We start from the raw sequence: 72,089 nt of genomic DNA on the forward strand, positions 1-72,089 counted from the left end.
TTTAGAATTTCAGTATATATTTTGAATTTCTGAATGTAAGCTTCAATTCCCGTCCATGGTCGTTTGTTCTTAAAGGTGAGCAAAAAAAAATTGAAGAACCAAGTTTTTTTAGGGGTCTCCTTATGTGTATAATTTGTTTGGAAAGAAGATTGGGATAAATCAATTACTGTTTTTTTTTTTTTTGGATCATTCATTCTCGCAGGTAGAAGCCACGAAACACTCTCCCCCTCCCTCTTTGATTTGGGTTTTTTTATTTTGAGAACTCATTAGGTTATTATATTACTCCTCCGATAGCAGTTGAATACGAAGAGGTGGAGCCTTGAACTTGCACCAAATTTTAAGTGAATCTAACGGAAACTATGTTTGCGAACTGATTGAAACTTCAAATTTTCGTTATAGGTTTTCAGGAAATCGAACTTGTTGTCTGTGTGTGTGTGTGTGTGAGAGAGAGAGAGAGAGAGAGAGAGAGAGAGAGAAAAAGAAGGGTGGGGGTGGGGGCAGGGTGGGAGGGGAGTGAGGGGATAATTCTTTTCTTTTCTTTTTATTTTTAAAGTAAAATAGTGTTAGAATAATTATAAAATATACAAAAAAGAAAATTAAAGGGTATAATAGTTTTTTCAAAATTTTTTAGACCAAAATCACAGGAAGTTTTTGATTTTGGACCTTACATGCATCTTGAAAACTTTTTAGATCCTATTCAAAGTTTTTCGCAAACCACAAGGACCAATTTTGTAGTTTTGTCTAATATGTTTTCATGTTTGGTTAGCTCAAAGAAATGGAGTGAATCATTCAAACATATTGTTTGTAAATTGTAATTAACAAATAGAAAACTAAATAAAATAAAATTAATAAATAAAGAAAAGAATGTTAATTAAAAAATAAAATTCTAATTAAATAAAAGATAACTCGTTAAATAAATTGCATATAAGCATACACTTCTACTCAAATAAAAATACATGGAGTTGCCACAAAAGTCTTTATTTGTGAATTTGACATCATCTATTTTGTTGAACATTCTACAATTTTCAAGGGTATTTTTGACCAAAACAAATTATTGATAGTGTGGGTTCCTTTATTCCCAAAAGATTATATCGGAAAAACACTGTTCATCGATATAAGCTCTCAGACCGAAGATTCTCAGCAATCTCTGTTTCCCATCTATCCCCATTTTCAAGCAATTTCTCCTTATCATATAGCAGCTCCTGTAATAATTAAAAAAAAGCATACAGCATTAAAAAGATATTATACAGCATCATAATTTTATTCATTTGTTTACTATAACATCCTACTTTCATTTCTACCTACTACAGCATTGCACTTTGAAAAGTCAAACCCAATTACATCAATGTCATCAAAATACAAACCAATTTTCACAGATACAATTAGGTATACTTATCACAAAGTACTTTTATCTTCAATTTTAAAAATATATATATTATTTTCGGATTAATTTACACAAACCTCATGAGTCTCAGTGGCAAACTCAAAATTGGGTCCTTCAACAATGGCATCAACAGGGCATGCTTCTTGGCAAAATCCACAGTAGATACACTTTGTCATGTCAATATCATACCTACAATATAATTCACTCAATAAGAGAGAGAGAGAGAGAGAGAGAGAGAGAGAGAGAGAGAGAGAGTGTGTGGTTTCACCTTGTTGTTCTACGGCTCCCATCTTCTCTCTCCTCAGCTTCAATAGTAATAGCTTGAGCTGGACATATCTAAAACACCAATAATTAAAACAATTAGGACAAAATTAACAATGGTGAAGTGGGGAGACATAAAGTACATTATTTGTGTCCTTTTTATGTAGAGTAGGTGGAACACTTATCACTTTAAAGAATATGATACATGAACCTTATAGAGCATATCCGATGTATGAACTTTATAATGACTTATTTTTATTGCCACGTCAGCGTTGTACTAAATTCATTTTAGCAAAATCTTATCTTTGCCAAACCTCTCGAATTCAAATTTAAAGTAAAGCTTACAGCTTCACAAAGTTTGCAGGCAATACAACGTTCTTCTCCAGTTGGATAACGTCTGAGGGCGTGTTCTCCTCGAAACCTTGGGCTCAAAGGACCCTTCTCAAATGGATAATTGATCTAAATATGAATCAGTTAAATAAACGAAATTAATTTTAATTCGCCTTTTGGAAAACAACAAATAGATGAAACTAAAGGAAATAAGGAATCAATGTCAAACACTTACAGTAACTTTTGGCTCAAAGAAGTATTTGAGTGTTAGTGACAAACCTCGAACCAGTTCAGTTAGAAATAACGTATTAATGCTCCGTTCAAAAACTGAAAATAATTCACATAAGAACCATAAGTTGAATGAAAAAATGGAAGAAAAGATAAAAGATAAAACTTTAAAGAATTGACAAAAAAAATTGTTGGGAGTACCAGAACTCCAGTCTTTTGAGATCTCCCTTGCAAGCTTCTCTCTTTCTTCATCATCTAAAAGCAATAAGAAGTAGCATGATTCCTTTTATTTTGATAAAAACAAATACATGTTTATACATATCAATATACTCGATGTAAACATGATCTTGTATGATAGAAACTTAGTCCCATATCACATACCTTTATCAGTGGAAAAGGAGTGTTTAGTTGCAAACGAGCGTGCACTGGAAACTGTCTCACTGGTGTTAGGGCCCTGTAATACTTGTCCTGCTACAGTCTGGCATAAAATCAAGATATTGAACATCATGAAACTGATCTAAAAGAATTTACTTCATGAAATAAATGAGGACATTGGTGATTGGACATAGCTTTAGAGCCAAAGTTTTCTCTATTCTTCAAGTGGTCATTCGAATTCACACCTTGTGTTGGCATGATGAATTACAAATTAACTAATGCTTCTTCCCTTTGTATAAAATGGCACATTCTTTAGGTAAATAAAGCATAGGTGCTACCTTAAACAGTAAGGACAGTAGAATTACACGCAATTCGGGGAAGAAAAAGAACAGGTATTATGCTGCAGATAGAAATGATTCAAAATGACGAACTCAATGAGACAATGTGGAACGTTTCCGAAATTTGGCGTTCTGCTTCAACTAATTTCATCTGAATCTTATAAACAATCCGACAAATCAAAACCCTAAAAAATATGAACTCACCTATACAAAACGACCACAAAATCCCAAACGAACTTCGATCGGGCATTTATAACAAATCCAAAACCCTAACAAGTAACAAATTCAATCCGCAGGATCTTAACAGAAATTTAGTGTGTGCGTGCGTGAGAGAAGAAGACGGGTCTTACGAGCTGGCGATAGCGAAAAGCAGAGATAGACTTGCGAGCTAAGATTGCGGCCATTTCTTCGAAGCTCAATTGATATGAATATTGGTGGTGCCACTGCCTCTTTGGCTCTCCCCAACGTTAATGGAGGTTCTCGCTTGAGTTCCTTATGAACCGGCGTTTTCCTTACACATGTGAGTCGGGTCGTTCTCGGCAAAGGCGGTGTGTTTAAGTAGAATTTCACTTTGCATCCTCACTATTACTAGATTTGGCAATTTTGACCCAAAATGCTATTGTACTTCAAATGAGAAATACTTGTTTGTCCTTCAAATCTCAAGATAATGTGTTTTAAATATCCAAACTCCAAAATTGGCAAATCATGTGGATTTTTAAGTTAATCAAAGTGCTCTTTATTATTTTCAATTTGGTTATTGAGCATATGAGAATTTTCGGGTTGTGTGGTTATAGGAATGACTGGCAATAGGCGAGAGAATAAGTGAATAACAATGTCTTGGTAACAGATAAAAATGATATCATTAGAGGCTTTAGATGATGTGCTAATAACATATAAAATTTCCCTACTTTTACCCATTTGCTAATATGGTTGAGAATTTATGTCCATTGCCCCACGCTCCAAGTCACCAACTGACAAGTGGGATTATTGTAAGGGAACTTCATTATTCGTTGTGTTCTGGATAAAATTAGATATTATGATTGAGGAGACCTTGGTGGCTTTTTGGATAAAGCATCCCCATATGGAAGGCCTCAAGCTCAAACATTAGGGGTTTCAATCAAAGAATGACCAAGAGTATGTTATACAATTCTAAAAGGGGGGTTGCTGATTATCATCGCCAAAGGCGAGCTCTCTCCTACCCCCCCCCCCCCCCAACCTCACAATATCGATAGTTTTAGTGAGTGGTAAATAAATTGTTTATTGTACACACCATAAATCCTAACTTGCATTATATTTGGCTTAAATCCCCTTCGATCTCATGTAAATCTTAATTACCTAAAATATGTGATAACACTAAAATCATTAATATAATCACTACAATTACATGATTCATATTATATTGGATGTCCTTGGAGAACCTCAAGGCTATGATAATCAATTTTGATGAAAATTATGGCATCATGTTCTCTAGTCTCCACCTTTTACTCATCAAAAGTAGCAACAACCATAAGCTGCTTATAATAGTTTTTCAACATAGATAGAATAAGACCGAGTTAAATATGTGGAATGAGGTAACTACATGGAGAGAATAAGAGTATATCGAATCTGTAAATTAAGTTAGATTCAAATATGTTATCTTACTACAAAAAACACTTGATCGGAGGCCCCGTACCTCTTTTGTGTAAAGAGTTAAAACATGTTACTAACAAGGATGAAATGGAAAATATAATAAAGAGTGTGAATCTTAATGGTCAATAAGTTGGATACACTTGATCGGAGGCCCCGTACCTTTATGAAATGGATAGACAAGATTATTATGCATGTGTTTGTGTGAATCTTAATGGTCAATAAGTTGGAAAGGAATTTGAAAAAATTAACCAAGGCTTTGGCTAGCAAAATTACATAATATGAAATAATGAAATGAGATGGTATTTTGTTTGAGGGTTTGTAAATGAAAACAAATTGTGAAATAGAAAGTCATTTATCTTTATATCATGTACAGGATGAGGTTGAAGAGATAATGTTTTCACCGTGGAAGGAGGTGGGTTTTATGAAAGCGTATGTAGTCTGGATGGGAGTTGTAAGGAAGTGACAATAGAATTTTTTAGATTGAGGAAAAGTTTGTCCAAAAGGAAATAAAAAGAAATTAGAAAGGATTTGGTGATAGTTAAGAATAACATGTTAATTTTTATTGTTAATACGTTGTAATACATGTCGGAAGCTGCTTAAACATGTTACTAGAAATGTAAAATGGTTGTTCCATGGGAATGAGTTTTTAACAAGTTCACTTACTAAAATTCAATAAGCATGTTGGGCTAATACAAAATATCAATTTTGTATATATTATGGTTGTATGGATATAAAAAGGAAATATTTGTCAAACATAGTGTTTATGTGTATAATCATAACAAACCGATGTTATTAACATTTGTTGCCTTGGTCCTATTAGGGTTTCACTGATAGTAAGTGTAGTGTACCGTATAATTTGAGTCGTTCGTAAAAAGATATTTGATCTAAAGCTCTATGTAATGCCCTATTCTGAATTGACTCCTAGTCTGAGGCTGTGGCCCAAAGGTTGGTCATCATAAGGATTATGGCCTTGAGAAGGTAAGATCTAGGCCTATTTAGGTGCGAGTGATGTATTAGAAGTGATATGGGTGTTCGGTTCGTGTTATAGAGCCTATGGGTATTTCGGTAAAGTGGCAGTTCGGGCTTTTGTGGAAAATGAATTTTTGTTCGAAAGGTCTTAGGAAAGGTATGAGCTAATAAAAGTGTAGGGCTTCTCGTTACCTTTTTGTTGATACAAGGATCGCTGGAATCGGGCTTAGAACGAAGAAGTTATGGCCTTTAGAAGTTTCGTGGTTTTTAGGCTTAGCCGAGTACACAAGGCGTACACAAAGAGTATGCAGGGTGTACTAGTGAAGAAGGCAGTACGCGGGGCGTACCTTGGAGTACAATGGGCATACTGACTAGGATGGTCACGAATGTTCTTCGAAGTACTTGGGCGTACACCAGTCAGATCAGAACCCTATTTTAGGGTCTTGGACCCTATTTAAGCTCATTATCTCATAACCTAACCCTAATATCTTCGGCCTCCACCCCACTAAACCCTAGAAATTGAACCTTAGCCCTCATTTAAGTGATTTTGGAGCTTGGATGGCCATTAGAGGATTATTTTGGTGCTTTTGAAGAAGGTGTTCATTCTTGAAGTCACATTGAAGAAGATAGAGCTTTTAGATCCTCAAAAGGAGGATGTAGATCACCAAGATGTTTAACAAGAGAGCCATATTATGCCCTGAGTATGCCTCTTCAGAGCAGGTTCAGATGTCATGTTACTTGAGCATGCTCAATGCAGAGATTCGTGAGTTTGTGTCAACCTAGAGGTATAGTTCCCTTTCTGAGTTATAGTCTTTTGCTAGGAGGACAAAGATTAAGATTCAGATCCATAGGGTAGAGTGGAGGTTGGATCCAAGTTAGTATCAACCGGTAGAAAAGCGGTTTAAGCCCACTGATTCACGGTCTCGAGGTCATAGGGGTCGTACTTGTGGAAGTATGGGAAGACGCATGAGGGGACTTGTCAATCAGTGACTGGGTACCACAAATGTGGCAGGGAGGGCCATATTGCTAGGGATTGTCATCATCATGCCCCATTTCCAAGCACCATGATTTGCTACCATTGTGATCAGGTTGGCCATATGAAGGCCAATTGTCATTTGCTCGTTGCAAGACCAATGCAGGCTCGAGCACCGGCTACTTTGAGGATTACAAATGGACGTCAAGGGAGAGATGATGCCCCGAAGGCCAAGGGTCACGCTTGTCATCTCATAGCAGAGGAGGCCATGGCAGCGCTTGACTTTGTTACTGGTATACATGCATTTATTTTATGTTCTGTTATTTCATGTATGCTTATGCTTGTTTCTTTGATAGGTACCTTCTTAGTAAATTATTTTCCTTCTCTTGTGCTATTTTACTCAGGTGTGAGTCGATCTTTTGTATCCCAGTCCTTCAGTAGAGCTTTTGTCATGTCTATTGGGGAGCTGGAGTGTCCGTTGTGAGTCTCCATCGCTAACGAACACGGGGTTACAACTTTGAGTGTTTTTTGGAATTATACTTTGGAGATATTCGCGGTGTCTTATCCAATTGATTTTATTTCCATACTTATGGGGGATGTGTGCGTGATTGTGGGGATGGACTGGTTGAGCAGATTTGACGTCATGATTGACTGCGAGAGAAAGTTGGTGATAGTTTGAACCCCAAGTGGGGGGAGAACTTACTATTTATGGTGAGGGTATGAGGGTTGGTTCGACATTTTGTTCCAATGTCAGGGCTCGACAGTATCTTCAGCATGTGTGTTTGAGTTATCTCGCTTATGTGGTTGATACCCAAGAGGAGGGGACAATTTTGGTTTCAGATGTGCCAGTACTCAGGGAGTTTCTAGATGTATTTCCGGAGGATTTACCCGGTGTGACTCTTATGAGGCAGGTGGAATATAGGATCGATCTAATCCCTGGTGCAACACAGATTGCCAAGGCGTCGTATTGCCTTGCACTTATAGATATACATGAGTTGTCCTCTCACCTTCATGAGCTGTTAGGCAAACGGTTTATCTGACTGAGCAATTCACCCTGGGGAGCACTATTCTTTTTTTTTGTTTAAATAAGAAGGATGGGTTGCATCGTATGTGTATAGATTATCAGGAGTTGAACAAATTAACGGTGAAGAACCATTACCCACTCCCTAGGATTGACGAACTCTTTGATCAATTACATGGTGCATCTTGGTTCTCCAAGATTGAACTGAGGTTGGGTTACCATCAGATGAGATTCCCGGAGGAGAAGTGGAGAAGACAACATTTCAAACTCGTTATGGCCATTACGAGTTTGTGGTGATGCCTTTTGGGACCATCAATGCACCTACAATATTCATGGATCTGATAAACCGGGAATGCAGGTCGATGCTCGATTGGTCAGTTATTGTTTTCATTGATGATATTTTGGTCTACTCCAAGACCAGGGAGCAGCATGAGGAGCACCTTAGAGAGATATTTAGAGTACTAAGACAGGAGAGGTTTTATGACATGTTCTCAAAGTGTGATTTCTGGTTACGAGAGGCAAGTTTCTGGGACACCTCGTCAATCAAGACAAGATTCTGGTCAATCTGGCCAAGATTGAGGCAGTGATGCAATTGGAGGTCCTGAAGTCCCCATCTGAGATTAGGAGTTTTTTGTGATTAGCTTGTTATTATTGGATTTTCATTTAGCATTTCTCCAAGAGTGTAGTTCCTTTGACCCGAAAAATAAGGGTTTGGATTTCCATTGGGGGCCTGAGCAGTAGGCTATATTTGAGACTCCGAGGAGGAAGCTCTGTGAGGCCCCAGTATTGACTCTTTCTGGGGGTGTTGATGATTTTGTGGTATTTTTTGATGCATCAATCACATGTTTAGGGGCGGTACTCATGCAACGGGGTAGAGTCATAGCCTATACGTCCAGGCAGTTGAAGCCTCATGAGGCCAGGTATCCAACGTATGCTTTGGAGTTGGGGGTTGTAGCTTTCGCCCTCAATATTTGGCAACATTATCTCTAAGGAGACCGATATACCATCTATAAAGATCACAAGATTTTAAGATATCTTGATGTTGTCAGCCGAATCTGAACATGAGGAAGTGCAGGTGGCTTGACGTGGCCAATGATTTTGATTGTGAGATTCTCTATCATCAGGGAGGCTCGAGTCGAGAGAGTCAAGAAGGTAAAATGGAAGTAGAAGAGGATATGAGTTGAAATTGACAGGTTTTGTACCGATAGTTGCGAACTTTGACCCGATGTGGTGGGTTATGGGTGTCATTTTCTAGAGGATTATGGTAGATATTTTGTAGGATGATCATAAGTCCGAGTGGAGCCACAAATATGTATCAGGACTTGAGGCTGAGTTATTGGTGACCATGCATGAAGAGGGAGATAACATGGTATGTAGAGAGATACTTGACCTATTGGATGGTCAAGGCTAAGCATCATAAGCCTCATGGAAAGCTTCGGCCACTAGAGGTGCCAAAGTGGAAACGTGTGACAACCCGAAATTTCTATCTTGTACATCCATTCAACCCAATCAAAGTCAGACTTTCATTTTCTATATTTTAGCCTTGTTAAGGGTCTGTTTGAGTGTTCTAAGCCTAGTACCTTAAAGGATAAAGTGTTAGGAAGAATCGTATAGAGTTCAATGTGCAACATACAAGTCGGAAAATCCACCATAAGGAGCTTACGGCTGTAAACACCTCCTTAAGTATGATATTCCATCTTCCTTCACCACTTTTTCCACCTCTAACTCAAGAAATCGGATTTCCTCTGAACATTCATCAAGTTTTCACCTTGATCTTCCAAAATGTAAGCAATCTTTCCAATTTATTAGTTGTTATGCTTCTTGATCTTGTATCACCTTTTGGTTTCATCCATGGAATCATTCTTTTGGTTAGATCTTCAAGCATTCAACACTTTCACCAAAAACACATACTTGTTCTTGGACCATGAACCCCTTCCAAGCTTCAAAAACATGATTACCACTTCTATCTTCTAGTTAGGCTTGCTTATTACATAAACCCTAGCCTTGAAACATCATATTATGCATGAACACCAAGAGTTTACAGCCGTAAACCATCGCATGGCTGTAAAATCTTGTGTTGGTGGATGTTTTGGCCTTTAAACTCCCTTATGTTCGACCCTAGAATCGAAAGCACTTGTTGAATGTTGGATAGGTCTATAAAATACCTCGTTTTCAAGTCATCCCATGAGTGTACGGCCATAAACTCCTTGACCGTACACTCTATGACCATATACACCAAGGGCCGTATACTCCCCTTGGCCGTATACCTCTTTGGCCGTAAACTCCTGCCCATACACACCTTAGTGTGGCCGTAAATGTAATGACCATAAAATTTGAGCCAAATTAATACATTTTAATTCATTCAGAAACCATTAAGTTCATACATTTGTTTTTAAATAGTTTAACATTAGAGTATTTCCCAGAACCATATCATAAACATGAGGAGGGGTACGATCACACCTTCGCCTTGCCACGATCTCCTGAAGTACCTGAAATAAAACACTGAACTGTAAGCCCGAAAGCTTAGTGAGTTACCCCCAAAATACCAACCATATATAACCATACTCATAGCATATCACAATACATAACAACCATGCACATCGGATCTACTGTGTGACTGGTCCGCCGCACCAGGCCTTCAGTCTACCGGGTCCACCCTCTGAGTCTAGCCATATACATCAAGTCTACAGTGTGATTGGTCCGCCCTCACCGGGCCTTCAATCCACCTGGTCCACTCTCTGAGTCTACAGTATGACTGGTACTCCCACACCGGGCCTTCAGTCGGCCTGGTCCACTCTCCAAGCCTCGGCACGTCTGGTCCGCCCTCTTGGGGCCTTTAGCCTATCCGGACCGCTCGTTGGGCCTTCGGAATATCCGATCCACCCTGGGTATGTTGGCTTACAGCACAAAGCAGGACCGCCTCAACCCAACCCCAGTCCAACAACCATATGCACATAAACATATAATCATATAGCAAATCACAATTAATCAACTGAATCTAGCAAATCACATAATATAGTATTATCCTAACCAGGATACCGACCTAACCGGTCACTAACATAGCATCATCCTATATACCAGGATACTAACCTTAACCAGGTCTCTAACTTATACCATCCTAACTACCAGGATACAGACATAGCAAAGCAACAACATAACAATCAACTACCCGGATTCCCATCCGATAAAGGGCCGGCCTTGGTGCCTTAGACCCTGTCAATATAGTGAGGATAACTCACATGCAACTGCCGACTTAAAGAAAAAAGACCACGCTGCTCCGACCACCAGCACGAACTCCACCACTGATCATTACCAAATAACCAAACCAATAAACACCAATAATTACCAAAATACCCTCAGAAGTCAAACTGGTCAACCATTGGTCCAAGTCAAAGTCAACCTTCCTGGTTGACCCTACTCGCCGAGTCAACCCGTTGACTCATCGAGTTCCTATGCTCAGAAACTCCCATCCCTTGACTCACCGATTCACAGCTCAACCAGAAAAGGTTAGGACTTCACGACCAGGCTCGCCGAGTCCAAGGCAATCTTCAACAGACTCGTCGAGTTGTTCTTCCAACTCTTCCAGTTCCTGCCCATCATCAAACAACTCATAGAGCCCACCCATGTGACTCGCCGAGTCACTTCAGTTCTTAATCCATACGGTGGCTTTCTAAGCCATGCAACAGCTCCATATTATAGATCCAAGCTTCTAGGGCATGATTATCACGTAAAGTTGCAAACTTTACATACATGCAAGGCTCTAGGGGATCTAAATGACCAAACTAAGCTTCCAATGGAGCTTTACACCTTAGTAGAGTATCATCCTTGCAAGAATTGGAAACTTTATGGGCTTAGGACTCAAAAGAGGTTTAGATCTGAAGTTTCAGCTTCAGATCTAGCTTCCATAATAAAATTCCTTAACCAAGGAAAGCCCTAGCCTCCACATATGAATGATTCTAGAAGAAAAGGTTAAGATAACAGCTTATTAACTCCCAAAACGTGCCCAAGCTAGAGTGGATTCTCGATTCATACGAAATCCTTGGTGCTAGCCTCTTGATCTACAAGTCTCCTTCACAAAGTTCACTCCTCAAAGCTCCAAACACTTCTCCAATCTCCCACTCACGGATATTAGGGCTCCTGGGACTCTCTCGGGGATTAAGGGTCTGGGTGAAGGACATAAAGTCCTTTAAATAGGGGACAACCCTGAAGAGTAGGGTTTTTCCCATTCCACCACCAACTCGTCGAGTCCAGCTTCCGACTCGGCGAGTTGGTCACTAAATCCGCGATCCAAATCTGCTCCGACTCAGCGAGTAAGAGTACCTACTCGTCGAGTCCTTTCTTGGAAATTACACTTTAACCCTTTAAATCCTACTTATGAAACTCGGGATGTTACAATTCTCCCCCATTTAAATTAGGCTTCGTCCTCGAAGCTTGCTGTAGCACACAATTCCAGATAATACTCCCACAATGCACCTCTTGGTATCAATCGACCCAGGTTCCTCCGAACACTGCTATCAAACCTCTAATGAGTCCAACTCTTCCCTCACAGAGTTACGACAACTGATTCAACACGGCCACCGGCTTATTTCTCTGATAACCACCCTTATTAACCAATGATCACCCGATGATACTTCCATCACTCTAAATCACAACAATCACTTGACTCTTACAAAGCTAGATATCACCCTAAACCACCGGGTCCTATCCCGATACCAAGCTGCTACCCGTTTCCTCGACTGGCATAACCTTTATCGAATTCACTTCCAGGACTTATCCCACTTCCTTTCCGAATCCAACTCGTTTCTTTCCGAGCTGACAGGGTGGTACATCCTTCAGCTCTTGAGCAACTCCTATGAGCTCTCCCCTGCAATCACGTACACATGTTGGACCTGCTCTAACATCCTCGGGCTGGAAAACCCGACACACTGACGATACCTCCGGACATCACCAGGATGGATTACCACTACATACATAAACTCCTGATCACAACCATACCGAAAATCCAAGGCTCCATCCTTGCATCCCTTCCAAACTTCTCTGGTTCTACACCACCGGAAATTCTTCCGCAACCTCAACAGACACCTAATTCGGATGTGCTTCCATACCACTGGCACAATCATAGTGCTCGACAACCATAATTGAAATACTCTCAATCGTCCATTCTCACTTCTGCTTTCACTTCCGTCAACCAACACTCCTTCCCGGACTTACATACCTTTCCCTCTCCTTATCCAAGGATGTCTACTTGAACATCTCGTTACTTCAACAAGTGTCACGGTGCTCACACCCCACTCTACACTATTCCCTCGTAGAGAACCTGCTATTCCATGCATCACGCACACTCTGAATCTGCTCGCAAGGACTCTTGGGTCCATGCACTGCCTTCCACTAACACGGTCAATATTCGGGGCCATACCTACTGTTTTCTATTGCATCGCAACGTACTCAATCCATCTCCTCATATAGATTTATCAACAAATGCAAAGTCTTCAGCATGACTGGACCGCCTTACCAGGCCTTCAGCCAATCTGGACCACTCTCAGAACCTTCAGCATGTCTGGACCGCCCTCCAGGGCCTTCAGCCTATCTAAACCGTTCTCCTAGCCTTCGTCCTGACTGGTACGCCCTCCGGCCTTCAGTCTCCCCGGACCGCTCAGACTATCATACATCATCCCGAACTATCCTTCCTGGGAATCTCTCCCGTACATATTGTTCTATCCCTTTAGGGGTTCCGAACTCTAACTCCATTCCATCTACTCAGATCCCAGCCTAATCCTAGGCCTCAAAACAACCAATCACCTTTTCCGAAAACCTTGGTCTGTACCCCGCCCCATTTGCCTATCACTTACTCATATCAGCCCACACTTGTGGCTGAATGAAACACTGTTGAATCTCAAACAGCTAATCAACCTCTAATGCTTGTCAATCCTCCTGAGAATTTTCTAATTCTCCCCACTTAGAGCACTGACTACCAACCACAGGTGACTCAACTGGCATAAATCAATCATCCTTACTCAACATACTCCTCTTATCCATGAGCTGGTTTCCTCTAAAATAAGCAACCTTCACCAAAATCACTTCCCGGCATCGCACAACACGAACTCTAAGGGAGTTCGACTTTCTGCTGAACACTTCTCAAATCAACATTTCTATGCCTGACCACAAGACCATATAACCAAATTCTGACCATCAATCCCTTGGATGCTAACCGCTTACAACTCCTATTTACTAACACTCCCAACCAAACCATGAAACACGCAGAACGGTGAATAAAATACAACACTACATAATAACCAGATAACCAGACAACAAAGAAACGAAAACATACCCGCAACCGCATTCGGCTCTGCCCTAACCTCCTCTGCTGTGAGCTGAAAAGCGCGCCCATGAGCCCTCGGAGGCTCCGCTCCACCCATAATCCTCAAAGTGGCTGGTGTTGGAGCCTGCACCGGTCTTGTAACAAGTTGTTGACAGTTGACCCCCAACTGTCCAATCTGATGACAGTGATAACAGATCCTCAAATCCTTAACCGAGGATGGCTGACGACAATCCCTGGCATAATGCCCATCTTTCCTACACTTGCGGCACGCACCACCGGACCTACAAACTCCGGTATAACACTTACCACTATTCTCACAAGTGTGGCTACCCTGACCTCCCAACCTGGAATCGACGGTCTTGGACCGTTTCGGCGCCGGCTGTGACTGCACCGGGGCCTTCCTCTGCTCTCGCAACTGTAACTCAATCTCTAACTCACGCCGCCGAGCGGCCTCCTGCAACTCCAGCAAGGTCTCGCATGTAACGCCCGTAGATTCGGGCTAGTCAAATTATAGATGATAAGCATCAAAAATGACTTTTTGATGGAAGTTATTTAAAAGGATTAATCTTAACCAAGTTGTATTATATGTCACAAGGTTTTCGTGCATATAAAGAACGCCAAAATCCGAGTTATAACGAAGAAGTTATGACCTATCGAAGTTTCGCGACAGAACCGGCACGACCCAGCGCGACGTAAATAGTGAACTTAATTTAGATAGATATCTATCCTTAGTGATCTAAAAAAGAGTTAAAGATTTATTCAATAGTAGTCCAACGATAAAAAGACAGACGAAAACGGAGTTCAGATGAAGGAGTTATGAATTTCGAACGGAGTTTTCCTGTCCCGGCCTACTATAGATAATATATAAGTAATATACTTATAATATATTAAAAATAAAGTCAAAATTAGCCAATGGAGTCTAAACAAGAGTTGTAGAGCATAATCTCACCTTCGTGTCGATATAAAGAACATCGAAAACGGAGTTCGTATGCGAAAGTTATGAATTTCTGAAGTCCGGGGCGCGAAACCCCAAAACTGTCAGAGACCACGACGTGGCAAGCAGTGCCACGAGGTGGCAAATCTCCTAACAGCTCCGGGAGTCCCCTAGATGCAACTTGGGATGATGCATGCAGTGACGATCAAGCCCACGACGTGGCAAAAGGATCCCACGACGTGGCAAGGGCCAAATTTCCCCTATAAATAGATTTGAAGGGCCAGCCGACTATGGTTGCTCCATCCCTTCTCTCCCACCCCCGATACACCCTCTAAGCCCTATTTTAACCCCCCCCCCCCCCGAAGCCCCGGTATCAACCCCGAGACCCAAACCAAGTCCCGAAACCCGAAGATCCCGAGAAGAAAAGAGTTTTCGAGCCGAAGCTCTGCCCGCGAGAAACCCGGTGTATGAAGTGATCCCGGTTTCACCGAAGAAGATCTACTTGAAGAGCCGTAGTGTTGTCCGATTATCTTCTGATCAAGTGAGTGTATAGTCCCTTTCATAAACACGATTATAATACAAGTATTGTTTGAATGTATTAAGTATATGTTTTGGGTGAGTGTGTGGTCACTTTCTTCTAACACATAAATATTAAGTATTTGTTATGAAATACGTGTTATGTGTTTATATATTGTTTGTTTATTTGAGATTGAGTACGGAATGGATGAACTATATAGGTTTTAATGAGTTAAACTATATATATATATATTGTATCTACGAATATGTTGGGTAGGACATGCGTAGATGAGATCCGTGAGTATGGATCAGATCAAGAGGTTAGTTTTAGATCCGTGAGTATGGATTAGATCAAGAGATCGGATTTAGATCTGAGAATATGGAATAGTAAAAGAGATAAACTTGTTATTAATCTGGGAGTATGGATTAAGACATGGTAAATTATCCCTAGTCCGGGAGTATGGATTGGGCACAGTTTAGATCCGGGAGTATGGATCAGAATAGGATTTAGGTATAGTAAATTGTCCCTAGTCCGGGAGTATGGATTGGGCACAGTTTTAGATCCGGGAGTATAGATCAGACCAATAGGTAAACTTGTCATAAATCTGGGAGTATGGATTAAGAGATAGTAAATTGTCCCTAGTCCGGGAGTATGGATTGGGCACAGTTTTAGATCCAGGAGTATGGATCAAACCAAGAGATTAGTTTAGATCCGGGAGTATGGATTAGACCAAGAGGTTAGTTTTAGGTCCGAGAGTATGGATCAGGTGGACAGATTAGTTTAGATCCGTGAGTAGGGATCAGATAAAGAGGAAAAATTTAGATACGAGAGTTTAGATCGTGGCATTGTGAGGATCGATGGGGTGGGATAAGAGTTGCTTTTTATATGGTGAAATTATATAATTTTGGATGTTCTATATATATTTATATGATATAACATTTTGGGATGAAAACCCTATATGCTCACCAGGCTCCCAAGCCTGACCCACTCAGTTTTCTTTTTATCACAGGTATCGATACGAAGATATATTTCACAGAGAGATTTAAAGGAGATATAAATCATTAGTGTAAATAATATGTAAGTTCTGTTTATGCTTATATGTCTGTATCGGAACATGACATCCCGAGGTTTTATTATTAAATGAAAATACTTTCTTTTTGAGAAATGTTTTGATAAGTTTTTATCATATCTTGTTTTGGGAACAAATTCCGCAAACGTTTTCTTTAAACCATTACTCTGATTTTAAAATAAAGCATAAACAAATCGGTCTTTTTTGGCTGTGAAATTGGGGATGTCACAGTTGGTATCAGAGCATTAGTTTAAGCGAACTAGGAATTTGTAGGAAATTTCTAGACTTAAACTTAGAAAGCTAAGGAATGATTGTGAGGAGTGTGTCTAAAATATGTTAGGTAGTACACCTAAATTGACATAAGCACTAGTTTATTTTAGGAATGATTCCTAAAATGCTTTTATGTGCTAATTGTTTTGTGTGATTGCTAAATTGATGTTATTATTTGTTCGAATCTATGGTCTGTTGCCGACCGGATCTGACTTCCTTGATACGCGTATAGGTCCTGTGCTTTCAGTAGTACGGGCCCATACCTCCTTCCACACCTACCCATATTTGTATCAAGTATCCCACAACACCCTATCAACAGCATATAATGAACACTTGATTCCCACTCCTAAAGGAGTACCACTAACTCATAACCGACCTACTGGTCCCACACAACCCTTCCATCCACGAAACTTCCACCAACTCTGCAGCACTAGTGTATGCTAGCCATACATAACGCTGGACCCCATAGACTTTCGAATATCTAATCCTACCCTAAGCTCCCAATCAAACAAGAACAAAACATAAGGCCAAATCAAACATTCTCAGGCTATAAGATCTTAATTATATATGGTCGTGATGCATACACTAAATAACTACAGTAATGATGTCAATTTCATACAAAGGAAACCCTAGGCTAGCAGGAATCATATAATCAGGCAATTCTATCATGCAATCCCTGAAGATCCCTAGCCTAGTACTAGGATGTTGTTCTAACATATCACATAATCAAATAACTTGTATGGTATTTTGGGGTCCATTTACTGGCTTTGGCTGATCGTACCCTCTACGTCCTCCTTTACTTATTTTGAAAACCCTTTTGAAAACTATTTTCGAAAATCTCTCCTTGATTTGAGACTGGATTCACACGAATGTTCCTCCAATTCACTCAAACCAAGGCTTTGATACCAACTTGTAATTGCCATAAAATTTGAGCCAAATTAAAACATTTTAATTCATTCAGAAACCATTAAGTTCATACATTTGTTTTCAAATAGTTTAACATCAGAGTATTTCCCAGAACTGTATCATAAACATGAGGAGCAGTACGATCACTCCTTTGCCTTGCCACGATCTCCTGAAGTACCTGAAACAAAATACTGAACTGTAAGCCCGAAAGCTTAGTGAGTTACCCCCAAAATAATAACCACATATAACCATACTCATAACATATCACAATACAGAACAACCATGCACATCGGGTCTACTGTGTAACTGGTCCGCCGTACTGGGCCTTCAGTCCACCTGGTCCACCATCCGAGTCTAGCCATATACATCGAGTCTACACTGTGATTGGTTCGCCCTCACTGGGCCTTCAATCCACCTGGTCCACTCTCTGAGTCTACAGTATGACTGGTCCGCCCGCACTAGGCCTTCTGTCGGCCTGGTCCACTCTCCGAGCCTCGACACGTCAGGTCCACCCTCTTGGGGCCTTTAGCCTATCCGGACCGCTTGTTGGGCCTTCAGAATGTTTGGTCCGCCCTGGGCATGTTGGCCTACAACACAAAGCAAGACCGCCTCAACCCAACCCCAATCCAACAACCATGTGCACATAAACATATAATCATATAGCAATTCACAATTAATCAACCGATCTAGCAGATCACATAACATAGTCACATCCTAACCAGGATACCAACCTAACCGGTCACTAACATAGCATCATCCTATATACCAGGATACCGACATTAACCAGGTCTTTAACTTATACCGTCCTAACTACCAGGATACAGACATAGAAAAGCAATAACATAACAATCAACTACCCGGATTCCCATCCGATAAAGGGCCAACCTTGGTGCCTTAGACCCTGTCGATATAGTGAAGATAACTCACCTGCAACTGCTGACATGAAGAAATAAGACCACGCTGCTCCGACCACCAGCACGAACTCCACCACTGATCATTACCAAATAACCAAACCAATAAACACAAATAATTACCAAAATACCCTTGGAAGTCAAACTGGTCAACCCTTGGTCGAAGTCAAAGTCCTTAGTCAAAGTTAACCTTCCTGGTTGACCCTACTCGCCGAGTCAACCCGTTGACTCGTCGAGTTCCTATGCTCAGAAACTCCCATGCCACGAATCAACTCGCTGAGTCGCCCCAAGACTCGTCGAGTCCAACAAGCTCTAAATCCCTTCCTGCTCAACTCACCGAGCCATCCCTCGACTCACTGATTCACAGCTCAACCGGAAAAGGTTAGGACTTCACAAACAGACTCTCCGAGTCCAAGAACAGACTCGCCGAGTCCAAGGCAATCTTCAACAGACTCGCCGAGTTGTTCTTCCAACTCGTCGAGTTCCTGCCCATCATCAAACAACTCGCCGAGTCGCTTCAGTTCTTAATCCATATGGTGGCTTTCTAAGCCATGCAACATCTCCATATTGTAGATCCAAGCTTCTAGGGCATGATTATCAAGTAAAGTTGCAAACTTTACATGCATGCAAGGCTCTAGGGGCTCTAAATGACCAAACTAAGCCTCCAATGGAGCTTTACACCTTAGGAGAGTCTCATCCTTGCAAGAACTAGAAACTTTATGGGCTTAGGACTCAAAAGAGGTTCAGATCTGAAGTTTCAGCTTCAGATCTAGCTTCCATAATAAAATTCCTTAACCAAGGAAAGCCCTAGCCTCCACATATGAATGATTCTAGAAGAAAAGGTTAAGATGACAGCTTATTACCTCCCCAAATGTGCCCAAGCTGGAGTGGATTCTTGATTCACACGAAATCCTTGGTGCTAGCCTCTTGATCTACAAGTCTCCTTCACAAAGTTCACTCCTAAAAGCTCCAAACACTTCTCCAAGCTCACACTCATGGATATTAGGGCTCCTGGGACTCTCTGGGGGATTAGGGGTCTAGGTGAAGGACATAAAGTCCTTTAAATAGGGGGCAACCCCAAAGATTAGGGTTTTTCTCATTCCAGCACCAACTCGTCGAGTCCAGCTTCCGACTTGGTGAGTTGGTCACTAAATCCACGATCCAAATCCGCTCCGACTCGGCGAGTAAGTGTACCTACTCGTCGAGTCCTTTCTTGGAAATTACACTTTAACCCTTTAAATCCTACTTCTGAAACTCGTGATGTTATAGTAAACCACTTAGATGCAATCCTTTATGGTTGTAACACTTCAATATAAGTGTTTCCTAGTCCCTAAGGTGGTTTCCTTGCATGATTAGTTGTATATACACTAATTATATATATATATATATATATATATATATATATATATATATATATGTGTGTGTGTCATTATATGCTTAATAGGATCCGTTGTGTTCAAGGTTTCGCTTGACACTTAGCATCATATATCTGTCTTTCTTTCCAAATCACTCACAATCAGGTGAGCTCATACCCATAACTAACCTTTTAAATGATTTTAAATGATTTTATAGGGGGGATACAAGTTGAAACATTATAGTTATTATATCAATCACATGTGATTATTAACTATCAAATAGATGGATTTCTTATACTTCAAAACTATGTTATCAAACAACTATTTCAAAACATTTTATCAAACTCTTTTATATGCTAAAACTCTTTATCAAATTATTTTAAACTTATATATTATCAAAATCATGTCTATTCAGATATAGTTATATAAATAAGGTTGAAAGGACTTAGGACTAATAACTTACTTTACTTCTTATTCCTCGTTTGGTTGTGGACTTAGGGTATCAGTTGTTTGTCCGAAGGTTGTTTGAATTTTACTTATATATTATGTATATTTGTGTAGATATAAAGGTTTCTTACATCATTTCAATGCCTTTTAGTATTTAAAGGTATACAAACATACTCGGTTCTTCACACAACATCACTAGTAAACTATAATAGGTATAGTTTAAGAGATTACTACTCACTATTTCTAGTACAATGAAACATACAAGAGTTAGTTCAAACATACTATAACGAGAAATGGAAAGAACATACTATAACGAGAAACAGAAAGAACATACTATAACGAGAAACATGGAGGAACATACTACATACTATACAAAGAGAACATACAATACACTAGAACAGATAGAGCATACTATACAAATACAAGAATACTATAACATAAATGTGAGCCATTACTTTAGGGAATGGCATCATACTATTCTATCTCGTTTTGTAACCAGAGTCTCCTAGAGGGAGAGCGTGAATTTGTGTATAGATCTGTCACACCCCTAAACCTAGGATGGCGGAAACGTCCGAGGGTGGAGAACTTCATGTATAGTATCATAACAACATTTGCAATAGTGATTAAAGTAAACACAACCAACATAAATATAATTAAGAGAGTTACATCATTGTATGAATTTACATGTTTCCAAATCAATTACATTATGTTGACAAAATGAAATGCTTTGACACCTTAACGTCCCATCCTCAAAAGCACCTGGTTACCTGTTTACTGATTTCCTGAGAATACAAGTTGTTTGAAAAGTGTCAACATAAAGGTTGGTGAGTTCATAAGCATTAGTGTGTAGTTATGAATATATTTTCCTGTAAAAGTAGTGTTCGTTCCAGAAAATCCAATATTTTCCTTAATACGTAAAAATGTAGTCTTAAAACCCAAGACCAAAATGTATAGGTAACGTTCCTTACTTATAGTAATTAATGCAAGTTTAAATTGACATAAACTCATTTGATTTCAATGAAATCCCCATAAATACTATGTTTGTTAATTCTTAATGTGAGTTATTATAACCATGCTATGACCTAGATGGCCTGAAACGATGTTCTTTAGGCGTCGGAAATGTTATGACATTTGTCACCCCAGACCTGCCGGTCTAGCTGTTGCATGCAACTAAGATATGGGTTCGTCAGACCCAATATAGATCTATATACAACTATTACACTCTCCTTCCAGGAGAATCTGGTTACAATACAGGACTTATTTGTAAAGTGAAGCGAATGTCTCACAAAAGTCATTAACGAATTTACGTGTAACAAAATGAAAAACCCCTTTTGTATAAATATACTCTTTAATAGTGGGTTTGTTATGTAAACGTAACATAAACTATACCTATTATAGTTTATCCTAACTGTTTGTAACGTATTTGAAACATAAACTATACTTATTATAGTTCATCCATAACATTTGTAATGCAAAAGAACCCCATTTTATGTGAGTTGAATGTATAGCAAAACATAACTATGTCTATCATGTCTTATCTTGTATAAATTGTAATGACAAACGGCTCTTACAAATCAGTGAGTATTTCCTTTTATATAAATATTCCACAACAGAAAACATAGGTAAAATATGAAACCAACAAAGATTAACACTTTGCTCAACATGTTACAAAGTGTGATGAAAGTTGAAAGCTGTCAACTTGTTTTTAACAATTTTGCGCTGTTTTGGAAAAAATCATAGAAAATTCATATGACGTCGAAAACTGAATCTGTAAACTATGAGAGTTTATAAATTTTGTCTAGTTTGTTCATAAAATTTATCATGATTTTTAGAAGTCTCTAACTTGTGTGAAAATGTCCATATTCACAGACTGGTCCGGATTCGTAGCTACAGTGATAGGTAGTTTTGTAAAAATCACCAAAAATTGTAGAAAAATTGTATGAACATGTAAAAGTAGTCATTTTAAAGGTATAAACCTGAACTATTTGCATCTAACACAGTTTTGAAAACTAAAATGTTTAAGTTGACCAAAATAGACCGTGAATGGAGTTAAACTTTTCTGATGAAAGCTGTTGGATAGATTTGGTTATGTTCTTGGTGTTTTAACTTGTATTCCCCCCCTTTAAAACTTAAGAAAACATGATAATTTAGGGGTATGAACTCACCTTATGTGATTTCAGTGAATGATTGTTGAAGAAGAGAAATGTTCAACTCAAGAACACTTAGAAGATTGTCTTGAAGATTCGAGAATCTAAGGCCAATGTGATGGAATTTGTGTAAGCAATCTATGATTTTGAGTAGGAGGATGTGTAATAATCATAGGAAAGATGACGATACTTACCAAATAAAGAATAAAAGCTTAGAGTATGCCTTGAAGTTCTCGAACCTAAGGGAGAAAGATGAGAGAGTTTGGAGTGTGCTTCTTGGTGGAAATGAGAGAATGAATGAAGTGTGAGGAGAGAGGATGGATGTTACAGCTCTAAGAACGTGGGAAATGGATGGAAATGATGAGAAAGTACATTGACATGACCTAGGCGTGGTGGAAGGAGTGTGACTGGTCATGGAGTGGGTGTGGGTGGTTGCATGTGTCATAAGCTAAAGGAAAGGCAACACTCTACCCTTTGTACTTCACCCACTCTTCTTGGATAAGGTTTATCCCCCAAAAATGTGATTAATTAATAAATATGGGACCTTATACGTTAAAATAAAGTTTTGGGTGAAAATCCCGTGTTAAAATGATGAAAAACGGGCTTAAAACGAAGTTTGGGTAAAAAACCGGAAATCTGGACCGAACCTGCGAGGTTCGGCCTAAGGGAGTGAGAACCGAGAGTGGAGAAGGAAGGAACCGAGAGTAGAAGGGAGGATCGAAGGTATGAGGGGAGGGAAAGGAGCAGGAGGTGAGGCTCGGTCTCGGCTTTCTCAGTGAGGCTCGGTTCAGCTTTCTCAGCGAGGTTCAGTTCGGCTTCTCAGTTCTGGGGGAGGCTCGGTTCAGAGGGAGGTTTCGGTCCTCTGGGGTTCGGCTCCTAAAGGTTGTTTTTCGCAAAGACTTCCGTTTTTGAGCTGTTTTTGACCTAGTTAAGGGTCAGGATGACCCAAATGATTATAAAAAGTTACGGGAACTTTTAAGAGAGATTTGGGAGAGATTTAAAATAAAGAGAGATAGAGTGAAAACGATTGAGAGAGGTTTCGTTTGTGACATTTTTGAGTGTCCGGCTTCGCAACGCAAGGTCCGTAAACCATGTTAAGCCATGTTTAAGGGTCCTACACACTCCCGATGAGTATGCAATATGGTTTTATCAGTTTGGTTCATTACTTACCGCAGTTTTAGATTAAGGAATTTCAGATATACGAACTTTTCAATTGATGATTTCTCATTAGGATAGCAAGTTGTATAGTAATTACACAACGTAAATCCTAGTATACAAGGGTTACTAAGTTGACCCGTTTGACTTGTTGACTTTGTTTGACTTTGACTTGACCAGTATTTGATGGTTGTCACAAGATCTATACTGGATTCACCATCCTACACCTTGCTGCTAGCTACAGTGTGACCTGCAGGTCTACGGGTGACGAATGTCATAACATTTCGATGTCTTCGAGAGTCGTGTTTTCTACTAGTCGATCAAGTATGGTTATAATCATATCACATTATACCTTAATTAACAACTGGTTTAAGGTAGTTAGTACAACAGTAGTTACTATATACAATACTACATTACTTTATTATTTTTCCCATTGCATTCACATTGTGATCTTTTCACATAAACGGTGATGTAAAACTATATTTTGGTAATGATAGTCACACTTGGGAAAAACACTCACTTTTACAAGAATTAAACATTCAGAACATTTGGGTCTTGGTAGAAGGCTGCATTTTAGTAGAAAATATAGGATTTTCTAGGAGATTCAAACATTTACAACAAACTTTCATTACAAACATTTAGAGACAATTACAACATTTACAAACTCTTTTCATCAAACTTATACAACATTTGACACTAAATACTTATGAACTCACCAGCTTAAATGCTGATCCTCTCTTTCAAAATAACTTGTATTCTCAGGTCACCAGTCGACAAGTACAAATGACAGGTTTTGAGAAGACGAAGCACTTTCAGGCTCGTCTTTATTTTGATTATTCATTTTTGCTGTCTTATTATTATTGTACAAATCACACTTGCATTGAATTATACTATTAATGCAATGAATGATGTTGTTGCTTGTTTACTATTATGCATTGTTGTGATATTGTACATGACGTCCTCCGCCCCCAAATGTTTCCGCCAATTCGGTTTGGGGGTGTGACAAAATGGGAGAATATTACTATGGATTTCATCACTAAGTTGTCGAGGACGAGTATAGGATTTGATGCGATTTGGGTCATCATCAATCCTTTGACCAAGAGTGCCCACTTTCTTGCCATTCGGCTGAGAAGTTATCTGAGGTTTATGTGCACAGGATTGTCGCTTGCTATGGTGTACCAATCTCTATTGTATTTGATCGCAATGTACGATTTACTTCCCGGTTTTGGCAGAAGTTTCACGAGGAGCTGGGTACTAGACTGCTTTTCAGCATGGCTTATAACCCTCAGACTGATGGTCAGAGTGAGCATACCATTTAGACACTCGAGGATATGTTGAGGGCTTTTGTCATCGATTTTGGTGGGAGTTAGGATTCCTACCTTCCCCTAGCTGATTTTTCCTATAATAACAACTATTATTCTAGTATTGGTTCCATGATGTGGCCAATGTTTTTGGAGAAAACCTTAATTCTTGGGCTTTGGGCCCTATTTAAAGGACATTACGTCTAGGGTTTTGTGATCATTCAACCGCCATCACCATAGCAAGATCAGAAAACCTAACCCTACCTCCATTGCAATTGTGAACTCATTTTAGTGTTTTTGGTGATATTTAAAGGAGAAGGAAGCCTTTGGTGTGGTGATTTACCTTGCAAGCATCATCTACATCTTCTAGCATATCTTCTGGACCTTCGTGAGTGTCCAAGACCCACACTTTTCCTTGCTAAGCTGCTAGATCTTTAGATGTTATCTCCTTTTTCTTCATGTCTTGATGGGTTTGTGTTTTGAGATCTCATAAAGTTTGTAACTTTATGAATCTCCATGCCATTTAGAGTATTTGGTGCTTTCGATCTGAAGTAGGAATGAGTTTTGGTGTCATGCATGGACTTTTGGTCATTAACCCTTATTTAGACCTAATACGAGTTTAAGACATGCATTCGACATGCATGTCTGAAAACATGAATTTTTATGTTAGTAATGGTGCTAGGAACCCTTCTAGAGTTGTTGGACAAGAGACCTTCAAGATTAAGTACTTAATGATTAATGCATGTTGTATTTTTGCACTTTTTGGACCTAGGAGTTGAGATATTGATCTCTTGGGGAGTCTTAAGGGATAAAGTTTGAAACTTATCCATTTAGACCATAAAATAGACCATATCTGACCTTTGGAGCCCTTAGACTCTAAGAAAACGACTTAAACCATTAAGTTGTTAGGAACTTAGTGCCTACGACATGACCTTAGGTCGTCACGATGTGACAACCGAGCAAGTGCCATTTGTTATGTTGTTTCACTGCCACGACATGGCGACCAGCTAAAGGTTGATATTTAACTTTTGAATATTAACTTTGACCAAGTTTGACTTTAGGTTAAATGGTGTAACTTGAGTAGTAGATTGAGGCTTGGTTCCTGTTTATGATATAGGTGATTTGTGGAGTCAGTGTGTAGAGTAGTGATCGGTTCAACTATCTTCAGACCGTGAAGTGCGTTTTCCTCACTGTACTCGTAGGTCGAAGGCACAAATACCGACCCGTTAGATTGTATGATGTATCCTGATATATATGAGGTTGTTATGACGTAGTGTTCTGTTAGACTGGTAGATTTGTATGGTTATCTGTTTATTTGTTGCATATGTCAACATAGTGCGGTTGAGTTAAGGCAATATTGCTTTGTGCGAAAGCTAAGAAACCTGGGAGCAATACAGACATAAGTTGAGGGTCGAGAATGCAAGTTAGACTTATGTTGTGGGCTCGGGAGTAATCCAGACATATGTTGTGGCCCGGGAGGGCGATCCAGACTTATATTGTGGACTTAGGGGTAATCAAGTTTGATGACTGTGGACCCAATATGCATGCTATTATATGTTTGTATGGTGGTGTTTTGGAAGAACTTACTAAGCTTTGGCTTACAGTTTGATTTTATAGTTCCAAGTACATTTTAAGGATAGGGGCAAGGTGAAGGGTTGATTGTGCATATTATTCTCGATATTTATTTGATCTAAGATTTTGTGATACTTTGATTATGATTATGACTTTTGGAAACTAGGTTTTGAATGATTTTTGGAATTTGATATGTTTTAAAAAGGAAAATTTTATCATGATTTTTGAAATGTTACATTTCTCAAATGTCAATTTCATCCGTTCATTTTCTAATGTTTCATGTTTAACCTTCGCAGGTTATATAATATGATTTTCCTACATCTACCATCCTAAACTTTGTCAAATGTTATTTGACTTCCTCAACTTTGAATTTTATAAAATATCACTTTTATCCCATCGACTTTCTAAACTGTGGTGTCTAACCCAATTATCAACAGTTTTATCAATGGTATCAACCTTATATATTTATTTACCAATAAGTACAATAATACATAATTTTTATCAATACAATCATTAAAAATCAATTTACAAAACCGGATACCATATAAAACATCTCTCTTTCACTCTCTCGTTCGACAAAATACTAGCTTTTATAAAGACATGTATGAAAATAATGATTATTTATGTCATATATTTTATTTTTGGAACCAAATTATATAGTTAACAGATTTATCTAAAAATATAATTAAATATATTTAAATAATAGCTAATGTTTTTGAAAGCAACACGTGTAACATAAAGTGAAATGTATCGATTAAATATGTATATCAATATGTCATTGTACTCTATTGTCCTGGCTTGGATAAGATGGCAGGGATATTAGAATCCCCACAGGGACCACCTACACCACCACCAACATCATCACCATATAAAACATCTCTCTTTCACTCTCTCTCTTTTTTGAAAATCAATATCAAGAAAGAGACTTCACAAGAAGGGAAACTTTCAATTTAGCCTTCTTATAATCAACTATTTCTTGTTAGTTTTTTTTTTCTTCCCCAATTTTAAATTCCTTTCATTTTCAGTAAATAAACGGGGTTTTATTGGAGTTATAATCAAGCCCATGTTGATTTACGCTGATTCACACATACACATACTGAAGCATTCCAGAGTTTTTGTCTGTTTATGATCATTTGTCATTTACTTTGCTTCTGTATTGACATCAGTCTCGACACTTGTGCCTGCCATTTTTAGTTTTGGATTCTTCTTGCCCTTTAAATCCTTGCTTTAAAACCCCCCCAGAAAAAAGTTCAATTGTCAACATACACCGTTCGAAATCGAGACTAAAGTTACAAAATACATCAACTTTTAGCATTAGGGTTTGTCATCCGTTGCTGCTGATAATTGGGTATGGGCCTTTACTCTAAAAGTTTGTTCCTTTTTTATGTTTTGAGTAGAAATGAAGCTTTTTGATCTCTTCTTTTTAGCTTAGGGTTGTTTATCTCTTGATGTAGCTTATTGGGTATGGATCTTAACTGTAAAAATCTGATTTTTTTCTTCTGAATTTAGGCTTGTTTTTTTGGGTATACTTCTTCAGTATGCTGGATCTTGAAAGTTGGTTGAACTATTTTTTGTTTATTTAAGCTTAGGGTTGTTTGTCTGTTGCTTCTGCTTAGAGGGTATGGATCTTTATTGTAAAAAACATGTTCTTTTGTGGGGATTTAAGCAGAAATTGAAGATTTTTCCTTCTGGTTTTTAGCTTTGAGTTTTTCATTTATTGCTGGTGCTTGTGTATGGATCTTCACAGTGAAAAGTTTGTCTTTTTGTGGGATTTTGAGTAAAATTTCAACTTTTTGATCTGTTTTTAGCTTAGATTTGATTTTATTTGGGTGCTGCTTAAGTGCTTAGTGGGTGTGGATCTTTACCATATAAAAGGAATCTTCTGTTCAAGAAATTAACCTTTTTTCTCTGCTGTTGCTGCATGAAGCCACTATTTAGCAAAAGTAGATTGATAGTAGAGTCACTATGACAAAATAATTGGGATAAATATAAAAATGATTTTAAAACTTTTCCTTTTTAGATCCTTTTGGGATATTTTTAGTTCCTTTTTATATTCTCATATGACATGATAAGTGAAGACTTGAACTTGAAACTGCAAACACGCCCACTTTAAAAAGTTAGAAATCGGGTGTGTTTGGATGCGTGTTTAAGCTTATTAATGCAACCGAGTGTTTGGGTAAAAGTGATTATGAGTGAGTTTTTAGGCTTAAAATAATCAGATATGAAGTTGGTGAGAAGTTTCTTTAAGAGAACTGATTATTGAGATGGATACCCTCTTCATCCGCATCATACAAATACAAAATAGCCCTAGAAAAGCTTGTCCACATCATATTCAACAATTTTTAATTTTCAAGAATAGTCATACTTTTCGCCATTTTCTCAGTTATTTAGCTTTAATCATCCATCATCCATCTTTCATTTGACATTTATTTCTTTTTATTATCAGGTTCTCTCTTGCTGATTGTGATATGGGCTTTCCCAACTCCTCTCAAGCAATCGTATATTCCGGCTCTTAAGCATGGAGGTTCATCGTTTCGACAACACCATGGAGACTCAGACTCGTTACGAGAACGGAATCGGAATCGGAAACGGACATTACAGTCCGAGACACAACTCTTACCATTCGACCCCAAAACATTCTCTATCTTGGCTCGATTTAAGAGTTTGCTACATTCGAATCAGCAAATGTGATATCAACAATGAATCAACCCCCGAACATCTAACACTTAACCATGTCCCACTCAACCGTGACACTTTACTTGAAGTCAATGGTGTAAGAACTAGCATCTACTCCGATTGTGTTTCAACCCTTTTAAGGCGAGATCGATTGGACAAAAAGTCCGAGGAAGTTACATTTGTTAGTACGGATAGTTTTAGGACAACAGGAAGTGTGAAGTTTGAGGTTTTCGATAAGGATGTTCTTCTGGTTTCCGGGGTTCTTGATTTGTGTCGTGGGAATGGAATCCATGGGGAATCGGCTTCAGATGGTTGTGTTTCTAAATGGAGAATGGAATGTGAGACGGATATGGTGGCGGGAAACGGGTTTTTGAAAGGGGTGGAATTGGAGACACCTGTGATTGAGGTTTGTTTGGCTGGTAGTTTTGGTGGGAATCCGATAATTTTGACGAAAAGTTTACAAGTTCTTTATAGAAAGAAACAAACAAGGAAAGGGGTGCTTCAAGCTATACCTGAAAATGAAGCAATTGTGAATCAAGGAGAGGGTTCTTCTGGTCTTTCTGTGAAGGTATGTCTTTTGGTTTTTTCTATTAATTATGTCTTTGAATAAAACAGACTTGTGTTAATGATCATATTGTGTGACTCTTTGTTCTCTTTTCAGATTTTTTATATTTTAATTTTACCCATAACTGGATAAAAAAAATCACTCGACCCCATTTATACTTTAATATATTACTATATTATTATAACAACCTTATCCTCAGAAGGGCTCAGGATAGCATCGCTGTTGGCACTTTTTTCTATGTTGATGTACTTCTTCTTCTATGATGCGCACACTACAATGGCTGTTGTTTTCTTTATGCCATTTTGCTTGGTGACATTGTAGGCTGCGGATTACCCAAACTACAAGCAGGAACACGAGTACCATAGTCTTTACTCTGGAATGGAATACGTGGAAGGTGAAGATGGGGAACTATCGTGGTTTAATGCCGGTGTGAGAGTGGGTGTCGGAATTGGATTGAGTGTTTGCCTTGGAATCGGAATTGGTGTCGGATTACTAGCAAGGACTTACCATGGTACTACTAGAAACTTCAGAAGACGACTTCTTTGATTTGGGTGTTTACCATCTATTCCAAAACAATACATCAAAATAAGAAGGTTTTGTATGAAAGTGGAGGACTCTTGAAGCACATTCCATGAGGTTGGTTGATTTTGTAGGTATTAGTTTAGTTGCTGACAGGGTTGATGTCGTTGTCATGTAAATAACTATGATCCGATGTGGTTCCTAGTTGTTTGTGTGTATGTTTTTGGTCATTCTCTTTGTTTTGATTTTTGTCAACAAAAGGTTGTTGATAGGAATAACTAATAAGCATGTTTTGTGTTTGTCGAGCAATAGAGTTGAATCTTGATGGAGTAATGATTAATAAAGTAATAACCTTGATCATATGATATTTTTTGGAGCTATTGACCAAATATGGGATATGTATATGTCGAGACCATTTTTTATTTATTTCATAAAACAAAATGACCGAACGATGTGTAATTACACCTCACGCCTGGAGATATAAAATGTCATTTTCCATTACATTCGAACTCTTTATTGCCTTAGCACCCCATGAAGTTTTGGTTCTTATTCCCACGCGTAAATGACATTGACATTCTCACATTCTCAACGGTAAATGATATTGAGAGGGATGACTCAACATTATATTTTTCTAAGTTAGGGATTAAGACTTTCAATTCTAAAAGGTCACGTACTCTTCAAATTTAACTCAATATTAATATATCTCAAATTTCAATTAGTCCTTTACTAATTGTCCGATAGACATCACAGTGCGTAATCTTGATTCTTGAAGACGAAATGCATGTGACACATCAATGTGATTTTGAAACTTGAAAGATCGTATCTATCTTCTATTCTTCTATCTCGATTTTCAATTGTTCAACTCCTCGACGCCAAACAATATGATTTCACTTTTTTTTTCTAGTTTTCCATTATTTATTTGGGTTAGCCGATTAAGGCTAATTATTTTCATTTATCCATTGATTATAGAATATACATTTTCAAATTGTCAAGTCTTGAATACTTTTTGTATGGATTTTGCCTTTGGAATTTTCGAATTTGGGTTGAAACGAACTCAAAGAAACAGTGAGCGAGTCAAGGCTGTCAAGCAGCATGTATTTTCATTAATACATTACCTCTTGTATTTGTTCGTGTGTAAATGTCTTGGTGATTCAAGAAAAGAATCAGTGTTTATCACGTTAAGTATAGTAAATGTCAAATGACCCTATATTTTTTGTTAGTTTAGTACCCTTAATTTGGTTGAGCCGCCCATAGACATGGATCAACGTAGGTAATTCTTAATGCTTCTAAGTCAAGTACATATAAAAATCAATGATGGTTTGATTGCCATTTTGTGGTTCGTGAATAACCTCATGAAGTGCGGATGTTGGTGTTTTTGGTCATTTTATTACTATATGTTTTTTTAGTACTATAAACTTACATTCTCGTTATAGTATGTTATAATGGGACAAGGTTTAGAAAACTATGTTCCATGAATAAAAAGACATTACGAGTTTTTCAAATTACTCGAGAAATATCGTATGTATATAATACTGTTTTCCTAAATATAGAATAAGGATATGTTTCTAATGTCAGCAAGTGAAAATGAATTATAGCTTAGAAACATTGCTCTACATACAGTATAAGTCGTTAAAACATGTTTTTTGGGTCCGGGTCCGGGCTGGATGAGACTTATCAGGTCCGGGTCCAGGTCCGATTTTTCCGGTTCTTGGACACTGTTGAACTGATACAACTTTACATGCATACAGTATAGGTCGTTAAAACACGTTTTTTTGGGTTTGATACAACTCGTTAAAATGGATATATTGTTGGGTTAGATACGTTACAACTCGTTAAAATGAATACATTTTTTGGTTTGATACGATACAACTCGTAAAAATGAATACGTTTCCATTTCTTGTAAACGTTGGATTGGTCAAACTTTGATTGTTTATACCATTTGTTTGAACTTTGAATCAAATAAGTTAATGACTTTATCATATTTCATGTATAACTAATCTAACTTTATCTATAATATTATAACTTGCAAAATTAATTTTTCAAATAAAAGTCCCTAACATATCAATCAAGTTCACCAACAAAAGTTAACAATCTTAACACAACATACAAAAGTAATTACGGTAATACCAAAAATCATAGTTTAAAATTTAAAATCAATCAAACTAACAAACATCATAATCTAATCTTTTCAAATGGCCTCTTCTCCATATCATTGTCGTCTAAATCTAACATGTTTAAAGCTTTTGCAATCTCACATAAATAACATACTTCAAAAAAAATGTAATTAGACGATCTTTTGTCAAAAATTACATGTTTTAAAATTTTAGTAAAATTACTGACAATAATACACATCAAAATTATTAAATCTTGCAAATAAACTAAAATATAAGTTTTAGTATAAATCCATTGTGATGCCTTGTTGAATTGGTTTGTTCGAGTTGTGTGTGTAAAATACAAGAAATGGAAACATACTTTCTTGTGTACATGAATGTGTGTAGCTTTGATTTTGGTGCCCAAAGGAACAAACTCGGTTCTTATTTTCATGTTTCGTAACAATTTTGATCCTTACAAAGATAAATCTAGAAACTATGAAGTTTATTTTTTTTCAAATCACTATTTTACCCTTGGAAAAACAACAAATCATAAATTCCAATATTTTGATTTTCTCATATTTTTTGGTTAACGCTTATAAGAAGGTTATTTTTTTCATATAAATTCAAATTACTATTTTACCATTGTATATATTAATTTAATCAATCATTATAAACTTTATCTTTGCAAATTAATATTTATTTTTTTGTAATTTTTTTTATTAATCATTATGATTTGGAATTATCAATGATATTTTTCTTTCTTAACCATAGTTTCTATAGATAAAAACCTAGTTATGTTATAGAAGTGTTATGACAAGGTTTCAAATAATTTAAGTCCATTCAAACGATGAAATTTATTTAGGTTGGTCATTTTGAAATGCTTAGACATGTAATAGTTAGAATTTATTTCTATTTCTATGTCTGTTATCTTTTGAGATGTTTTTTGTCGTACATTTTTTAACAACATACTTTAACTTAAAATGTTAATTTATCTGGGATTTCTTTATTTACTAAAATATATTTTATTATAAAAGAGTTATTAACTAGCTATTTTATCTTTCTAGAAGTGCGGGAATAGTAAGATTAATGAATATACAAAAAGTTATACGATGACGAAGACAATGAAGAAAGACTTGATGCTATGTTTTTAAAGGGCCTAAGTGTTGTTTCTTGGTCTTCAAAGAAACATCAACCGGTCTTTTCGTGTACCACAAAAGCATAGTTTATACACCAACTTCAAGTGCATGTGGTTAGAAAGAATTGTGAAGAATATAGGGCAATCACAAAGCAATCCAAGAATAGTGCATCGTGATAATATTCCAACAATCAAACTCGTGAAGAACCTTGTAATGCATGATCGCAACAAATACATAGATGTAAGGTTTCGTTTTCTTTTGAGATATTGCCAATGATATCGAAACCGATTCAATGTTCTACACAAGAATGGGTTGCACATCATAATCAATCTAGTAAGCCATGATGTGTTCCTGAAGATATGAGGCTTGTTAGGTGTAGGTGAGTGTCCTAGATGTCGATAAAAATCACTAGCTGATTCAATGTTCTACACAAGAATGGGTTGCATACATCATAATCAATCTAGTAAGCCATAATGTGTTCTCGAATATGTGAGGCTTGTTATGTGTATGTGAGTGTCCTAGATGTCGATACAATTCACTGCAAGGGAGGATGTTGAAGTTGTTCTCGACCGTTAGGTTAGGAATTTCTTGTTTTTAGATTTTCATCCTAGATATGAATCCCATCTCTTATCTTAAATGATGGTATGTTTGACAAAACTAACTAGTAGTTGGTAATTGAAAGTTGTTCTTGACTGTTAGGTTATGATTTTCTTGTTTTTTTTTTCTTAAAAACTAAAAGCTCTCAAAAGTTTGTTGCTACACACACCCTAAGTCACATTTCTCTCGTGGAACAATTCTTTTCATTAATTTTCATATTTAACTCTACAATTAAAGGACAATATTCATAGGTTTGCTATTACCCTTTCTATTTGTTATTTTGTTATGCTAATTTATAAGCCATCTCTGCATTGTACCATTGTATATCAAATTATATATATATATATATATATATATATATATATATATATATATATATATACACACACACACACACACACACACCTTAATAAGCATTTAGCCTCAAATGCTGAATTTTAAGAGATATAACCCTTAATGCATCACGTACAGCTATTTTATGCATTCCAGAAAAATGAAATCCTATCCTATCAACAATTGATTTAGTCAAAATTAAACAAACATTCCCTCAAATTCAGCCAATTGAATTGGTCAAAACCAATTGAATTTGTTAGATCAACATTATATAACATCTTAGCCAATTGAATTGGTCATCCCCAGCTTCCATCGCCACCTTCACAGCCGGAAATCATCATCATAAACCACAACGACCTTCTCTAACTATCTCTCGCAATTCAGGTTAAGGCTCCCCCCTTTCCGATCTCTATTTCTTTTCAATGTACGGACTGGTGGTCATCTTTCTGGCGTCTTCTGATTGAAGTTCTCCATGCCTTCCTTCATCTCTACACTCTTTCATCGCTTTACTCCATCTAAATGCATCCTTCTAATAGAAACCCCAAAGGCTGCCATCAACGACAAGCCCCTTTCAACTACTTGCTTCACTATACTCCTTTGGTAAACATCTTAGTTTTCATCTTTATTATAATTTTTAATTTTCGGTGTATGCGATTTTGTCATTTTTACTCACCAACTCTCTCTCTCTCTCTCTATATATATATATATATAATGAAACAGAAGAGAAACGATTTTATGGTCTTTCAACGAACATGAACGATATTGGGGTTTTCTAGCAAGAAGAAGTTTGTTATGATTGTGTCTCTTTATTGTGTTTTTTTTTCATATGTACATCAATGGAAAATTCACACTATGTAGATTTTATTGAAGAGTTCAAAGATTTCTTTGTACGATAAAAGAATCAGATTAGGCACTTGATGGAAAACCCCTCGCTGAGATATGATGGAGACGGCTCACAAATGGAAACCAAGATCTGATTTGGGAACTTCGATTTTATTCTTTCCAAGTAAACCATTACGCAACACCACACCACACCACGGCCAATGTAACTAGAACGACCCAACTTTCAAAAGAAATTTTTTGTTTTTAAATAATCACAACATTTCCAATAAACCACAAAATCTCAAGAATAGTTGTTTTCAAATTCATAACATCAACAATTTTAATTCAAATATCAAAGTGTCCCATAAGACGCCTGAGAGAGTGTATGTCGCTCCATCAGGCCTTGCCCTTACCTTTAGACTCAGAAGTACCTGAAACAAACCAACAAACTGTAAGTTAATGCTTAGTGAGTTTCCTAGGGCATACCCCACACAATCTACATAATCGCATAATCCAGATTAGCTATAAAAGCTACATAACCCATATAAGCCATACATACAACATATATGGATGTCGTGGGCTCCCCCAAGGGTCTTATTCCAGGATGTCATGGGATCCCCACATGGTCTTACACCTAAGTGTCATGGGCTCCCCCATGGTCTTTAATAGGAAAGCCATGGGCTATCCACATGGTCTTACATCCGGGTGTCATTGGCTCTCCATGGTCTTTAACAGGAAAGTCATGGGCTCTCCACATGGTCTTACATCCAAGTACCATGGGCTCTCCCATGGTCTTCCATACAAGTATACCACATATACAACTAGCATACCTATTAATACATAACCAACTAACATGCCACATAACATTACATCAACTAGTGTACCACATATCATAAAATAGATCAGCCTTGGTGCCTTCTACCCATTGGTACAGTGAGGAGACTCACCTCTATCTGCTGAATCTGAAAGCTGCTCTCCTAACAGTCCCTGAACACCCATGCTGAACAATAACCATTACCCTAGGTTAGGGCTGAACATAATCCACTTGAAGAACCCAAACCCCAAGTCCTTTCACAATGGCCCAAAAAGTATTCCTTTGCTAATGGGCCCAAAGTCCATGTATAGAATCATTAATGGGTCTCATGGCCCAATACAACCCAACCATAGTAACCATGGCCCAAAACAGATAAGTTGACCCACTAACTCAAAACGTGACCAGGCCCAGTGACTGATTGAGGCTCAAAGGGCTTACAAGCCCAAAACAAGTCCAAGCCCATCTGAGGTGTATACGTCTTGCGTACCACCCTTGTACGTGCAGTGTACTAAGTCCCTAAGCTATACGCACTGCGTACGCTAATCTACGCCCAACGTACAAACATATTAAGCACATCTTCCATTAAGTGCTTAATAATCAATGTTCTAATGTCCAATCTTTAGATCTGAGTCATTAAGACGTCCTAAGCCATAAAGTTGGCAACTTTATGCCTTTGCATGTTCCATATGTTCCCAACAACCCATTAAGACCTTTCCGAGAGTCTTAATCCATGCATGAGGTCAAAACACCCATCAAGACACCATTTTTATGGCATGAATGAGTCAAAGGACCTTAGATCTACTCTTCCTAAGCTCTGGAGTTGCTCCAACTCTCTAAAGATGATCCATGAACACAAAAAGGTACAATATAGAAACCCTAACCAGATCTAATGAATAAGATAGCAAGATCAATACTTTATACCTCCAGAAGCTCTTCAAGGTAAACTAGATGCTGATTCTTGAAGCCTAATGCCACTCCAAGCTTGCTTAGCAATTCCTTCTTCTTGAATGAACTCTAAAATGGACACAAATACACTCCTTAAGCTCAAAAACACTCTTACAAGGGATCTCTGGTGCAAAAGGGCGAAATGAGGCTATGGAGGCTGATTAGGATTTGATCCAAGAGGCTTAAGGGTGTTTAAATAGGTGTCAAGTTCGAGAATTAGAGTTTTGGCCCTCTGTCGTGTACGCAACCACCCTCAACGTTCATGCATCCTTAGTACACTAAGTGTACTCCTGGAGTACGCCCCACGTACTAAGGGACCTTTTATGCAATCTTTTCCATTTCAAGGGTCTAAAGAGTAATACCTGATTTGGAGTGTTACATTAACACCATACCATGACCAATGCACCACCACTACCTTAACACTTAATCTTCTTTTTCTTTCTCTCGAACACCACCGCACCACCTCAATTTAGGTGTAACACCCTGTTTATTTATTAAATAAATAAATAAATTTATGAAGATATAGTAGCCCTAAAATCAATAATTTTGTAGCAGGGTGTTGGTTTCGAGGAGCTATTTGTCATAATTTGGATGTTGAGGGTTAAAAGTGTAAGCTCTGGACCCCGTTTATAATTATTTATGAAGGCAGGGACTCCGTGACAATTATTTGGAATTAATTTAAAACGAAATGATGTGGAAAGGCTGAATATGTCATAACTAAGATATTGGGTGCTGTCTGGTAAATTTTGTACCTAAGATGTAAAGGATTTAATGCGGAGGGTTTAAATGGTAATTATCAGATTTAATTTGAAGAAGATTTCCAAATTCAGGGTAGAAAGGGTAAATTTTGTATTACATTTGATAAGATCTTATGGGGAGGGACTAGAATGGTTTAAAGGGAAAAGTTAAATATGAACACGGGACAACTCCTGTCACCCTTGCTTAAGACGAGTATATATGCATCATAAACTCCCGTTTCAAACCCTAAACCTAAAAGTTGAAGACAGCCGCCATCGTCGGAGTTCTCCAACTGCCACCATCCTTGTTCTTCGTCTCCGGTGCCATTACCACCTGACCCTTCCCCTCTCTTTCTCCGATATGGTGAGGTTTTGGAAGACAGCCGACATCCATGCTGCTGTCCGGAGTTGTTGTTACTTCAGTCGCCGTCGGGGGCTCGTACGACGCCTCCTTCTTCTATCGCTGTAGCTCCAAGCGATTCGGCACTCCTGTTACTCTCCAGCTGCCGGATGCCACCATATGGGGTGGTTGGGTTCATTTCTAGCAAGTCGGGTGTGTTGCTGCCACCTTTCCGTGTCAACCACCACCACCCCAAGAGACTGAAGGGTTTCCACCGTTGTTCCCAATTGTTGAAGGCGAAGCCGCCGCCTATGCTGGCGACCAGTTTAGTATTGATTCGCTCGTACTCCTGCCACGACCGTGAACCTCTAGGTGGGTGGTGGTGTATCTGTTTCGGGTCCTTGTGTGTGTATTGTTTATTTCTGCAATGGAGTGGGTGTCATGTGGGGTTGTTGATGGCCGGAAAATGGAAGAGATACCCACCATGGTCGCCAGCCATGGTGGCTGCCACCATCTGCCACTGCCGGCTACCATAAGGTGGTGGTGTGTGATATTTGTTTAGTATGTGTGTGTGTTTATTTTGAGTATTATCATTGTAATGTGTAATTTACAATTGGAATAATGAAAGGAAAATCAAAACACCACCGTGAGGTGGTGGCTGCCGCCACCGGCCGCCGGGTCGGGTGGCGGTGTGCTTGTCTTGTTGAGTTGATTCGTTTAGGGTGCTTGCAACCCTAATGGGCCCAAAGAAGCTCATATGGGCCCAATGAAGCTTAATGGACTCTATTGGACCCAATAAAACCCTAATGGGCTTGATGTCATTCTAGTGGGCTTGATAGGCCCAATAAAACCCTAAATGGCTTAGAAGCCCAATAAGTTAATAAATGGGCTAGTCTTTGGGTTGGAAACCCTAATTAGGGTTTGGAAAACCCTAATGCAATGAAACCCTAATTTGGGGGAACTAATCGGAACATTCGGGAAATTTTTAATAATTTGGAATATTATATAATAATCATTGGCAAAAATTAATATAAGAAATATCGGACTTAATGGATTAAGTCCTTAGTAGATTAAGTCCCTAATGGGTTAAGTGAGAAACACTTAACCCTAATCATCATTTTACGTGAAACCCTAATTTCACTTGGGTTTATTGCTGGGCCTTGATGATTGGATTATTGGACCATCCAAAGTCAAGCAATTGGACTAGAATAATTAAAGGGCTTTGAGGAGTTAGGCCCAATTTGGAAAATTGGGCCATAGATGGGCCATAGTTTAGGCCTTAATGATTATATGTAATGTTAGAATAAAGTCACGTAAGGGGTTTGGCCCCAATTTGGAAAATTGGGCCATATGTTGAACTTTGAGTCCTATTCGACTTTGGGCCTATGAATTGGGCCTTGGGCTTGAATAAGCGAAGCTGGGGGTAATATAGTAATTACCCAAAGTATGTGTTTGGTTACGTAGTGGAACCCAATCGCTAATTGGGTGAGGTTTTGATATTGACAGATCGGGAATCTGTCATCCAACAGTTGGGGTTTAGTCTGCGGGACTTCACCAATGTGGGGTTGAGTCTTCAGGACTTCAGCAGTATGAGGTGATTTACCTTCCAGTAGGGTTGGGTCTAAGGCCACAATGTCAGCCCACCAACAAGGGTAGTTGATAGATAATTGTCTTTGTGATAATTATCTTGGTATGTTTATGTGATATGCTCATGTGATATTTTTATGTGATATGTTATGTGTGTTAGTGGTAATAGCAGGGAATAGTTTTTCCCTGACTCGGTCGTTAGGATCGAAGGGTAGGTCAGTACCCCACAAAAAATACCTGACTGTATGATTATATCATGATATTATATGATAGTGGTAGGGGTGAAATAGTCCCCGATTACCGGTTGAAAGATACCGATGGCGGATATCGGTTGAAAGATACCGATGGCAGTTACCGGTTGAAACATACCGAAGGGGTATATAGAACCCATGCAATGCTTATCTGTATGTTTATGATATGTTAGTATGTGATCAGTATATTAGTATATGATAAATATGTTTTTGATATATTAGTATGTGATCAGTATGTTTATGATATGTTAAATTAGTATGTGATCAGCATGTTTATGATGTTAGTATGTGATAAGTATGTTTATGACATATTATTATGTGATAGTGGTAGGGGTGAAATAGGCCCCGGTTACCGGTTGAAAAATACTGATGGCAGTTACCGGTTGAGAGATACCGATGATGTTATGTGGTATGTGGTATGATGGGGGAACTCACTAAGCTTCGTGCTTACGGTTTACAGTTTTGGTTTCAGGTACTTTGTTTCAAAGGAAAAGGAGTCGGCTTGGTCGCATCGCATCACACTATGTTTTCCGCACACGAGATCATTGGGATTATTCTCTGATATGGTTTCATAATATTATATTTTGATTATTCACACCTTGGTTTTATGTAATAACTTAATTAAAAATGAAATTTTTGGCCTTGAATTTTGGGATGTTACATTAGGGTTTTATTTTTTCTAAAAACCGGCCGGTTCAATCCGGTTCAGAAATTGGTGTAAAACCGAAGATAGTTGAACCACTCTTTTCTCCGGTTTCCGGTCTAACCAGTTCGACCGGCCGGTTCAAACCGGTTTTTAAAACACTGGGCTAATCATCCTTTACAATTTACGTATTTGTTGAACAAAGTTTATAGAAATTAAATTTGGCATTGATAGTATTTATTAAAACAAGGGATCGTATGTATTACCCTAACAGTATATTCAATGGTCAATAAATAATAACAAAATAAAATATTCACTCCAATAAAGTGGGTTTGTAGTTCATTTTTATTGGATGAGTTATAATAATAGATTGTTAGGTCTGTTTTTCTGGATCGTATTTTTAAACTCAGATTCATAAACCGAAAGCCCTAAATCATAAACCCTTAAACTCTTCACTAAAGACTCATTTATCTTTAACTCACCGAATATCTAATAAAAAATTTGATCACCGAATATCAAATAAAAAATTGATCACCGAATACCGAATATCAAATAAAAAATTGATTAAGTACGACAAAATAAATTGATTTTTTTTCAAAAACTATTGAATTAAGTATTTGATTTATTATGTAATCTAATAAGTTTATTTTAAAAAAATTTATAGTAACTTGTAATATACGAAAAGATAAGTTGTAATATACGAAAAGATAGAAAACTTGTATTTCAAAATTTCTATTATCAAATTAAAGTATTTATGCGCAATAAAGATCTAAAAGTGAAATATTTTTAAAAAATTTAAATTATAAAAATTATAATCTAATTAGAAGTGTATAATACCTTTTTACACGATGATAAAGAATCTCATGCTCCTAAAGTTTTGTTTCTAACCCTCATCTTTTAAATGTTACGTTATTTTTACCTCAAAAGAACAATATATTTTTATTTCCAATCCAATATTTCCATTCCAAGGCAACAATGTACATTTATATGTTTAATTCTTAATGATTTTATCTGTGCAATTGATAATTGTTTAGATGTATATTATTTGAGTAAAAAAAAACTAATTGCTTTTGAAAATTAAATTCTAAAAAAAATTATTTACAACCGTCACTTAATGTAAGTATGTATTAAGGTTTTTTTTTATGCATCGTGACCTGCTTTCATCAATGACATGGTAACAAAATTATAAGAAGAAAAAACATGTATTATAGAAGGGGAAAAATATCAATGCATCATTTGTAATGTGAAACTATATTAGATAGTTATTATATCTAAAGTTTTAGATTCCTCGCCGATGCTTCTCTTCATTCTTAATACCTTTGACGTCTCACTTTAGCAGCCACTATATTCGAATAACAAGGAGCTCTTACTCCCCCAAAAGATCGTCATACATCTCTATAAAGAAAACGCAAGAAAATCACTTCCAATGGTTTATCAAGAAGATGCAACAAAGGCACTTCACATCGTAAAATTAATTGCTAGAGATGTATATTAACTTTATGTTTACCCAGTATGTTGATATGTTTCCCAACTTTATAGAAAGATTTAGGATATATTTGACAAAACTTGTGGTCGTAAAGTGTTTAAGATTTTAAAATGTGTAAAATAAGATAAAGTGATCAATTTTAAAGCTCTCAAAGACTAATTAAAGTGATTTATGGATTTGAATCTTTTTGTTTTAAAATTTAAAATAAAAACTTCAAACTCATACTCCCAAGAAACTTTTTTATCAATTGGAGATTTATCTCAAAGCTAAAAGCCAAAAGCTCGTTAACCCGTACCTATGTAGTGACACTAAATCCGGAAATATCTTGAATCCTAACTCAAACCTTAATAGAGAACATGTTCTTTAGATGTAGAAATACAATGTAATCACAACTATCCATACCAATTACTCCAAGATTTACAAAACTTTTCAAGACGATTACACTCGCAATAAAAGCAGTCATATGCATAAAAAAAATATATACAAGTAGAAAGTTTATAAGCTAAAATTGATGAAACCTTCCACACAATCAAGAAAGTTGGTGCTGATCACCTGGTAATTGACGATTTGCACGGCGAAACCACGTGGTGAATGCTGAAACTAAATGAGGGCAATCCTCAACATTTCGAGTTGAAAAACTGAGACATTGCTGCAACAATTCTTGAGCTTCGGACATAGGCAATGTTGATATGATTTTCAAGAATGTTTCTTCCAATTCCAGGTAGAGTGATTTATGATTTGTCAACATTGGTGTGACATTGTCTTTGCATACAATCAATACAGGAAGCCAATCTTTCACCATTTTCATCCTAACCTGAAACATAAGAGAATAGGAAACACTGAATCCTAGAACAATATGTAAAGAAAAGGGGATTTAAAAGCTTACCTGTCTAGAGGCCAAAATAACACCAGAAGCAACAGCATTGGCAAGCTTGCAGGTACACCTAAGAACCACAGCAGGAAGACCAGGAACAATATTCCTCCATGCATCATCCCTAAATGCCCTCTGCAAATCGGCAGTAAAAGAAGCCTGTTCACTCCATTCCTTCACAGCAGTATCAGCTACTCTTAACTCAATCATCCGCTCAATCAACCACAATAAATGCCTCCCATTTGTCATTGCAGTGTGCAAATTCAACCTCTGAATTGCTTCTGTCTCGTTATGATCACCACGAAAGTCTGGACTGGAATACTCCTCCAAGGACTCTTTTACCACCTTCAAACTGGTCTCAAAAGACTTATCCAAAACTCGTCTTGCGGATTCCCTGGATGAAAAGTCCCTTAAGAGTTTTGCAACAAACGCTTTTGCAAACGCCATGTTTGGATGATTATGAATCGCTGTTAATATCAATCCGTGAAGCATTTCCTCTGATAAATCCGACTTTGGAGGTGAAACCCTAGCTAAAAGCTCCACTGACTCCTCATCTCGTAAAAGGGGGATTATACTTAACACGGTTATTTCTTCCTCCTCTGTCCACGGTACAGCTTCAAGGTATCGGACGCAGGCCGTTACACAGTCCTCAAACAGTAATTCCAAGGCAATTGGAAGTAACTCTAGCGCTTTAGATGCTGTATCAATAGTGCTCGATATTTCATTGGTATACAGAAGTTGAAGAACAGTGACATGATTGTTGATCGAACCTGCAGTCACGGCTAAATTAAACCTGTAATAATCAACTTCCCCTGAGTCCTTCTTCCATCGATCAGATAAAAGTGCGGAGAAGTACTTCGATCGGCGGAGGACAGAAGAATGGAGATAGATCTCGAATTCCGATGTGGAATCAACAGCCACTGCCGTTTCTGAATCGTCTGAATCAAAAGGTGAGGACTGATCGAGGTAGAGACGGAGGATGACGTCAGCGGTGTTAGGGTCATTGAATCCATTGGGGACGGAGGATGCGATAGGGAGGAAAGAATGACGTGAATTTGATCGGCGGATGGATGATGTTGGTAAGGGTTTGTGAGAGCCTTCGGTTAGGGCTCCGTCGAGACGAGAGGAATCGATCACCGCCGCGGTGGATGATAAACGGCTGTTGCTTCCGACACGGTGGCGTTTCTTGGATCCGCCGTTACCGCCATTGCCACCACCGATCATGGCGTTTGGAAAGATTTTGGAAGGAACAGGGAAATGAAATTAGTTATAGAGGAATGGTAACCGCAAAGGTTTTAATATTAAGGATTAAGGGCTTATCGGTAGAGACAGCGGTTTAAATAGTGTATGAACCATGTAAAGGGTTATGATAGATTCTAACCGTTGGATAGGTATTTGCTTCATATGATCTGCACGTGGCAGTCAATGGTTGGTGAATAGTCGAGACCGCACAATAATTCTGATGGAGGCGAGTTCAGTGACTCAAAGCCCGAGTTTCAGTCCAAGTGGATAAGATCACGACATAGTGTCTACATTTTGGAGTAATCGACGAAAATAGAGTTTTTGAAAAAAAATATTTATTAAATAGGTGTATTTTTGAAAATATTTATAAAATAGATATAATTTTAAATTTTTTAATTTTTTATAAATTTTAATTTTTTTTTATTATTTTGCTGTTTTCTAGCATATTTTTTTACTTTCGTTTTTACTTTTTGTTATAAAAATGGTGTTTTGTATTATTCGTTGAAGAAAAAAAAATCCGCATTGCATCTAAACTCTAGATATACAAATAAAAAAAAAATTATGTATTTTTTTCTTAGGACACGTATGTATACAAAACTAATATATACAAAATCAATTCTAATTAAATAGTTTAATTTTTGAATTGTTTTCCACCAGTGTTTCAGTTTATTAATATATTAATTATTTAAATAGTTTTTACTTAAGATGATATCTAATGGTTTATATTGAAAAAAAATGTTTGTTCGTTTTTATAAGTCCTTGTTGGTTTAGATTAAAAAAATTATTGATACAATGTTTAAGTACAAAACCAACAATCACTTCTAACAAATACAAAACAAAATAAAAACTATATCGAAAACTTGTTTCAATAACCATTATTTGAATACGATATAAAATCGAATGAATCAAACAAAATAAATGAAGACATATCAATATCTTTTTGTTTGATTCATTCAACCTTATGTTATATTCTTTTAACTTTTTTTTTCTTTCAGATAGTAGTTATCGAAACAAGTTATTTCGATGTTATTTATTTTGTAAGAAGCAATTGTTAGTTTTATATTTAAAACATTATGCCAACAATTTTTTAATATAAACCAACAAGGAGTTCTTATAAAAACTAACATACATTAAGCCTTCAATTCCATTTCTCACATCGTGACCTCCAAGTGTCCTAACAGAAACGGGGTTGGTCCACTTCTTACATCATGGGATCAATTCTCACGTCGTGAGTACTGTTTGAGGCTAAAAATCATCATTTTAAGTCCTTAATCCATTAAGTCTTTGATTCCATTTCTTCCAGAAGTTAAAGGGAACCCCCAAGGTGCATAAAAATGTTTCCTTTATGGCCATGCATGCACCAAACATGATCATCCATTTCTAGGTCAAAAAGGGAAGAAATGAGCTTCAAACTTTCATGCAAACCTCAAATCTACACCAACTCCCATATCTGAACACTATAATCCTCTTGGGACTTATAGAATCCATAAAGTTGCCAACTTTATGGATCTACTCCACTCAATCATGCAATAGCATCAATAAAATGGACACAACTCAAGATCTATCCATGATAAGCAATAAACTTGGAGCCTTTGATACTTACATTCTAGAAATGCACCCAAAAGACAAGGGATCTTAAGGAGAGGCAAGATTAGGATTTCTGAAGGCTTAGAGAGTGATAGAGGTTGAGGGTGAGAAAGCTTAGCCCTCTCATTCCCTTAAATACCGAAAACTTAAGGTTTTTGGTCGTCAACTGACTTCACATAGCTCTTATGCCGACTCTGAGCGGTCTGCAACTCCAACTCGGATCGACACTGGTCGGCATAGCTCTTATGCCGACTCTGAGCGGTCTGCAATCTCTTCTTGATCTGTTGAATAAGCTCTGTGGTCTGAAGGACCACCTCAGTCCGTCCCATAACCCTGTAACCAACCTCTCCATAACAAACTAGGGTATTATTACCCATATCATGGATGTATGTTTAGGGATTACCGTGATTACCCTAATCTTTGAACAGATTTGAGAGGATCTGAAACACCCATAAAATTCAAGCCAATTTAAAACCTTCTAAAACATTTAAACCATTAAGTTATTACAGATTGTTTTCAAAATAGTTTAATCATCAGAGTATCCCCATAATCAAATCATAAAATAATGAGATATGAGGAGCTGTACGATCACGCCTTCGCCTTCCCGTGATCATCAGAGGTGCCTGAAACAAAATCAACAACTGTAATCCATAAGCTTAGTGAGTTTCCCCAAAATACCAACACCATACAAATATAACCATATCATATAACAAATACAGAACATCATGCATACTAGGCCTTCGACTTGACTGGACCGCCCAACCGGGCCTACAGTCTATCTGGATCTATCCCGAGCCTTCAGTATGACTGGACCGCCATACGAGCCCACAGTTTACCCGAACCGCTCATAGGGTATGTTGGCCTACAACACAAAGCAGGACCGCCTCAACCCAACCCCCAACCAAACAAACATGTGCAGATAAATATCATACGCTAGCTCATTTCATATAACAGTCAAACCGATCTAACAGATCACCAATCATAGCAACATCCCAATAATCGGGATACAGACCTAACCGGTCACTAACATAGCATCATCCTATAACCGGGACAATCATGTGCACATAGATATCATATAACACTAGCATGTATATATATATATATATATATATATATATATATATATATATATATATATATATAACAGTCAAACCGATCTAACAAATCCCAAAGCATATCAACAATCCTATAACCAGGATATCGACCTAACAAGTCACTAACATAGCATCATCCTATATACCAGGATACCGACCCAACCGGGTCACTAAAGCATAACATATCACCATCATAACTACCAGGATGTAAATCAGTAAGCATAACATGCAATAATCCGAATACAATCCATAAAGGGTCGGCTTTGGTGCCTTAGACCCTGTTGATATAGTGAGGAGAACTCACCTGGCACTACTGAAGTCCCGCCGATAAAACTCCAGCTGTCGGTTGACAGATTCCCAAACTATCAACATCAAACAACTCCCAATTAATAATTGGGTTCCAAGCCCAAAGTCCAACTCACACACTAAAGGCTCAATAGTCAAGTAATGGGCCAAAGCCCAACATATGGCCTAATTTTCCAAATTGGGCCCACACCCTCATATGGGCCTTACCCTAAGCCCATCAACATATTCTAGTCCATATGATATTCTTGGATGGCCCATTAATAATCCAATTACCAAAGCCCAAAGGAAAGGCCCAACACAAAGCCCAAGTGAAATTAGGGTTTCATATAAAATGACAATTAGGGTTAAGTGTTTCTCATTTAACCCATTAAGGACTTAATCCATTAAGTCCCTCACTTTACTAAATAAGTCATATGGTCTGATTGGGCTTAATCACATAATTCCATTCCAATGGCCCAAAAGTGGGTCCCAATGTCCAAGCTCATAAATCCAATATTAGGGTTTTCTAAACCCTAATTAGGGTTTCCAACCCTATCTTAGCCCAATAGGCCCAATAGCTAGGTCCTAAAGCCCATTAGGGTTTCTTAAGGTCAATTATGGTCCATTAGACCCATTATACACATGTTTGGGCTTTAATGTCAATTAGGGCTTCATTAGGCCCAATAGGGTTTCACTAAGCCCATTAAGGCTTCTTTGGGCCCATTAGGGTTTTAGTCCCTTGTCCAAACATCCAAACCAAATCACAGCATCAACGAGGCACACCGCCACCCGACACGGCGGCCGGTGGCGGCAGGAGGTGGCAGCCATGTTAGGAGTGTCAAACCCAACAAATAAAGGGGTACGATATACTCCAAAATAATCCCACTATATTGCACTAAAAGGTAGTACAAGGCAAGCAGGGTCGATCCACAGAGACACAGGACAATTGGTCCATACCTATTTGCACAAGGTACTATGGTCACCAATAGTAAAGAGAGGGGGTTTAGAATGTAATGATTAAACAAACAATTAAAAACATAAGCAATCAACTAAATGCGTGAATTAAATTCAGAATTTGTAAGGACTCCAACCCCATGTATGACAATTTAGCAGTGTGACTCAAAGATGACACAATATTCGTTCAATTCTATCTAAGTTGGTACTTGAAAGTGCTAATAAGCTCTAACACTTCCCATTCACCATATTAATTAACCAAAACAAGCTCTTTGATTAACCCTAACCTTATTAACCTAATCTAAACAAGCTCTTAGAATTAGATTATAAGACTGCATGAAGCTTTATGTGAGTGTTCCCAACAACACCCAATACTCCTCATAAGTTCAGGAGTGTAAAAGTGTATGAATAAGATTTACACTAAATTCATTCAATAGAGATCAATTTAATGCTTGTTACTTGTTCAATTTCACAAAACAATTACGGATTTTGTAAAAGAGATAACTTGAATGACCTAACCCTAATTCAAATGGCCAATAAGAATCATAATTAGAATCAAACATTCGATTGAAGCAAAATCAAATTCATTAGATAGAAATTAAGAACAAATATCATGTCATATGAATGAAGTCACTACCAAGAAGTCAAAACATGAAATTGGAGAAATTAGGGTTCTAGCCACACATGGCTAGAACAAGATCACAAGTCTAAAAGATGAAATTAAGTGTAATTACAACTTACAAAAACAAGAATTAATGTTTCCAAATGATTAACGGACAAACCCTTGCAAAAAGCTTCGAATTCTTCTCTCCAATGGTGCTCTGATATGTTCTTTCCACCTCAAAATGACCCTTAACCCGTAATATGAAAGATAGGAAAAACTGCCAAAAGTTGGTTTCTGGGTCGAACACGGCCCGTGTTCGAATAGGCTAAAATGACACACGTCGTGTTCAGCAACACGCCCCGTGTTGATTTGCATTAAACTGACACGGGTCATGTTCAGCATGGTCAACAGCTCCTATTTTGGTCAAACACGCCCCGTGCTCATTTTTTAGTGTAAATTCAACACGCCTCGTGTACCTCTCTAACTCCAATTCCAAACTTGATTTTTCCAACTTTTTCGTTCTTCGCCCGATCGTCCCGAAATCTTCACCAATGCTTCCCGACACTTCCCAAAGCGCGTTCCAACCTCCGGTTTACCTGAAAATGATATAAAAGTGTACAAATAAGGTTGTTCTAGAGACTAAAATGAATATGATAAAATGCAAGGAAAAGGAAGAACAATTGTGCTAAATGTATGCATAAAATGGGACTAAAAGGTGCGCAAAAAGGTGCACACATAGCATCTAACAAGCCACCACCCTACGGTGGTGGTTTGAGCTATTCTTTTCATTATTCCTTTTCTTCTAGTTACATTTTACAATGCTAACTCCAAATAATCACACACACACACTAATACAAACACATATAGATAACAACCTAATGGTGGATGACGGTGGCTCACGGTGGTGGCAGTGGGGTTTCCTTTGAATTTCCGGCTAAAACTCGGTCCAGTAGCCCTATTCCATCGCAACATATGAGCACATACATCACAATACACACACAGCCACCTTTCACAGTGGCTAGTGGTGGCAGCAAATCATTTCCTGCGACAGCCACCATGGTTGGCTGCCATGGTGGTCTTCTAGCATTTCCAGCCAACCCTTCACCCACACACAACTACGATGACGATTGAAACACGCACAACCTTGGCTGAGATACGAAATCACGCACGAAACACACACAACAGCCCTTTCGGGGTGGTGAATGGCAGACTACGATGAAACAAAAGACGAAGGGTGGTGATTCCCTACGGAACAGCAACAATGGCAGAAAGGGCATCGCTTGGCAGTATTGGTTGGTCGGATAATCAAGGGAGGCAAGTGGGAGGTTGGACGATGGAGGAATGAGAAGAGCGGTGAACCTCCAGATGGTTTTCGGCTTCAACGTCGACTGGCATGGCGACATAAGATGGCTGGGATGCAACGGCTATCGGCGGCTGGGATGCAGCGGTTCACAGCAGCAATGTACATGGCGGTGATGGGGTGGCAGCACCAGAAAAATGGAAAAGGAGGGTGATGGCGGCTGCCATCTCTATTAGGGTTAGGGTTTTTATGGTGTGACGGGGTTAACACGGGTTATATACCCAACTCTAATAAACTGTATCCCATAATGACAACATTAGCCCCTCCTTTTTCTTATCTTTTTCACAGCAGGTCCAAATTTTACCATTTACGCCCTCTCTACTGAAATCCTTTACAATTCAAGTCCAAAAGATACCAAACGCCCCTTGACATCTAAATTCCTTTGCAAAATTAAACATGACATTACACTTTAACCCCAGACCTTCCATTCTTGTCATTTGGCTTCCCTAAACCAACACCCCGCTAATTATTTAATCATTTTATTCAAAACGGGGTGTTACTGGATCAAGTTGAGGTTATAAAGGAAGAACACCGGAAGAGTGAGCGCATAGTGGGTCGGGTGGCTTCCTTTGATTATGATAGTTAGGGATTATTAACCCTTTCACCGGAGGGTGTGGGCTCCATATTAGGGTGGAGCGTGTTAGGTCTTGATGGAGGAGACGCACAATTCGCGGTTCTCTATTCACCTCAGAGCGACAAAAATTTATAGAGACCTCCGTCTTCAGTATAGGTGGCCATGCATAAAGCGAGATGTGGCCTAGTATGTGGAGAGGTGCTTGACTTGCAGGAAAGTCAAGGCCGAGCATCAACGACCACATGATAAAATGGAGCCGTTGGGTATTCCCATTTGGAAATAGGAATGGATTACCATGAACTGTATCACGAAGTTACCACGGATGACATACGGAGTGGATTCGATATGGGTCATCGTGGATTGATTGAACAAGAGCGCGTATTTTATCCCGATTCGTAAGAGTGTCTCTATGGAGAAATTGGAAGGCATCTACATTCGAGAGGTTGTGGCACGACATGGGTTGCCCATTTCGATCATTTCAGATAGGGATGTTTAGTTTACTTCCAGGTTCTGGAAGAGATTTCATGAGGAACTGGGTACTCGTCTGCACTTCAGCATGAATTTTCACCCACAGACTGATGGTCAGAGTGAGCGGACTATCCAGACTTTGGAGGACATGCTTCAGGCATGTGTATTAGATTTTGGTGGGAGTTGGGATATGTATCATCCTTTGGTGAAATTTTCGTATAACAACAGTTATCACGTCAACATCAATCGGCCTCCTTTTGAGATGCTCTATGGGAGGAAGTGTAAGACTCCAATATGTTGGTGTAAGGTTGGTTAGAAGGTTATGGGAAGTACGGAAGTGATGCTTTAGACGACTGAGTTGATTCAGTAGGTTTGTGGTAGACTTCAGATAGCACGGAGCCAACAGAAGAGCTACGCAGATAGACGTCGATCATACTTAGAGTTACAGGTTGGGGACATGGTACTCCTGAAGGTGTCACCTTGGAAAGGTGTCATCCGATTCATGAAGTAGGGTAAGATAGGCCACATACATATTGGTCCTTTCAGAGTGCTAGCCCAGGTGGTCATGGTTGCATACCGCTTGGATCTACCAGAAGAGCTCAACCAAATCCATAGCACTTTCCACGTCTCTTAACTGCATAAATGTTTGGCTGATGATTCTGCAATGGTTCCATTAGAGGACATTCAGGTGGATGATCGCCTAAATTATATAGAGAGACCAGTGGCCATCCTTGATAGGAAGATGAAGACTTTTCGAAACAAGGTTGTAGAATTGGTAAAGGTACAGTGGAAGCATCGAGAGGGGTCATAATCGACATAAGAGCCTGAGGAGGAGATGAGACAACATTACCCAAAGTTATTTCAAGAGGCGGACTTCGAGGACGAAGTCTGACTCAAGTGGCGGAGAATTGTAACGTCCGGTATGTCAGGTAAAATGTTAGCTATTTATTTTCTCTTATTTGGACTTAGGGACCCTAGTATACTAGGCATCCACAAGGTACGTCGGGCGTATGTAACGTTCTGAAAATCATAACATAAAAAATTTAGTTTTTAGATTAATAAATCATTAGTACATATCTTTTCCATAAAACCAAGATAACCAAGATTTAACAAAACATCATCAATTTAGAGTAATTCACAGAATGCGAAAACATGTGGTGTGTGCTCTACAATCATCCTGAGTTCTCTCATTTGAAAACCAGAGTACCTGAAACATAAACTAAAAATCGTAAGCATAAAGCTTAGCGAGTTTCCCAAAATTACATACAAGTATACAACATACAACCACAAGTTATCATGCATCATACATATAGTTGCCATGGGCTCCCCCATGGTCTTTAGCTGGAATGACAATGGATCCCCCCATGGTTATTAACTGGAATGCCATAGGCTCCCCTCATGGTCTAATATCCAAGTGCTACGGGCTACCCCCGGGGTCTTCCATACAAGTATCAAAGAGACAACTAGCATATCACATAACACATAATAGGCCGGCATTGGGGTTGTCGACCTATGGATATAGTGAGAAGACTCACCTCATACAGCTGAAACCCACAGACACTCTCTTACTGCAGAACCGCTAAAAATCCCCGCACTATTAACAAATAACACCCAATTACCAATCGCGCTCCAAGCCTAATCTAATAATCCATATATGGGGTAAAAAGACCATTTTACCCCTCAACTCAATTGGTCCAAGACTAAGGTCCACACTCTCAATTATAAAGGCCCACAAACCAATAATCATCTAAAGCCCACGTATGGTCTAATTTTCCAAATTGGGCCCAAATCCTTACTTGGGCCTTACCATAAATCCCACTACTTATCCCTAATTCAAAACATACATTCTTAGATAGCCCAACAAAGCCCCAAACAACTAAGCATAAATGGTAGCCCAAGCCGGAGCCCAAATACACAATACCCACTCAGACCAAGTACGTGGGGCGTAAAGGCACGTACGCGTAGCGTACTCGCTTGGAGGCTTGTACGCTGGATGCCCAGCGTACTCACCTTATTCAACCCAAATCTTGTTTTCACTTAATCCAATAAGACAAAGCTTTTCAAACCATAGATCTAACCTTCTTGAGCTGGAGTACCACGTAAAGTTGTCAACTTTACGTTCATACATGACTAGAAGAAGCTCTTAAGCTTAAAAGGGACTTAATAGATGACTTAATTCATGCATTACTCTATAATACACATAAATCTTGCACCTTTATGCTAAAGGATACCAAAACAAACTCAGATCTGAAAGGATGAACCCTTAAACAACCTAACTCATCCATAATATCAAAAGGAAGACCAAAATCATAAAAACTAGCCATGAAGAGATTTGATCACACACAAATCAAAATGCAAACTTGTTACCCCAAAAAACTTTCCCACAAGGTCTTGATTCTAGATCCAAAGCTTTCCCACCAAGCAAAACAACTTCCATCGTCTCTTCTTTCCTTAACAAGGGCAAAAATGAGCATCACAGCCTCCCAAAAGCTCAGGAACACCTCCAAGAAGCTCTAAGGTCAATTTATGGTTTTTAGATTGTGGAGGCTGACTTAAAAATGGAGGAAAGAGGCTAACATTATGCATATATAGGGTACAACCTTAAAATTTTGGGTTTTTAACCTGGCCCTCGTATGCCCAGCGTACGAGGCCTCGTACCCTGACCCATCTTCGCACTACGCTACACATACCTCTAGCTACACCTCGCATAACCTACCTCGAATCAATACGCCCTACGTACCACCTTGGTACTCCCCGCGTACTAGGATTTTCCTTGAAACCCTAATTCCTTTCGAAGGCCATAACTTTCTCTATACAACTCCGATTTCGACCATCCTTATACCCATGAAAAGGTATCGAGAAGCTCTACATTATTATACACTCATACTTGCCATAAGAAATCCCGAACGAACATCCACTTTCCATAAAAGCTCAAGCTGACAAATTACCGAAATGCCCTTGACTCCAAAACACAAACCAAATGCTCGAAATATCCAGATTACATTATCCAACCCCAAATGAGCCCAAAAATCAATTCCTCAAGGGTCCGAAGCCTGATAATATCCAATCCCTGATCACCATCCCCAAAATGAGAAAAGATTCAAAACAAGGCGTTACATCATACTACAAAGCATGCATTATACAGGATATTCCTCTGGTACACAGGGCGTACGTCAGTTAGGGGCAAACCCTAATTTTTAGGTTTTCCACCCTATTTAAACAAATTAAGTCCCCCAAGACCTCACCTTATCAACCTCTATTGCCTCTTTGAGTTATACCTCGAAACCCTAGTCCATTGAGATTGATCACTTTGTGTGTGTTTTGGTGTGTGTGGTGTATATTAAAGAAGAATGGGACTTTTAGAGAAGCATTGGACAAGAGGGAGCTTGTAGATCGAGATATTAGTCACTTTTTCCAACTTATTAGAGGTATAAAGTCTAAACCTTGCTCATCATATGTCTAGATCTAGATTTAGGAAACAATTTATCATATTTTGGTCCCATGGATGAACTCTTGTGAGTAAATCCTACTCCAGATGTTATAAGATGTTTCTTTTGATGTTTATGAGGTCCTTGATCCATTAAGCTCGCATCTTGATGGTTGTAGACCAACCATGCATGAGTTAGTGACCATTTAAAGGAAGCATAATGCCAAATCTATGGTTTGAGTCCCATTAAGACATGTAAAGGAGTAAAGTTGCAAACTATATTGCATAGGACTTTCCAAGTGAGCTAAATCTGAACTTTGGGCAAATGGGGTGTACGAACGGTGTACAAAGGCGTACAATGAGCGTATGTACCTGGGATCCTGATTCATGTGTAGCACTCGAGTACACAAGGCGTACTGGTAGTAGGCTTAGTGTACTCACCAGGGAGTTTTTGGGCTCTTAGATTTTGGGTCACCTTGGACTCTAGCGTTTTGGACCCTTGTTGGGCTGCAAGCTTATTTGTATTAGGCCATTGTTAGGCCTTGGGCCTTTTTGATTTGGGCCGATAATGGGTTTCGTGTAACGACGTGAAAATATAAAACAATTTTTCATTTTTCAAATATAACATGTCTCACATAAATCATCTCGTAATACAAGTGTATCAATGATATCACATGTAACACCCAAAATCAGAAAGGCCAAGAAAGGAAAGAAAATCTAAGTCAAAGGATCAAATCGTCGAGTCTAAGGAGGAACTCGACGAGTCGAAGCGGGATCCGGGGGATCAATTAAGTAACTGACTCGGCAATTCGGCAAAGGGGACTCAGCGAGTCTGGTCTGATCGAGGAAAACCCTAAATCCGGGACTTGGAGCCTATTTAAACGTCTCATTCTCTTCCCTAGTGTTCCTTTACTGCCTCTCTAATCCAAAACATCGAACCATAGCCTCCATATCCATTTTTGGAGCAAAGATCTAGCCTTGGAGTTGTGATTTGAAGCTTGGAAGAGAAGGAAGTTCATAGTGGTGCAAGAGGAAGCCTTGGATCCAGGGTTGGTGTGACTTTTCATAGCATTTGAAGGTAAGAAGTCATTACCTTCACTCCTTTGCTCATAGTTTCCTTTTTGTTATGAGATTTGGGGCTTTTATGCCATGTCCTAGAGCCAATTGGAGTTAGAAGTCCATATATGAAGTTGCTACTTCAGATCTAATTGTATTCTGGCCTAGAGAGTCATAAAGTATCAGTCTTGGGGGTGTAGGTGAAGCATGCTTGTCTTAAACCCGAGTATGGAGTGTTTTGGGCCTAGATCTCCTTAGCTACACGTAAAGTTTGCAACTTTACGTGAGGAATAGGCCTTGGAAGAATGGATCTGCAGTTTGGAGTCCCTACATGACTCAAAAAGCTTCTGAATGTATGAAAGACTGAATAGACTCAACGAGTCCTTCGAGTGGACTCGACGAATAGTATGAAGATTAGGAGGAACTCGACGAGTTGGATGAACAACTCGGCGAGTTTGTTGAAGTTTGCCTTGGACTCGGCGAGTTAGGTCGCAAAACCCCGAACCCTTCAAGTTAAGACTCAAATCAGTGAGTCGAGTGGAGACTTAGTGAGTTGGACAGGACAGGACTCGGAAATCGGTGGACTCGGCGAGTCATGGGTTGACTCGGCGAGTCGAGTCGCGAATGGAAGGACTCTGAGCATATGAACTCGGCGAGTCAGTAGGCAGACTCGGTGAGTAGGGTTGACCTGGAAGGTTGACTTTGACCAGGACTTTGACTTTGACCAGAGTTGACTTAGTTGACTATCGTAGGACTGTTAGACTAAGTGTTATATTGGTATTGATAGCTCGGGGAGCTAGTGGATCCGCAGTTTAGAAGAGTTGTCGGGAAGCAGCAGAGGGGCTTCAGCAAGTTCAGCAAGTGCAGGTGAGTTTCCCTTTGTGTGAATGGGTCTAAGGCCACAATGTCGGTCCATGTAGATATGAGTAGGAAGACCCAGGGGTTAGCCCTAGGCACTGTATGCCAGTATGATATTTAGGACCAAGGTCCATTGATAGCGGGCGGGTACCCAAGGAATGGTTTGCATGATAGAGTATACTTGTTGTCTATGTGATACTTGTATGTGCCTGGTAGGGAGGTGAGTGTGGGCGAGGCCCCGTATCTCACCAATAATACAGTGTGGATGGTGTTCCACATCTCATTAGCAGCAGAACAGGGGCGAGGCCCAAGTTAGGGAAAGAGTGAGTGTGGGCTGGGCCCGTATCTCACTATCAGTAGGAGCGTAGATGGGGTTCCATGACTCATCAGTAGCAGGACAAGGGCGAGACCCAGGATAGGTGAGGCCTTAGGATAGGATCCATTAGTATATGTTTAGCTTATGTGTTGTGATATGTTTATGTGCTATTATATGTTAGCGGGCGAGGCCCAGTGACAGGCGAGGCCTAAGTGAAACAGATCTGTGTCCGAGCGCGGCTCGAAGTGTAACGCCCCAAAATTTGAGTCCAAAAATTTCATTTTTAATTAAGTGCTCATAAAACATTTACTAGAAAATATTGAATCAACACGACATCTCATAAAATCAAGTATCATGTTTCAAACCCACAACATAAGAAAATAACATATCAGAGTACAATCCCAAAATACACCATGCGGAAAAATCAAATGTGTGTGTGATGCCATGCTACGCCGCCGGCTCCTTCCCCTTAGATGAAGAGGTACCTGAAACCAAAAACTGAAACTGTAAGCACAAAGCTTAGTGAGTTCCCCCATCATACCACATACCAAACAATACCATTGGTATCTTTCAACCGGTAATCGTCATCGGTATCTTTCAACCGATAATCATCATCGATATCTTTCAACCGGTAACCATCATCGGTATCTTGAAACTGGTAACTGGGGACAATTCCACCCCTACCACTAGCATACAATAGCAAGATGTAAGCACACAATCAGGCATATCCGGGTACTGACCTACCCCTTGATCCTAAGGACCACTATCAGGGAAACTATCCCTATCATGTAACATATCATACATATATAACTCATAACCAAACGCATACCAGACCAAGATAAATTATCACAAAGACAATTATCTTCTAAGTACTCCTCATTTATGGGCCGACATTGTGGCCTTAGACCCACCCATACTGGAAGGTAACTCGCCTCGTACAAGTAGCTGTTGATAATCGGTGCGGGAAACCTCCGTCCGCTACTGCTCCGAAAATCCTCTGGCTACAAACCCCACAAACACTTAGTTAGAAACGGATCTCTATACTTAGGGTAAAATGACCACTTTACCCTCAACCAAGTCAAGTCAAAGTCAAAGACAACTTCCAGTTGACTTGACTCGACGAGTTGGGTCGTCAACTCGTCGAGTCCATCACTCTCTACTCGTCCCCATCTGCGACTCTACTCATCGAGTTGGGCCGTCAACTCGACGAGTTCTTCTCCCATTCGAAAGCCAAAAGGAAACTCACCCGACTCATCGAGTTGAAGAATAACTCGTTGAGTTCATCATCAACCGATACCCATGTCCTTCCCTGACTCGCCGAGTTATATGAACAACTCGTCGAGTTTCTCTTCATCCTGTGAACACGTTCTATCTTTGACTCGCCGAGTTGTATGAACAACTCATCGAGTACCATGAAGATTGTCTTGGACTCGCCGAGTCTGTTCATGCACTCATCGAGTACCATGAATTCCCAGACCACTTTGCTTAGTCCAGAACAATGGGTCACAGCCCGGGACTTCTAAAACCCTTCCACACTCAACTGGTCCTTATGACCCTCACTGATATGGGACCAAAAACCTTGGACTCGCCAAGTCTATCACATTCCTTACTAAGAACTTCGATTTCTGATGTACAACACTTAACCAAATGATAGATCCAGGCCCTTAAACTCGATCTAGCATGTAAAGTTACAAACTTTACCTGCATGCATGGGACATTAGAGCTTAAAAGGCTCTAAAATGGTTCTTTTGTTGCATGGGGCCTTCCTTGGTGCAAAAAGCAACCTAGATCTGACTTGTGGCTCATAAAATGACATGATACAGAATCCCAACCCCCCAACCATGTTTGCAAACATGGTTGGCCACCAAGAATGGCTTATAAAAAGCCCTAAGTCACCTCAAAGAGGGGTCTAACAAATGAATAAGCAAGGTTCAGACTTTATACCTTCCAAAGACTGCAAATGATGAACCAAACTCGAATCCTTTAGTCCCCTCTTGATCCTTCTACGCTCTTCCTTCTTCCCTGAGGTCAAAACTCACAAGAATCACTCAAAAAGCCTTAGATCTACTCAAAACGGATAGGGTTTGCTATGAGGAGTGTTTGGGAGCATAAAGGGGGAAAGGAGGCTGTATAAGGTCCCTTAAATAGGGTGAAAACCCCTGGATTAGGGTTTTTGTCCAAACAGCGGCTACTCGCCGAGTCTGCAGCTCAAACCCCGCGCCTCATCCCGCTTCTAATCGGCGATTCAGTCCTTCGAATCGCCGAGTCCAAGGCTAAAATGCAAAAATAAATGAAGATTTAATAATAGAATACATACCAAGATCCAGGTGCTACAAATCTCCCCCACTTATTTTAGACTTCGTCCTCGAAGTCTGCCGCTCGATCCTGAAACAGCTCGGGGTAGTGCTCCATCATCTCACTCACTGCCTCCCAAGTCCACTCCGACCCCTTCCGATGTTACCATTGCACTTTCACGAGTTCTACACTTTTGTTCCTCAGATCCTTCGACTTCTGGTCAAGGATCGCTACAGGCCGCTCGATGTAATTCAGGCTGCCATCAACTTGAATGTCCTCCAAGGGTACCACCACCGTATCATCCACTAGCCACTTTCGCAGCTGAGAGATGTGGAAAGTGATGTGGATATGACCGAGTTCAGCTGTGGATCTGACTGAGTTCGGCTGGCAGATCCAGCCGATATGCCACCTTACCCACCCGGGTTACAACCCTGAACGGTCCGATATACCTTGGGACCAACTTGCCCCGCTTTCTGAATCGGATGACGACCTTCCATGGCGACACCTTCAAGAGAACCATATCCCCGACCTGGAATTCCAGGTCTGATCGACGCTTATCGGCGTAACTTTTCTGCCGACTCTAAGCAATCTGAAGCATGCTCCGAGCCTGCTAAATCTTCCTTGTCATCTTGAGCACTACTTCGGTGCTCCCCATGACTCTCTGGCCAACCTCGCCCCAACATATCGGGGTCCTGCACCTCCTCCCATACAACATCTCAAAGGGAGGATGGTCGATACTCGCATGATAGCTGTTATTATACGAGAACTCCGCTAACAGGAGGTAGGTATCCTAACTACCTCCGAAATCTAAAACGCATGCCCGCAAAATATCCTCCAGAGTCTGAATGGTCCGCTCGCTCTGGCCATCCTTCAACTCGGCGAGTCAGTCCTTCGACTCGCCGAGTCCAAGAATAAATGCAAAAATAAATGAAGATTTAATAACAGAATACATACCAAGAACCAGGTGATACACGAAGCCAGGCGGGGCCTGGAGCGGCGGGGCCGATGTACCGGGCGAGGCCCAAGGTAGGGGAGAGGCCCATAATAGTGGGTGTGGCCCAGTATGTGTAGTATATGGTTATGCATGGTATGTGGTAGGTTGGGGAACTCACTAAGCTTCGTGCTTACGGTTTTCAGTTTTGGTTTCAGGTACTTCCGGTAGCGGAGGGAAGAGCTCGGTGTGATCGCATGGCACACACCATAGATTAGACAGCCTGGGAATGTTTTACTCTGATAATTAACATATGTTTTGGAAATTAATACTCTGATTATGCTTTAGATTGCTGATTATGCTTTAAGTAATGTTTTATTAAAAGAATTTTTTAGTATTGAATTTTGGGACGTTACCTCACAGTAAAAACATATCCCAAAATCTCAAATACAAAATCCTCTGTCAGCGTGTAAAAATCATGCCGGCGCCTTCCCACGATCCTCGCTAGTACCTGAAACACATATCACATAACACGGTAAGCATAAATGCTTAGTGAGTTCCCCAAAATACTACATACAACACATGAGGCACTCGAGGCTATAGCTCTACGAGACCTTCCGGTCAACGTGTCTCACAGGCCTTCCGGTCCCACAATCTGAGTAGACCTTCCGGTCCTACTCTGTCGACCTTCCGGTCCATACCATATTAACCTTCCGGTCCATCCGCCTCAGACCTTCCGGTCCATACTCTGTTGACCTTCCGGTCCGTGCTATACTACTTATAACATACATAACATATACATAGAAACATAGAAACATATAACACATACTCTTCATAGCACATAAGACCTTCCTGTCACACATAATTACCACTCTAGGTAAAGTTTAGTGAGAAGACTCACCTCATATGATGTCTAGTATACTCTCGCTCTTGATAACTCCGATCTAGCCTCCTCCTATCAAAATGATAATATCTCTTATCAATACTCTCTTTATGTTCTCAACTCTCAAGAATGGGTACCATTCTACCCGTCCCTGAGATCTCTAGAATCAATTTGACCAGAACCCTAAGGTTAATGGAAGTCAACTCCAGTCAACGGTCCAACTTTGACCAAACACGTCGACTGCACTCAGGTGACTCGATGACTCCATGCATGTCCTCTGAATCCTCCTAAGGCCTCACTTGACTCGTCGAGTTAACCTTTCACTCGACGGTTTACCATTGATCATGAATCACGGAGCAACCCGATTCGACTCGTCGAGTCCTCTCATGAACTCGACGAGTTTCCTCCATGGCAATACTCAATTGACCTTCTGAGGTCGGATCTGTTTCTCTAACTTATAGATCTGACCTTCTAGCACCCAAAAGTCACGTAAAGGTTCAATCTTTATGTCCATGCACCACACATCTAGCTCTATTTGATAAAATAACCCTTATAATGGTGTCTTAGGCTAAATACTCTTATATGACTGCATAAAGCTAGGTTGTTGGGACTCTCTGGACCTCTCAAGGTCCAGATCTGATGTCTATGCCACAAAGGGACACCACATACTCCGTAACTCCACTAAAAGGGGGCAAGGAAACCCTAGATTCATGAGATCTACTATATACACGAAAATAGGCATGGATTCATACCTCAAAGAGCAACATTTGATGAGGTGATAGTGGATCTGAGCTCCCAATTTAGCCTAGCTTGAATCCATTCCTTCCTTCTTGCAAGAATGCACAAATGGTGATGAAATTAGCTCCTTCCCTCACTCTCTATGCTCTCTAGTTCGTTTAGGGTTTCTCAAGGGTGTGTGTGGCCGTAAATGAAGGCCATAAGGACCCTTAAATATGGCGCAGGTCCAAAGATTTAGGGTTTGTGTCCACAGCGCGGACTCGTCGAGTTGACTTGCCGACACGTCGAGTCCATTCATTAATCTGAGTCATCAGTCGCGTTCCTAATCGATGAGTTTAGGCATCAACTCGTCGAGTCCCTCTTCTTAACTCAAAAATAAATACTTAAACTATGATACCTGGAAATTTGGATGTTACAATTCTCCCCCACTAGAATCAGACTTCGCCCTCAAAGTCTCATTCTACAAAACGCTCTGGATGCTGCTCCCGCATCTCCGCCTCCGACTCCCAAGTCTGCTCGGACCCTCTCCGAAGTTGCCACTGGACCTGAACCAAGGGCACCTCTTTGTTCCTCAAAACCTTGATCTTGCGATCCAAAAACGCAATCGGCGTCTCAATCTAATTCAGGCTGGCATCCACCTGAATATCCTCTAGCGACACTATAGTCGTCTCATCGGCTATACAGTTCCTTAACAGGGATACGTGGAAGGTATCATGGATCTGACTCAACTCCTTGGGTAGCTCTAAACGGTATGCTACCTTGCCCACTCTGGCAATCACCCTAAAAGGACCAATGTATCGGGGCCCCAGTTTGCCCCTCTTCCTGAACTGGATCACTCCTTTCCAAGGAGATACCTTCAGGAGTACAAAGTCTCCAACCTAAAACTCGAGCTCGGATCATCGCCTATCCGCATAACTCTTTTGGCGACTCTGGGCCGTTAGTAACCAATGCCTAACCTGTTGACTCTTCTCCGTCATCTTAAGCACTATCTCAATGCTACCCATCACTCGTTGCCCTACCTCTCCCGAACAGATGGGGGTCTGACACTTCCTCCCATATAAAAGCTCAAAGGGAGGCATACCAATACTCGAATAGTGGTTGTTGTTGTAGGAAAACTCAGCCAAAGGTAGGTATGTGTCCCATCTTCCACCGAAGTCCATAACACATGCTCGAAGCATGTCCTTGAGCATCTGAATCGACGCTCACTCTGTCCATCCGTCTGTGGGTGGTAAGCAGTACTGAAGTGCAATCTCGTACCCAACTCCTCATGGAACTTCTTCCAGAACCTGGAAGTGAAACATACATCTCGATCTGACACAATCAAGATCGGCACTCCATGTCGCGACCCCACCACTATCACATACATCTCTGCTAGCCTCTCCGCAGAAGAGCTCTCATTGATAGCAAGCAACTGAGCACTCTTCGTCAGCCGATCCACAATCACCCAAATTGCATCAACACCCATCGCGGTCCTCGGTAATTTGGTGATGAAATCCATAGAAATTTGTTCCCACTTCCACTGGGGAACCTCTAGCAACTGCAACTTACCATGCGGATGCTGGTGCACAGCCTTAACCCGGCAACAGGTCAAGCAACTTTCTACTACCCAAGCAACATCCATCTTCATACGGGGTCACCAATAATCTCTCTTCAGGTCCAAATACATCTTAGTGTCCTCGGGATGGATCGAGAATCTCGATCTATGCGCCTCCTCCATCAGTATGCTACGTGCTCCGCCCACATAAGGCACCCAAATCCAACCTCGATAGATCATAAGCCCTCGACGATCGGTAACAAACTCGGATACCTGCCCAATCACCCGCTCTCTCATTCGGTTCTCTGGTCTCATAGTCTCTGTCTGGGCCTCTCGAATGGTATCCAACACCGGAGTCATCACTGTCATCCTCATCCATATATCTCGAATCGGGGCACTCTCCGTCCTGCGGATCAGAGCATCGGCTACAACGTTAGCCTTGCCCGGATGGTACAGGATCTCATAGTCATAATCCTTTACTACATCCTACAATCTCCTCTGGCGCATTTTCAGGTTGGGTTGATCCATCAGATACTTCAAACTCCTGTGGTCCGTGTATATGGTACACCGAACGCCATACAAATAATGGCACCATATCTTGAGGGCGAACACTACTGCCCCCAACTCTAGATCGTGGGTGGGATACCTCGTCTCATGAGGCTTCAGTTTCCTTGATGCGTATGCTATCACGTGCCCTCTCTGCATAAGCACCGCACCCATCCCTGATATAGACACGTCACAGTACACCACAAAATCCTCCATTCCCTCCAGAAGGGCTAACACCGGGGCTTCGCATAATCTCTGGCGAAGCGTCTCAAATGAGGTCTACGGCTTCGGACCCCAAGAAAAAGCCATGACCTTCCGGGTTAATCTGGTCAGGGGAACGACAATCTTGGAGAAATCCCTGATAAATCTTCGATAATAGCCAGCCAACCCTAGAAAACTCCTGATTTCGGTGGGGGATCTCGGCACCACCCAACTCATAACAGCCTCAATCTTGTCCGGATAAACCGATATCCCATTCTGATTAACAAGATGCCCCAAGAACTGGACCTCTCGTAACCAGAAATCACACTTGGGCAATTTGGCATAAAGCCTCTCCGATCTCAACACTCCAAGGATCCCCCTCAGATGCTCCTCATGCTGCTCTCTGGATCTCGAATACACTAGAATATCATCGATGAACACAATCACTGATCGATCCAACATCGACCTACATACTCGGTTCATGACATCCATGAACGCTGCTAGTGCATTGGTGAGCCCAAAAGGCATCACCACGAACTCGTAATGCCCATAACGAGTCCTAAATGTTGTCTTTTGGATATCCACATCCCTCACTATCATCTGGTGATATCCACACCTCAAGTCTATTTTGGAGAACCAAGATGCTCCCTACAACTGATCGAACAGATCATCAATCCTTGGCAGCGAATAACGGTTCTTGACCGTCAACTTGTTTAACTCCCGGTATTCGATGCACATCCGGTGTGAACCATCATTTTTCTTGACAAAAAGGATCGGTGCTCCCTACGGCGAGCTACTCGGTCGGATGAATGCCTTCCCAAACAGCTCCTGAAGCAGCAAAGATAACTCATATATCTCTAGTAGCGCAAGGCGATAGGGTGCCTTGGCAATAGGCGTCGCCCCCTGAACCAAATCAATGTGAAACTCCACCTGCCTCTTGGAAGGCACACCTGACAACTCCTCAGGGAAACCGCCTGGAAACTCTCGTACTATTGGAACCTCACCGACAGAACCCGACCTCACTGCGATAACTTGTGTATCCATCACATAGGCTACAAACCCTCTACAGCCCTGCTGCAGACTTTGCCTCGCTCTGAAAGCCGATCAAAATGCTGACCCACATCGAGTACCTTCTCCATATACCGTCAGCACTCCCCCACTAGGGTCTCGAACCGTCACCATCTAACGCTCGCAGTCTATAAGAACTCCAAATCGGCTCAACCAATCCATGCCCACAATGACACAAACATCCCCCATCACAATCGGGACCAGATCTATCGGGAACTCAACACCGAAGATCTCGAGCACACATCTTCGAATCTCATCAGTAGCAAAAAATGCTCGCTCGTCAGCTATAGAAACTCGCAGAGGTCGACTCAACCCCTCTCGTCGAGTACTGATGTGCTGACTAAACGCCAATGATACAAAAGATCGACTCGCACCGAAGTCAAATAACACCAAAGCAGGTACAAAATTCACAAGAAAAGTACCTAAACATATCTCATATAAGCACCATATATATAAACAAAAGAATAAGCAAAAGATCACATACCAGCCACAACATCCGATGCTGCGCGGACCTCCTCCGCGGTCAACTGGAAGGCTCTGCCGCGAGCCTTTGGCGCCTCGACCTTCACAGGCTGACTCTCTGTAGCTCGAGTGGTAGAAGGCACAGATCCCTGCGCGGATCCCTGAATTGACTGCGGGCACTCGGCCTTCCTATGGCCAGTTTGGTTGCAATGAAGGCAAACCATGAACCCCTTGGGGCAATCCTTGGCTATATGCCCCTCCTTGCCACATTTGTAGCAAGCACCTGCTCGACAAACTCCATCATGTCCCTTACTGCACTTCCCATAAGTGCGGCCCTTCTGGCCTCCAGATCTCGTATCGGTGGGCTTTGCCCGCTTGGCTATCGGCTGAGACTACACCAGCCGCATATCCCTCCTCTGAGACTCGACCTCCTCCCTGACCTGAGTCTCTAGCTCAATCTCCCTATTCCGAGCATTTGTTTGGAGCTTGAAAAATGTTTGGTACGATGAGTTCTCCACGAACTCATGAATGTCTCGCCTCAGTATACTCAGATATCGACTCATGCGTGTCTGCTCAGAAGACACATGCTCAGGGCAAAACAACGCCCTCTCGTGAAACATCCGCATGATCACCGTCACAGACTTCGTCCCCTGTTTGAGATACAAGAACTCTTGGGCCAAACGTTACCTTTCCATAGGGGGAACATACTTGTCTCTGAACATAGTGGTGAACCTCTCCTAGGTCACCGCGGTAAGCTCTGCAGGAGTAAAATCCGTTGTCACAAACTTCCACCAATCCTTTGCTCCCAAGTGAAGCTGGTTCAGCACGAACCGTACTCTCAAATGTTCCAGATAGGAACAAGTGTAAAAACATCCCTCAACGTCAGAGATCCACCTCATCGCGGCTATCGGATCCCGTGTCCCATCAAACTCTGGTGGCGTCGTGTTGCTGAACTCTCGGTGCAACAACGAGTCACCCCTACGGCCTAGCAGCGTCAACAGCTGAGGTGGCTGCAGCAGCAGCAACCTCGGTCAGAGCAGCGTATTGCTCATCAAATGTCTCAATCAACATGGTCTTGATAGACCCAAACATCTCTGGTATCTCAGCCGGAATGGCCGTTGCCAACTCCTCGTGAATCATCCTACGGATCTCCTTATCACTAGTACCACTAGTACCACTGCCTCCTGGGTTGTGGTGCGTTCCCACCATGATACCTCTAAAATACGACATAAAATAATTAGAGACTCGATCAAGATTGCTCACACTCGATCAACTGTTCCTACTTGTTCCTTGGAACCCTAAGGATTCTTACTTGGGATGTATTGATCCGGTGCTTTCAGTAGTACGGGTCCAATACTACCTTCCACACCGTATCCGTATCCACACCAAGTCCTCCTCCTAGGATCCCAATTCGCAAGTACTCTATACCCTCTGAATTCAGCCTACTCTCAGGCAGACTTCTCACAAGCTACTCATTGCTACATACATGCACTCATAGCACCTCACAGCACCATAAGCTCCTAGGCTAAGGCATCACATATCAGGCCACCCTAGTCCTAAAATATGATTTACTAGCCTACTCTAGCATTCGTATCACATAATATCTCATAACACATAATGTAAGGGTATTTTGGGAAATCATTGTTCGGGCGCTGACTGATTGTACACACTGCTCCTTTTTTCTTTTTTCTTAAAATCTTTTACTCTTCTTAGAAAAAATGTTTCTTTTATGAAAAAATTTCTCAAATCCTCAGTTTGAGTACAGATACGCCCGAAGGTGCATCCGAATCCCTCAAACCAAGGCTCTGATACCAACTTGTAACGACGTGAAAATGTAAAACAATTTTTCATTTTTCAAACATAACATGTCTCACATAAATCATCTCTTAATACAAGTGTATCAATGATATCACAGTAAAATCATATCCCAGAATCTCAAATAAAAAATCCTCTGTCAATGTGTACAAATCATGTCGGCGCTTTCTCACGATCCTCGCTAGTACCTGAAACACATATCACATAACACGGTAAGCATAAATGCTTAGTGAGTTCCCCAAAATACTACATATAACACATGAGCCACTCGAGGCTACAGCTCTACGAGACCTTCCGGTCAATGTGTCTCACAGGCCTTCCGGTCCCACAATCTGAGTAGACCTTCCGGTCTTACTCTGTCGACCTTCCGGTCCATACCATATCAACCTTCCGGTCCATCCACCGTTGACCTTCTGGTACATACTCTATTGACCTTCCGGTCCATGCTATACTACTCATAACACATATAACATATACATATCACATAGGAACATATATCACCTACTCTTCATAACACATAAGACCTTCCGGTCACACATAAATACCACTCTAGGTAAAGTTTAGTGAGAAGACTCACCTTGTATGATGTCTAGTATACTCTCGTTCTTGATAACCCCGATCTATCCTCCTTCTATCAAAATGATAATATCTCTTATCAATACTCTCTTTATGTTCTCAACTCTCAAGAATGGGTAGAAGACCATTCTACCCCTCCCTGACATCTCTTGAATCAGTTTGAACAGAACCCTAAGGTTAACAAAAGTCAACTCCAGTCAGGGGTCCAACTTTGACCAGACCCATTGAGTGCACTCGGGTGACTCGGTGAATCCATGCGTGTCCCCTGAATCCTCCTAAGACCTCACTCGACTCGTCTAGTTAACCTTTCACTCAACGGGTTACCACTGATCACGAATCGCGGGGCAACCCGATCCGACTCGTCGAGTCCTCTCATGAACTCGGCGAGTGTCCTCTATGGCAATACTCAATTGACCTTATGAGGTCAGATCTGTTTCTCTAACTTATAGATCTGACCTTCTAGCACCCAAAAGTCACGTAAAGGTTCAATCTTTATGTCCATGCACCACCCATCTAGCTCTATTTGATAAAATAACCCTTATAATGGTGTCTTAGGCTAAATACTCTTATATGACTGCATAAAGCTAGGTTTTTGGGACTCTCTGGACCTCTCAAGGTCCAGATCTAATGTCTATGCCACAAAGAGACACCACATACTCCATAACTCCACTAAAAAGGGGGCAAGGAAACCCTAGATTCATGAGATCCACCATATACGCGAAAATATGCATGGATTCATACCTCAAACAACAACCTTTGATGAGGTGATAGTGGATCTGATCTCTCCAATTTGCCTAGCTTGAATCCCTTCCTTCCTTCTTGCAAGAATGCACACCTGGTGATGAAATTAGCTCCTTCCCTCACTCTCTATGCTCTCTGGCTCATTTAGGGTTTCTCAAGGGTGTGTGTGGCCACAAATGAAGGCCATATGGACCTTAAATAGGGCGCATGCCCAAAGATTTAGGGTTTTTGTCCATAGTGTGGACTCGTCGAGTCTATTCATTAATCCGAGTCATCAGTCGTGTTCCTACTCGACGAGTTTAGGCGTCAAATTGTCGAGTCCCTCTTCTTAACTCAAAAATAAATAGTTAAATTATGATACCTGGAAATCCGGATGTTACATTTCGAGTGCCTATCGGACTTTGGGTTAGTGTGGATTTGGACCATGTTATGTTAGGCCCAATAAGGGAAGGGTAAAGTAGCCTTTTTACCCTAGGAGTCTAGATTTAGGATTTGGACTCTTGGTTTGGGCTAATGACCTAATTGCTAATTAGGGTTCTATTATTGGTGATTTAGTGAGGGGGATTTTACGATTCATTAGCATGGGTGTGATTTGTTTATCTTCAGACTGAGGTGAGTTTTCTTCACTGTACTCGTGGGTCAAAAGCACCAATATCGGACCACGGGATTATGTTTGTAGGATGATAGTTGTCTTCATGACAATTTATTATTATGTTTGTATATGTTTGTTGTCTTCGTGAAATAGACATGATACCGGTTGAAAGAGATTGAATGAGGTTAAATAGACCCAGTACTTGTTGCATGAGACCGAAAGGGGGTGAAGTAGACCCAGTACCGGTTGAAAGAGACCGAAGGGGGTGAAATATACCCAATACTGGTTGAAAGAGACCGAAGGGGGTGAAATAGACCCAATTATGTATGGTATGGGGTATTTTGGGGGAGCTCACTAAGCTTGGTGCTTGTGGTTTTCAGTTTACGTTTCAGGGACCCGACTTGATCACACTTCATCCGACCATGTTTTCTGCATTATGTGATTTTGGGATTTTGTACTATGATATTATTTCTCTATGATACACGCTTGGTTGTTTTGGCATGATTATTGGATGTTTGGAATGAATTAAAAATGAAATTTTTATCTGAAAATTATGAGATGTTACAAATTATGCTTGGCACTCCTATTTACATTGTGTTGTGAGACCTTAGCTTGTTACCCTTCATATTTTCTCTTTAACAAAGTATGACAATACTATTAACAAGACTAAGAAAATATCTAACATCACTATCATCAAAAATATGCATAACTATATTTGATCCAGAAGATTGAAAAGATAAGCATATTTGATTAATTTGTAACCTGCACTTGGAAGTAACCAAGGTGATTAACCTAACAATTTGATATCATTACTTATATCTACAATAAAGATTGTGTAGTCTGGAGCAATATATTGCATAGTTCTATCAATACGTTGCCATTTCATTCCACTAGAAACCGACACTCGAAAAAAATCTGTATACAAGCTCATTCTTTTAGATTAAGATAACTATTGAAGAACACTTCTTGTGGATGAATTGGGGAACAAAGATACGAACATAATGAATGTAACATGTAGTTGAACAAAGAATAAAAATAACCTACTTTTACTACTCTAAAATGGACGTACATTCCGAAGTATACTTTTTCAGTTGAGAACGTACGAATGTCAGATTTTGGCTTGGAATCCTACCAACCTCCACCAAATCCGAAAAGCATAAATACCCTAGAATATCGCATTCCGGAAATCATATTCCAGAATCCATTTTATCACTCTGGAACGTACTCTTGTCAGATTACAGACCTAACTCTGGAATTAACGTAGCTACTCTGGGATACGATATTCTGGAGATTGTGGTCGTTTTTCAAAAAAAAAAACTTTTAAGGGGTTATTATTAGGGAAAATGACACATTAGCCCTACTATGTATTGCGACTTTGCCCATTAAGTCCCTAAAGTTATTTTAGAGCCTTTTAAGGGAACAAAATGTTTAGTGACGTGTCTATTTAATCCTTTTAACCACTTTAACCGATTAATATAGCCACATAAGCAACTTAAGCCAACCTAATTTTGACTTGGACCATATGATGGCGTTTTGAACTTGAAGTCTACATACACACACACACTCACTCACATATGGATCGGAAACACACACTCACTTACTGGATTGCATATCTTTTATATACTCGATTGCATCTCCAACTATGCAAGCTCTATCCATTTGTTCAACATTTTTTAGATTAGTTATACACCAAAAACTAAATAAAAAGCTCTTATTTTGATCTCACGAGCTAACCCAAGAATAAATCCTACAACTTTTTTCTAGTAAGTTTTCACAGTCACGACGTTCTCCAGGAGCTATATGATTACATACTTCCTTCTAGTCTTGATCCTTTATGCAACTTCATTTACCTATATTTACCAGATATCGGTCCAAGCGATCAGATCGTTGATATAGTAATGGAAAATGATGGAGCTTATATCTCCAACAGTGGAATCTAGGTAACCTCAGATGAAAATGGTGTTGGTCAGAGAAAGCAGGCCGAACCATATACTTCATACTGTTTCATCTTTGGGACAACATATCTAATGAGCTCGCAAGAATCTCTACAAAGTTCACCTACATTCTTGATTCAAAAGGGAGTTAAGATTATGCAGATCGCCTCACATTCTTCCTCGCTCAAACTAATTTTGTCATAAGTCTCGGTGGTGCTATGGGGATTCCAACCAACGTTGCCACATAAGTCCCGATGAAACTTGAGATTTAGGTTAGGGGAGACACTGATAGTTTCCAACGAGAAGAATGGGGGCGGAGGCTTGATAAATCGGTCAATCCCATCATCGTTACTCCTTAGTCTTCTCTGGTAGCTCCGTCGTTCCTCACGCCCACTACCGCTATCGGCGTTTGTTGTCTCTGTTGCCGCCATCGGCGTTTGTCGCCCCTCCGTGTTTTCATTTTTTTGATTCGTCGCTTTCTTCTTTTCAGGTTGCGTTTTGAGCCAAAAAATTAAATTAAATGCCCATAACAACTAGTCCTAAATTGATGCCCCATTCCAAAATGATGCCATGGGCCGGCCCTCCATGGTGGTGCTTTGAAGGGTAGTATGTAATATTTGGGTGAAGAAACTAAGATTTATGTTTTTTACATGAAGATAAGAAAATTGTAGACTTATGAAAGCCAACACATTTTTTAAGGGAAAAAAATGGTTACCCTTCAACTTGTCACTAATTCGATCCGACAAAAAGCACTTTGTTCCCTCAAATGGTTCGAAAATAACTTTAGGAACCAATTGGGTAAAGTCATTATACATAGTGGGGCTAATGTGTTATTTCCCCTTATTATTATTTATATACTCATTTATATAGTTACATTTATACAGGTTAGATTACTCAATTTTCCTATATTATTTCACGTTTTTGTATCGGTTGTTGGATAGCTTAAACATGTTAAAGAAAAGTTCAAGTGGCTTAGGTGAAACAACAATGAAAAGTGGTTATTTTTAATGGCATTATCCCAACTAAATATATAATTCTCAACTGGAGGCATAATTCTTCATAGCTTGTTTAAACTCCGTAATATTCTTGCATTGATTTCGAAGTTTTTTTAAATTTTCTGTA

The 72,089-nt window shown here is 39.8% G+C and overlaps 3 protein-coding genes and 1 long non-coding RNA gene across 5 annotated transcripts; 1 reads left to right on the forward strand and 3 right to left on the reverse strand.

Annotated features, from left to right (window-relative positions):
• Positions 1 to 909: 909 nt before the first annotated feature.
• On the reverse strand, positions 910 to 3,447 carry LOC145018419 (NADH dehydrogenase [ubiquinone] iron-sulfur protein 8, mitochondrial). Its single transcript, XM_078976310.1, has 8 exons — positions 3,267 to 3,447; positions 2,585 to 2,681; positions 2,405 to 2,458; positions 2,211 to 2,302; positions 1,991 to 2,104; positions 1,653 to 1,720; positions 1,462 to 1,573; positions 910 to 1,202 (listed from the first exon to the last, which is right to left on the reverse strand). Exons 1-8 carry the CDS (start codon positions 3,318 to 3,320, stop codon positions 1,107 to 1,109), a joined length of 687 nt encoding a protein of 228 aa, XP_078832436.1. The 5' UTR covers positions 3,321 to 3,447; the 3' UTR covers positions 910 to 1,106.
• Positions 3,448 to 27,628: 24,181 nt separating this feature from the next.
• Positions 27,629 to 30,326, forward strand: LOC145017512 (uncharacterized protein At1g01500-like). 2 transcript variants are annotated; one of them, XM_078975533.1, is made up of 3 exons: positions 27,629 to 27,759; positions 28,858 to 29,655; positions 29,974 to 30,326. In XM_078975533.1, exons 2-3 carry the CDS (start codon positions 28,930 to 28,932, stop codon positions 30,196 to 30,198), a joined length of 951 nt encoding a protein of 316 aa, XP_078831659.1. In that variant the 5' UTR covers positions 27,629 to 27,759; positions 28,858 to 28,929; the 3' UTR covers positions 30,199 to 30,326. The 2 variants fall into 2 exon arrangements, with proteins under 2 accessions (XP_078831659.1, XP_078831660.1); XM_078975534.1 differs by lacking the exon at positions 27,629 to 27,759 and adding an exon at positions 27,837 to 27,873.
• An 11,237-nt stretch (positions 30,327 to 41,563) lies between these two features.
• On the reverse strand, positions 41,564 to 44,138 carry LOC145015365 (BTB/POZ domain-containing protein At1g63850-like). Its single transcript, XM_078973832.1, has 3 exons — positions 42,842 to 44,138; positions 42,508 to 42,769; positions 41,564 to 41,864 (listed from the first exon to the last, which is right to left on the reverse strand). Exons 1-3 carry the CDS (start codon positions 44,048 to 44,050, stop codon positions 41,836 to 41,838), a joined length of 1,500 nt encoding a protein of 499 aa, XP_078829958.1. The 5' UTR covers positions 44,051 to 44,138; the 3' UTR covers positions 41,564 to 41,835.
• Positions 44,139 to 48,586: 4,448 nt separating this feature from the next.
• On the reverse strand, positions 48,587 to 50,124 carry LOC145014435 (uncharacterized). Its single transcript, XR_013665531.1, has 2 exons — positions 49,468 to 50,124; positions 48,587 to 49,188 (listed from the first exon to the last, which is right to left on the reverse strand). It is a non-coding gene; the product is annotated as an uncharacterized LOC145014435 (long non-coding RNA).
• Between the last annotated feature and the right edge of the window lie 21,965 nt (positions 50,125 to 72,089).

The sequence above is a fragment of the Lactuca saligna genome, chromosome 9 (assembly GCF_052625555.1).
Source record: "Lactuca saligna cultivar CGN05327 chromosome 9, ASM5262555v1, whole genome shotgun sequence".
In the NCBI taxonomy this organism is placed as follows: domain Eukaryota; kingdom Viridiplantae; phylum Streptophyta; class Magnoliopsida; order Asterales; family Asteraceae; genus Lactuca; species Lactuca saligna.

Excerpts from the sequence above, each read along its gene's own strand:
- LOC145018419 (XM_078976310.1), bottom strand. The coding sequence starts at position 3,320 with ATGGCCGCAATCTTAGCTCGCAAGTCTATCTCTGCTTTTCGCTATCGC. Across the intron at positions 2,682-3,266 it reads CTTTTCGCTATCGCCAGCTC|ACTGTAGCAGGACAAGTATT; the intron begins GTAAGACCCGTC and ends ATTTTATGCCAG. Across the intron at positions 1,203-1,461 it reads TTGCCACTGAGACTCATGAG|GAGCTGCTATATGATAAGGA; the intron begins GTTTGTGTAAAT and ends TAATTATTACAG.
- LOC145017512 (XM_078975533.1), top strand. The coding sequence starts at position 28,930 with ATGGAGGTTCATCGTTTCGACAACACCATGGAGACTCAGACTCGTTAC. Across the intron at positions 29,656-29,973 it reads CTTCTGGTCTTTCTGTGAAG|GCTGCGGATTACCCAAACTA; the intron begins GTATGTCTTTTG and ends GTGACATTGTAG.
- LOC145015365 (XM_078973832.1), bottom strand. The coding sequence starts at position 44,050 with ATGATCGGTGGTGGCAATGGCGGTAACGGCGGATCCAAGAAACGCCAC. Across the intron at positions 42,770-42,841 it reads TTATTTTGGCCTCTAGACAG|GTTAGGATGAAAATGGTGAA; the intron begins GTAAGCTTTTAA and ends CTTATGTTTCAG. Across the intron at positions 41,865-42,507 it reads TGCAAATCGTCAATTACCAG|AGATGTATGACGATCTTTTG; the intron begins GTGATCAGCACC and ends TTTTCTTTATAG.